The 60,267-nt window shown below is 42.2% G+C and overlaps 1 protein-coding gene across 1 annotated transcript; it reads right to left on the bottom strand.

The window, feature by feature from the left end:
- Window positions 1-28,733: 28,733 nt before the first annotated feature.
- LOC147885011 (adenylate kinase 4-like) lies at window positions 28,734-59,282 on the bottom strand. The gene is made up of 7 exons (XM_087397557.1): window positions 59,099-59,282; window positions 58,450-58,575; window positions 58,029-58,174; window positions 57,795-57,914; window positions 54,803-54,970; window positions 54,423-54,512; window positions 28,734-29,287 (listed from the first exon to the last, which is right to left on the bottom strand). Exons 2-7 carry the CDS (start codon window positions 58,556-58,558, stop codon window positions 29,189-29,191), a joined length of 732 nt encoding a protein of 243 aa, XP_087253683.1. The 5' UTR covers window positions 58,559-58,575; window positions 59,099-59,282; the 3' UTR covers window positions 28,734-29,188.
- Between the last annotated feature and the right edge of the window lie 985 nt (window positions 59,283-60,267).

Below are 60,267 nucleotides of genomic sequence, written 5' to 3'. Positions count from 1 at the left end.
ACTTGCACACCATCATCAGGTTGCTAATTTATGCCACCAACCTGCTATTGGTGTAATGGGCCAATCATGGAGCAATTGTAGGAGTTGGGTCAGACACATCTCTTTTGTGCCGATGTCCAGCCAACCACCTTTCGGAGGATGGCGAGCGGGCCATTTGAACCCAGCCTCGACATGTCATGTTCGGATCTCGTCCTTGTGTGTGTGTACGTGCATGCATGTGTGTGTGTACATGCGTGCGAGTATGTGTGTTCATTGATCCCGAGATCAACTTCATATGTGCTTCATGGGCCCGTTGGCTTAATGCCACGAAGTCTGTGTATAGTCACACCATGGCCAACATTTTTGTCACTCATTGTGAGTAGAATTATTGGTATCATGTTGTGATCTTGCCATTGTGTGCATGTGTGTATAATAGCATCATGGCCAATATTTGTATCGCTCAATGCAAGCAAAGCTGGTGGTATCGCATTGATCGTGTCATTGTGTGTGCACGCAAGCGCATGCACATGCATGCATCTTAATGCCACCAAGTAAAGAGGTCTCTCTCTCTCTCTCTCTCATGGCATTACAGTTCACACTACCCCTCCTCACCTAACTACCTATCAATGCCTTATTCCCCTCTCCAATCTTTATGGGTGCACAAGTTGCAAAAATGATATCTCTCACTCCGTGGCAAGACAATTCACACTACCCCTCCTCACCTAGTTGCCAGCATATGCGTCGTTCGCCTCTCCAATCTCCATGGGTGGGCAAGTTGCAAAATCCTCCCCTCACTCATCGTGATGCTATTCGATGGCTTAAGGCTTTGTCGCCAACTCAGCCCAGACAAGTTCAACTTGCACTAAGCAATTGGATGGGTGTGTGAAAGAGTGTAAGAATAAAATATATACAACAAAACAAAAAAATTTGCTCAATTACACTATGAGATGGCTTTGGGTGTATGGCACTTTAATTTACCTAGAAGACATGAGCCAACTTGAGAGATTCTACCAATGGCAAAACTCTTGCACAATTTAGTGCATCACTAGGAAGGATGTTTCCAAACACATGGTCGTGTCCCTTTGTGTCATAAACATGACACTTGATATTTATCTTTAGTGGTGGATGTGTTAGATGACACAAGTTGATTTGAGGGGTTATAGAAATGGCAAGGCTCCTGCACAATTCATAGCACCAACCAAGAAACAAGTTTCCAAACACATTGTTTGGCCTTGCAAAGGCATATAACATATTATATTCATCCCTAGAGGCAAGGTTAGAGGGATATGTTCATCCCTAGAGGTATCTGGTAGGCTGGGGAGATCTCATCAATCAGAAATGTGTGTCCTCCCTCTGTAAACCAAGACACCATCCCCCAAGTGTAATCTCTCTTAAGACTTTGCATACGTGCCATGATCATGAGGGCTCCCATCCAAATCCTCGTTGCGCTACGATAGCTCCACAAGCAATGCAAGATAGTCTCCAGGACACCATCGGAGCAACGATTGCACTGCCCCTCCACTCGCATCTTCTCTAACCACGGTCTAATGGGCAAGCCTCCGTGGGTGGCCAGCAAGAAGAAGTAGGATATCTTCCTTGGCTGCAAACTAGACCACAACCTAAAACCTGGAGCGAACATCCCGGGGCACTCTTTGGGTCACCCAATGCCTCTGCCTTGACGGGGTCCACCTCGACAAGTCCATTTGAAGCCTCCTGCCAATCCGTGTGGTGTAGGAAAAGAAGGGCACCTCCTTCACCTGCTCAGCTAGGCCATCCTTGGAAGGCCAAAAAAGGTTTAGAGAGAGCACCTAAACCCACCAATGAGCTCTCTCATTTGGCTCACAAATGGAAAACTTGATGTCTTGATCAACAATAAAAGATTTAGAAAAGAGCCTCGGTCTCCCTTTCCCAAATTAGTCACAAAGAGCATCGTCTTGACATGATCACTAACCCAATGCCAACACGATAGATGGATTCAGAACAAGAGCCTTTGGTCCCACTTTCCTAAGTACACAAAGACTATCATCAATTGGGGACCATTAACTAAGGGACCTTCCCTTAACTACTTCACAAAAGTATAAAGCACTAAAAATTATGCTTTTTCCATTGACTTCTAGTAGCTTCTTTTGTCTTGCATAAAGAATTTTGATATTTTTTCACCTATAATATAACAATGTGGAAAGCCACTTAGGACACTTGTTTGCAAGTAATTGGTGACCTAAGATAATTGAGATCCATCGAGGGAGTTTCCTTATTTATTTCCCATAATGTTTACTTGTTTACAAGTGGCTAGTAACTTGTCGCAAAAGAGAGTTCCCTTATCCCTCACTTCACATAATGTCACTTCCAATATCGATGTCGCACCACTACTAAATGCTTTTTGTCAACACTTATGCTAGTCTACTTACTTGCTTTATAGGCTATGGTCATTTGTAGCCCTTTGCAATACTCTACTACCATCCAAATTGTTAGTAAACTCATCACACATGTTGCAACCTCTATAAATTCCATTTGTATGTGCATCACTACGTTACTAGGACTACATCATACATAGGTTATTCAAGGTTGATTCAAGGTTGAATAGTCATGCAAGGCTAATGACCTCTAGCAAAGTCTCTATACATATTCCTTAAAAAGAGATTTACTGAAGTGGGACAATGATGCATAACTGATGGCCTACAAGAGTTTCTATGAACTACACATAAATCAAGAAATTTATATCCAATTTAGTCATTTAGAAAGTGTTGCTCTCATGAGATGTAATTAGCTAAAATTATTATGGCCTTGGGAGGAATTAGCCAAAGACCAAGAGAAATCTCTATCAAGCTAGATTGTACCAACAATTTCATGTAGTTTGAAGGAAGAATATCACACTTAATAGATGTTTTTCTAGAGCGAAGTCTATGACAAAAATGAGGATAAATGTCACAAGTTTCCATATGAAACCCTAAGTTTGCTTCACAAGATGACTAGTTACACAAAAACTACCCTTGACAAGTCAATTGCATTACAAACAAAGTTAAATTTATGTAAAACTGATAAATATTTTAGAAGTGAGCTCAAAGTTGAATACAAGAGCATAGTAACAAGAAGACCAAGGAAGAAGAAGGTGAGGAATCACTTTAACTAAAAGCATAAATAGCATGCTCAAGTTTTGATTAAAAGAACTGTGTGCTTTTAAGTCATCAGTGCCAATTTGAAAACCAATTCATGTGTGTTTGCCCCATATTATACTTACTAGCCAGAAGGTGAACATTTAGTTGTAAACCCATGCTTTCATCAAGCACTCCTCGTAAGCAAGTATTACAAAGAGAAATATATTATTCTTTAATTGTTAAATCTTAGATTCTTACGTTTTATACTTCATTTTTACATAATTGCCAATATTAACATCCTTTACCATAAACTATGCATGGGATGACATCAAACTTAAGTGCTAGCCCTCACTATCAATCTTATGTCAGGCTTATGTCATAAATATCAATTTGTAGCAATAACCTAGTAATGTTGAATGTATAAAAGTTTGAAGTAATAATTCTTACATGAATGCAAACCAAGCACAAATTGCATGCGCACGTGTGTGTGTGTGTGTGTGTGTGTGTGCGAGAGAGAGAGAGAGAGAGAGAGAGAGAGAGAGAGAGAGAGAGGGAATGCTGAAATTTATAGTGTATGCTTAAAAAAGGCTCACCCCTCGAAAAAGTATTGACTCTAGTGTTTACGTGATGAAAATAGATAAAGCATCAACACAAACTTGCCACTCTACACATGAGTAACCAACCCTTTTTATTAACCAAAAAAGCATCAACACAAAGTTGCCACTCTACACATGAGTAACCAACCCTTTTTATTAACCAAAAAGTTTTGATACTCATTTTGTCATATAGCTTTTAGTCATTATGATATTGAAAAGAAAACCATGAGTGATGGAATGAACATCAAAGCAATTGTTTATGCCCCTGATAGGGACAAGAGGTTATTCTACTCTAAAGGAAACCTACAAAATTTCCAAAGCCTTATAGTGTATTGTTTAGGATCAACAAATCACAATGCATAGAAATAGCATCGCAACAATCAAATGCATGTGTACCGTCAATCACATGTATCTTTGAAAGTATTTCACATTTGCATGGGAAGAGTGCCCATAAAAATATTTGTTGTCTCAATCACACGCTAGAAATATTAATCAACTTAATTTATCTTTTCTTTTCATAGCTTTCACATTTGAGATCCCATCATGGCTATTTTTTAAAGATTGAAGTTTCCTCAACTTTAAGAAACAAACCTATGCAAACCAAGACTCAAAAGACGTAATCATCATATCTATTGCGATCCACATTGCATAGGCTCATTTTTCAATTATTGATTTTTTTATTGTGGTGACCTAATAGGTTGAGATGGGGCAACCTCGAGTTTGATGATGAGACATTTAAGACAAATATCCACAAGTATAAAACTCAAATCATAATAAACTAGTTGTCAATAAGAATTGACAAGATAATACATCACTATAGAAATATTTACTACCATAAATAAGAGGAATTCAATTATGAGTTTTTTGTACATACCTTATCTGTGGTCTTTGCATGCCATTCACCAAATTTTTAGTATTTTATTGCTACCTATTAATTTTATCTCATTTATTATTATTGACATAAAACATTTGCACCAATGGCCATTAAGTTGTATCTAATTAAGCTCCACATGTATCCTATTATTACTAATGTAAAACACTTGCACCAAATTCCTTCCATGAAGTCCAAACTATATCTTATTTGTATTGAGATTTTAAAAATAATAATTGTAAGAATTGTAAATTCCTTCCTATATCTTGTTTGCATTGAGATTTAAAAAAGGTTCATTGTAATGTTGTATATAAGTTGCAATGCAAGAAGAGTAAAACATTTGTTGTTCTTACATGACAACAAATGGTGTAATTGTAATTAAGACAATGTAGTTTTTTATTATGACAATCTTCCATAATATGGTGATTGTTGGGGAAATGGAATAGAGTGAGACAAGAGGAGTGCACACACATACTAATTGTACACTACACCCCTTTATAGTTCCTATGCCTTTTATAGTCCTTTCTATAATAGTGGACTGCATACATAGAGGGTGCATGTTATCCTTTTGGATTTTTTGCCACATATGATAATAACCAAATTTGAAAACAAAAGAAAGTAAATATTAAAGTAGTATGTGCCTGAGCATAGTCACTATGTATTCAAAGTTTGTACATTGAGTACATCTTGTACATGGAGGGCAACTTAAGCTTCACTTTCCCCTCTTAAGTTGTAGTTGGCAAAGACGAAGCTGTTGTCAAAGTATGAGAATTTGTCAAGGGAAAGTGGCTTTGTGAACATATCTAGTACATGTTCTTGTGCTGGATAGTGAGAAAGATCTATTTCTTCACTGAGGACTTTTTTTGAAAGAAAGTGGTTATGCACTTCTATAGGCTTTCTTCTGGCATGAAACAATGGATTCTTTGCTAGTCAAATGTTGCTTATATTGTCAAAATAGAGCACTATAAGTTCTCTTAAAAGTATTTAAAAAATGTTTAAACCAAACATAAAGCCTCCTAATGGCTCTCACCTGATTCTTCCATTAGTTTGCTCACTCTGCTTCACATCCACCTATTTTAAAGGTCTTAACATTAACAAATTATTCCATGCATATTAAGCTAAGGAGAAGAGGGCTTTATTTTTCGATTGAGAAATTGAATTGGTTTCTTAGGTGAAAGGTTGAGTACCCCAAGTAAGCTCTGACTTCAAAATTTCATGCAAAGGTTTGAACTCAAAACCTCCATTAGTCACATTCAAGGTCTTACCACACGGCTACATGAAGATATTGTATAAGAAGTAGAGCATAAGGATCTATAGTAGGAGAATTTTCAAGAACTAACATTCCAAAAGAGTTGAGAGTTGCTTGCAGTCATGTTGATGAAAATTTTTAGAACCTTTTGAATGTATTTGCCTAGGTGAGCACAATACCTATATCATTTCTCCATATTTCTCTCCCAATATCCTTCATGTTAAACTCTAATGTAAGTTGACATTTGACTTGTTGGCAAATGAGGTATCCATTGGAATCTATGTTGATCAACCTAAATAATATTGTTAGTAGTTTTATAATGTAAAGAGAAGAACCTAAGTATGATAGGTGAAAGCCTAGAGCAAGAAAAATGATTGTGAATTGTTGCATGCTATCCATGCGGTGCTTGTTTCAAACCATAATTGATTTTGCAACATGTACCTTCTTTTCCATCCCATTGACAACATACCCTTAGGTTATGTCATGTAGATTTTCTCATCCAACTACCCATTGAGGAAAGCATTCTTAACATCCTTATGATTATGATGGATCAATCAAAGTGTGAGGCAAGGCAATAATGGCTTCAGGTATTGTAATCTTTATAATTGGTGCAAAGGTCTCTTCGTAATCTATTCCGTATCCTTGGAGAACCAAGACACAAAGATGTATATGCTACAATGGATTACCAACCACTCAAAATGCAAAAGAAAGTCTTACTTTACCAATAGACATGGAAGAAATCCAGAACATCTTTGGATTAGCACCATAGCTACCATCCCAAAATTTGATAATTAGATAGTGTTTTAACCTTTTTCTCAACATTCCCTAGAACAAATCATATAGATCTTTCATAGGTGGGGTGATGGCTAACTTCTAATCTCCTCTATGCTTCTTGCTGGCAAATAGATGTGCATGCCTATGCATCCTGACTTTTGATCCTTGCTAGCAAATAGAGGTGCATGCCTATGCATCTTGACTTTTGATCCTTGCTACTTGATCGTTGATTTGTGAATCATCAGCTTTGCCCAGTTGACTTACACTCCTCTTGCCACCTTTTGTACCAACATATATGGTACACGTGTATCCAGTGTCTTTAGATGGATTTGTCAAAAAAAATATGAAGAGGTTGTTTACTTCATTGTCCTTCACTTTTCTCATCACATACTCTTGCCCTCGTAGTCATGTGCCTTTGTTAAAGAGTTCATCATGGTTGACTGCACAACAAGGCCGATAGAGCCATTGGTCATTGACTATGATAGTGTGCCCCTTTTCTCAAAAGGTCTTAGTATGGACATTGTAGGAATCATTTGCCTCAATGTGATGCTCCTATTCAAGTCCTCGTTCCATGGCAATTCATGAAATTTGTCAAGGTCGGTCAAGTGGAGCCAGTTGAGAAAAACCACGGGAAAATGGGGTGTGCAATGAGTTCATGTCCCTTTGTTATTTTCAAGATTTGTCTTCTCTAGAGTGGGCCCTTTGCTCTTCTTGGCCTTTTGCTTCAAAGGTTGGTTTGGCATTTTGACCGAGGGTTGAGAGCTCAAGCTTTTTGGCTTGGGTTTGGCAGGTGTGGAGTTTTAGAAACTCAAGTATTGAATGTTGAAATTGAGCTCCTCTTCCTCTGAGGATTTATATATGAGGGTTTAAAGGGCTTATCACTGCAATTGTCTATCAAATATTAGATCATTGCTGCCTCTCGTTTCATCATTAGGTCATCCCACAAAAAATCATGATCATTTAAGACTAATGGTCATGAAATTGTTTGACCATTTAAGACTCATGAGTTTGTGATCCATTTTAGCACTTCCCCTCATTATGATCCCACATAATTGCCCGTTAATCTAATTTTACATGTAACAACTCTTTGGAATTGTTTCCTACAACGTGGCACTTTGGGATTTTCTCAATGACTTTTGGTTGAACGAATTGCAGTTATGGCCAAAACAATTTGATTTTCCTTCCATTGATTCACTTTGACATTTTGTTTCCTTCTCGGTCCTCCAACATGATAGTCTCATTTTCAAAGCATCTATTAAATTCACAATGGCCCTATCCACACCTAATGTAAGGTTTGCTTCATTGTTTCTTTGCTTTGTGTCCAAGCTCAAGTCTTCTAATCATTGCAAGAGGGATTCTTCTTGGTCATTCATGTCTTGAATGACCACCCTTAGGTTATAACATAATTACACTAGTATAATGACTTTAAGGCGAAGTCCCAATTAGAGTAGAGTGTGCTTTGTTGTGAACCTTGAATGCCTTAGTAGGGATAGTGCAGCTTGTGGTTCTAATCTTTCCATGCCAATTCACCATTTTGTGGAGAATTTTTTTGAGCACATTATTTGTTACTCTAGCTTGGCCATTCACATGTGAAATTATGATGTTGATTCTTATGTTGAATGAGGAGTTCCTGTCGGGTTTAAAGGCCGCTGTACCTTAACCCCGATTATGTACAATACTCAAACACTTATATATATATGGATGACATAGAAGATTAGGGTGTTTAGTTTTGAGATATGGTGCCATGTGTACATAGATTAAAGGCTAAGGTATGGTATAGGAAAGAATTAAAGTAGCCACCCTAGGATGTGGACTACATGATGTGGAGATGTGGATCAAGGATATCCATAAGGAGAGATGTGGATCAGAGGATCCCACAAGTGTTGACTATTCACAGGGCACTCTTTATATAAGAGGCCTATCATGTATACACACATTGCAATAGATTGAGTATTGCCTTCCGTATGTCTCTCATGGAGTTTCTTTTATGGTTTGATCCCCCTCGATCTTTTGCTAATTCCATGTTGCACTAGGAGAGCATGATCCTTCACTTTAACATGGTATCAGAGCTCCCTTGCCTTCTGTTGAGGCATTGTAATCCTTGAGAATGTGAAAAAGTGATCAAGAGATTGAGTGTTCATCTTTCATTTTGTTGATGAAGGATTTCCACTGAGTGATAGAAATTTCGTTCATGTGAGAATTTCCATCCTTACATTGTGAGAGGATTCTTTTAAAAGCTTTCATTCATTCTGCTTTGAGAGATTTGCTTCTTCTTCTTAAGAGAAAGAGAGAATTAGTTTGAGTTCTTCTTTATTCAGTAAGAGATAGAGAGAGATCTCATTTCTTTGAAAGAGAGGATATGTATCTCTGAGATTGAAAAGAAGCTAATAGATTGATAGACATCCTGAGATAGATCCTGAGCTCAAGGAGAAGGGATTGAGAGAAGAAAATGTCTTAGGAACAAGATAGAGAGGGAGATAGAATTCAAGGAGTCTCAGACTAGTGCTGTTTGATCAAAGACTTGGCCGACCAAGTGTCTCCCTTCATTGAGCCCATGTCCATCTTCAAGGCCAAACGAGTACATAGTAAGGCGCTAAGGCTCTAAGCCCAAAGCTCCAGCCTCGCATCCGATCATCTATGGACGGACGACTCCAACTACTCGCCAAACTACTTCAAGCAGCAAACAATAGCCCCGGACTTCAACTTCAACAAGCTCTAGTCTCTAGCACGTCTACCATATGATGGAGCTCCAAGCTCCACTTACAAGGGACTCCATGCAATAGCAAGCCAATGGGCTCCCATCTCCATGGCTCCAGCAAGTGGCTACCTCCTACCTACCTTCTGCCAATCCAAACGACTCCATCAACAGACGCATATCATATTGTTGAGCTCTATGAATCAGCTTGCATCCACGACCTTCTGCCGTCTAAAGCCACAACCCTCTCCAACGATGGGTTCCACAGCTCCAGGCATAAGCACAGGGGCTACAGCAGCTCTACGCCATGCTAGTAGTGCTTCACAAACTCATATGCCATCCCAAGCGACCTCCAATGCAGCCTCCAGAAGCTCTCTGTAACCATCCTTCCAACAGTGTGCTCCTCTAGCCTCCACACCTCACCACTTCCGCCCATGCTTACTGTCTCTAACCTCATGGAATTTGCTAGAAGCTGGAGCCTTTGTCTTCATCTTTCTTTCCTTGATCATCCCGACCTCCCACGGCTCCACATCGTAGCACGTGTCTTCTCCAATCAGCAGGCCACATTGACGACATCATAGCACATTCTTCTCCTAAGGTTAGACCTTAGGAAAATGACACATGGAATGAACTAAACCAACCCTTAAGAGATAGGGTGGTTGAGCTAACTCTACTATGGCAACACGTGGCAATCCAGTCACCAGACACCTAGTAGATAGAATTTAACCAGGGTTAACTGAAGTTCACCCTTAGTTAAGTTTGGTTTGCAAAGCCACATCATCAGTGCCTTGTAGGCACACTTGTCTCTTCACAAGCACACCTATGTAACATCATCATGTGACCTCAGCATGCCACATGTCATAGCCTCCTGTTAGGCATAATTGCCTCCTCACGGGCACAGTTTGAATTTTGCATGTGAATCCCTGTGTCACATCATCAAAAGACCTCTTCTTCACAGAAACTTCGACAAGCTATAACTTCCAATCCAAGAAGAATTTGCACATGCTCCAAAAAGAAAAAGTGATTGTCTTTTTGAGCTTTGTGTTTGTTAAGTCAGAATCATTGTTAGCAATCAGACACTGCCATTGAAGCAAAACTAAGCTCATGGTAAGACCTTTACAACAAATGATAAAGCAACGCATGTATGCAAAAAGCATGCCAAAGCACAACTGTATGAGATGAACATAGCACGGAACATGGCATCCACACATAAAGCATTAAGGCACATGGTAGAACAAAGCATCATGCATCAAGCTACATCAAGCAAAGAAGACAACCACATTGATAACATGTATTAAGAAGCAAAAACCTTGCCACCTTCAGCCCACACGTTTGTAAATTAAGCGTGACCACCTAAGAGTAGCATGCTCATGGACAACATTTATGCTTGAGGCATTTTGGCACTTATTGGCACTGGGATTACCATTGTTTTGCCATTGTAGTTGGCATTTTCTTTTGGGCTAGATTTGCATAGTATATGCACATGAGTCAGATGCATTTTGATGCTTTGAGCCTTTGAGGTTTGGTGATATTACCTTCCATTTTGGCATACACATTTGGGTGCACCTGGTATTTGGTGTGATTTCTCTCTTGCAGGTACTAGCATTTGGTATTTTGTTTCATTTGCATCATGGCATCCTCTTCCATGTTTGAAAAGGAGTTTTTCAGCATTAAAAAGTTTGATGGGACAAACTTTTCCTTGTGGAAAGTATAGATAAAGCATGTGCTTATTCAAAGAAGCAAATTAAACCCTTGGTAGGGATTAGAGCTAAGCCTACAGATATGTCTAAGGATGATTGGAATGAGTTGAATACATTAGCAAAGTCTATTGTTAGACTTCATCTTGCTGAGTCCATTTATTTCACAGTAGTGAATGAGCATACTACAAAAGATTTGTGGAAGAAATTATGTGCCACTTATGAGAAGGAAATTGCCTCTAATAAAGTTTACCTCATGAAGAGGTTGTTTGAGTTGCAGATGAAGGAAGGGGTCTCCATTGCTTCTCACTTGAATGAATTCACTATTATTTTCAGCCAGCGTCAAGATTAGAAGATGAATTTTAATGCGAACTAAGGCAATATTTCTCTTGTGTTCATTGCCATCCTCATGGGATACGTTCCATAAGCTGCCGGTAACTCTGCACCTGCTCGAGTACTAAAGTTTGATGAGGTTATGGGTAGCTTGTTGGCCGAGGAGATTAGATGGAAGTCTATGGAAGGCAACAAGAAGGATGTAGCCTTAAATGTGCAAAGGGGTAGATCATAGTTCATGGCGAAGTTCCAAGAAAGAGGAAAGTCTCGTAGCAAATCCAAGGCACTGAACATTGAGTGTTACCATTATGGCAAGAAGGACTACATGAAAAAGGATTGCTATAAGCTGAAAAGAGAGCAAAAGGATAAGAAAAAGAATGCAAATTGGAGTGCAAATAAGAACGAAGAGAGTCTATGGGAGGACAAAGGAAAAATGAAGATCGAAAAAGTCATTTTTAAAGCTTTTCCTTGTTTCGTTCAATGACAGAGACTCCTTATTGACTTGTAGAGGCAACTATTGCTTGTAGAGGCAACTATTGCTTGCTTTTGGTAGAGGAAACACCTTCATTCTTGAATTTGGGATCATTTTATTGGATTTCTGACTCACTGTGTTAGTTCCTGTGTTTTTCTGCTCGGGTGTTGGAACTCAAGTTTAGAGCAACCATTTGCAGATCTGTCAATTTCGGTGGACTCAAGAGGTCCTAAAACTTCTATGTTGCTCATCATTCACACTCCGATGGAGTTTACAAACAGCTCTGTTTCCAAAAATGTTTTTCAGTCCGTGTGTTGGACCCAGTGATTGAGACCATGGTTTCCAAAACCGTCTGTCCCATTGCATTCTGGATGCCCAAAAACCCCTATCTATCAGTTCTTGCATGATTCAGTGGAGTATTTTCAGAGTTATAGATCTTTGTGTATTCGATTTCATCTCTCTGTTATGCATTTTTCATTCTAAGGTTTTGAAACCTTAGATTTATGCCACATGGCAGTGGATAAGTGTTGACTCCCATTTCTCACTCATCGGTTGGGATTTTGGAGTTTCGGCCGAAGAGAGATACTTGCAGATTTTCTTGCTGAGTCTGATTATGCAATGGCACCCATATTTTGAGGCATCTCAAGTTCTATTTTCAGTAGCAGTCTTTTCCGTGGGACCATGATTTCTTGAGCATACCTTATGCAGATCACTCTGGTTGCAGTTTGAGCCATGTGTGCTAATTCGTGGTGTGCATTGGGTTGCAGTAGATGATTTATAGGCCATTTGGATGCATTGCGATCCTTATTGGATGCGCTGATAGGCCCAGATTGCCTTGTGGGATGCTATTTTTATGGACACTTTGCACATGGATGCTATATTATGCTAAGGGATAGCTTTGACACATTGCAGGTGATGCATTGATAGTGTTATGCTCTCTTGGATGAGATATTATTGATGCATATGCCCATGGATGGTATTTATGCTTGAGCCATTTGGCACTTATTGGCATTTTGGATTGCCATTGTAGTTGGCATTTTCTTTTAGGCCAGATTTGCTCATATGGATGCATAGTACATGCACATGAGTCAGCTGCATCTTTTGATGCTTTGAGCTTTGAGTTTTTGGTGATATTTCAGTCTATTGTGGCATACCCTCTTGGGTGCACCTGGTATTCGGTGTGATTCTCTCTTACAGGCACTAGCATTTGGGATTTTGCTTTATTGGCATCATGGCATCCTCTTCCATGTCTGAAAAGGAGTTTCTCAACATTAAAAAGTTTGATGGGACAAACTTTTCTTTGTGGAAAGAACGGATAAGGGATGTGCTTATTCAAAAGAAGCAGATTAAACCCTTAGTAGGGATTTGAAGCTAAGCCTACAAATATGTCTAAGAATGATTGGAATGATTTGGATGCATTAGCAAAGTCTACTATTAGACTTCATCTTGCAGAGCCAGTTTATTTCACAATAGTAAATGAGTAGACTACAGAAGATTTGTGGAAGAAACTGTGTGCCACTTATGAGAAGGAAATTGCCTCTAATAAAGTTTACCTCATGAAGAGGTTGTTTGAGCTGCAGATGAAGGAAGGGGTTTCCATTGCTTCTCACTTAAATGAATTCAATATTATTTTCAGCCAACTTCAAGCTCAGAAGATGAATTTTGATGCGGAGACTATGGCAATATTTATCTTATGTTCATTGCCATCCTCATTGGATACCTTTCGTACAGCTATCAGTAACTCTGCACCTAGTGGAGTACTGAATTTGATGATGTTGTGGGTAGCTTGCTGGCCGAGGAGATTAGACGGAAGTCTATGGACGGCAACAAGTAGGATGCAGCCTTAAATGTGCAAAGGGGCAGATCACAGTTCAAGGGGAAGTCCCAAGAAAGAGGGAAGTCTCATAGCAAATCCAGGGCACGAAACATTGAGTGTTACCACTGTGGCAAGAAGGGCCATATGAAAAAGGATTGCTACAAGCTGAAAAGAGAGCAAAAGGATAAGAAAAAGAATGCAAATTGGGGTGCAAATCAAAAGGAAGAGAGTCCAAGGGAGGACAAAGGAAAAGTGAAGATCGAGGAGATTAATGCAGTCACACATGATAGTGACAATGACGTTCTCTTCATGTCTAGTTTATCTGCAGAGTTGCTTACCACTTCAGATGATGCATATTCCTAGGATTGGATTTTGGATTATGGTGCTTCATTCCATGTTACTCCCCATAGGGAATTGTTCTCTACTTATGACAGTGGAAAGACAGGTTGTGTGCATCTTGGAAATGACTATGCATGTGACATAGTGAGAGTAGGTAACATAAAGTTTTCTTTTACAAATGGGTCTGCATTTATTTTGAAACATGTGAGACATGTGCCTAAGTTGACCAAGGGTCTTATTTCAGTGGGTCAGCTAGATGATACTGGTTTTCACACCACGTTTGGCTTCTAGAGTTGCAAAATTTATAAGGGCTCCATGCTTTTGGCCAGGGGTGCCAAGTGTGGGACTTTGTATCCCTTACATGTATCAGGGGTATTTGATCATGTTGTTGTAATAACCGAGTAGCTAAGCACTTCTTTGTGGCATTGCAGGTTGGGGCACATGAGCCAGAATGGAATGAAACTCTTATGCCATTTGGGTTATGTACCGCATTTGAGTTTCTCTGATTTTGAATTTTGTGCGCACTGTCTCTATGGGAAGCAGACTAAATCAGCCCATAAAAGAAGGGGAAAGAAAGAGTTTAAAAAGCTTGATTTGGTGCATTCAGACGTATGTGGTCCCATGCCTACACAGTCATTAGGCGGGGCTGAATACTATGTGACATTCATTGATGATGCAACTAGGAAAGTGTGGGCTTATGCTACTGCTCGGAAGAGTGATGTGTTCCAGGTATTTCAGAAATGGCTGGCCTTGGTTGAGAATCAGTCAGGTAGAACGCTTAAATGCCTACGGACTAACAATGGTAGAGAGTATCTCTCTCATGACTTTCAGCATTTCTGATATACACGTGGGATTAAGAGGGAGCTCACATTCCCTCGTACTCCAGAGCAAAATCCAATTGCAGAAAAGATGAATCATACCATTCAAGAAAGGTTGTAATGCATGCTTTCTAATGCAATTCTTTTTGGTGGTTTTTGGGCTGAGGCAATGAAAGAAAAATCCCAAATGCTAGTGCTTGTAAGAGAGAATCACACCAAATTCCAGGTGCACCCAAATGTGTATGCCACAATAGACTAAAATATCACCAAAACTCAAAGCTCAAAGCATGAAAAGATGCAGCTGACTCATGTGCGTGTACTATGCATCCATATGAGCAAATCTGGCCCAAAAGAAAATGCCAACTGCAATGGCAATCCAAAATGCCAATAGGTGCCAAATGGCTCAAGTATAAACACCGTCCATGGGCATATGCATCAAAAATATCTCATCCAAGAGAGCATAAAACTATCAGTGCATCACATGCAATGTGTCAAAGTTGTCCCTCAACATGATATAGCATCCATGTGCAAAGCGTCCATAAAAAATAACATCCCACAAGGTAATATGGGCCAATCAGCACATCCATTAAGGATCACAATGCATCTAAATGGCCTATAAATCATCCACTACAACCCAATGCACACCACGAATGAGCGCACATGGCTCAAACTGCAACCAGAGTGATTTGCATAAGGTATGCTCAAGAAATCATGGTCCCACAGAAAAGACCGCTGCTGAAAATAGAACCTGAGATGCCTCAAAACATGGGCACACTTGCATAATTGGACTCAGCAAGAAAATTTGCAAATATCTCTCTTCGGCGGAAACTCCAAAATCCCAACTGATGAGTGAGAAATGGGAGTCAACACTTATTCACTGCCATGTGGCATAAATCTAAGGTTTCAAAACCTTAGAATGTAAAATGCATAATAGAGAGACGAAATCGAATACATAGAGATCTATAACTCTGAAAATACTCCATTGAATCACACAAGAATTGACAGGTAGGGGTTTTTGGGTGTCTCGAACACAATGGGATAGACGGTTTTGGAAACCGTGGTCTCAATCACTGGGTCTAACACACGGACTAAAAAACGTTTTTGGAAACAGAGCTGTTTGTAAACTCCACCGGAGTGTGAATGATGAGCAACATAAAAGTTTTAGGACCTTTGAGTCCACCGGAACTGACAGATCTACAAATGGTTGCTCCAAACTTGAGTTCCAACACCCGAGCAGAAAAACACAGAAACTGACAGTGAGTCAGAAATCCAATGAAATGATCCCAAATTCAAGAATGAAGGTGTTTCCAAGCTCCTAAAGTGAAGTGGACACCAAAAGCAAGCAATAGTTGCCTCTACAAGTCAATACAAAGTCTCTGTCATCGAACAAAAAACACTTAACACGCTCTTAAAACCACTTTGCAAGACCAAAGTGACTTTTCCAAAGGTTCCTCCAAGGTCTCTACACACTCGGATGCAAGTAAAGTCACACACAGAGCTGCTGAGCTTCCAAGCATTCACACACGCTCAGCTAGATCACCTGGGCTCTGATACCAGTTGAGAGTGCCCTCAACAGAAGCAAGAACAGAAGAGGAAGAGAGAGAAATAGAGAGCCACACAAGTTTTGGTGCAGGTGCAGAACACCCTAATCTTCTTTTTCATTCATTTATATATGTGTTTGAGTATTGTACATAACCAGGGTAAAGGCACAGTGACCCTTAACCCCCACATGTAGTGCATGTGATCAATAGATCACCTAGCAAGAGTTTGGATGGTGGTATTCCTGAACAGGCATGGAGTGGCAAGAAGCCCTCTTACTCTCATTTGCGTATATTTGGGTGTGAGGCATATGCACATGTGCCAAAAGAGCTTCGAAAGAAGCTAGATCCTAAGTCTAGGAAATGCATCTTTCTTGGTTATGGTGAAAGTGGAGAGATGGGCTATCGTCTCTAGGATCCAGAAGCAAAGAAGATCATACGTAGCCATGATGTAGTCTTGAATAAGAAGAAGATGCATAAGGCACCCATAAGGGATGTGGAAATGAGGAGAATCACTATCCAGGTTGTGAATCCACCTACATATGGATATAGACAACAAGTTGTCCATGCACCAAATGTGCAAGAAATGGTACCACAAGTACTCCCACAGGTATACAATCAAGCATAGATGATGGATCAACTATTAATGGAAATGATGAGCCAAATGTGGCTGATATGCAGGTGGGACAGCAAGGTAAAATTCCCTTGAGAAGATCATCTAGAGTGTCTAGACCGCTTGATAGGTTTGTTCCAGGGGTAGACTATGTGATGCTTATGGATTGCGGGGAGCCTTCTTGCTATAGAGAGGCTATGATGCACGAGGATCAATGCAAGTGGGAGTATGCTATGCAATCACAGATGAGTTCACTTATGAAGAATCAGACTTGGGACTTGGTTTCTTTGCCACATGGAAAGAAAGCATTGCCATGTAAATGGGTCTACAAGATGGTCACAGATGATGATGTGCCTAGGTACAAATCCTGTTTGGTCGCTAAAGGGTTCAAGCAAGAGAAGGGTGTGGACTTTGATGAGATATTCTCTTCGGTTATGAAGATGACCACACTTAGATGCATGCTTGGACTAGTGGCATTAGAGGATATGGAGCTTATGCAGATGGATGTCAAGACAGCTTTCTTGCATGGGGATTTGCATGAGGAAATTTACATGGTGTACCTAGAAGGCTTTGAAGAAAAGGGCAAAGAACATTTAGTTTGCAAGCTGAAGAAGAGTCTCTATGGTCTTAAGCAAGCACCTAGAGAATGGTATCAGAAATTTGATGCTTTCATTCGGTCCCAGGGTTTTAGAAGGAGTGAAATTGATCACTGCCTCTACATTAAAAGGGCTAAGGATAATAGCTTGATAATCCTAGCACTATATGTGGATGATATGCTATTGGCTAGCAAGAATACTTAGGAGCTAGATACATTAAAGGCTAAGTTGAATGAGGCCTTTGATATGAAGGATTTAGGACTTGCAGGTCATATTCTTGGTAGGCGCATCACGCGTGATCGGAGTAGGAAACTCCTTTGGCTTTCACAGAAGGAGTATGCTACAAAAGTATTGCAGCAAAGGCAATGAGTACTCCATTGCCTCCATATGTGAAACTGAGTCATACAGATAGTCCCGAATCAGATAGGGAAAGGGCCATGATGGCCAAGGTTCCTTATGCATCAGCAGTTGGGAGTCTTATGTATGCTATGATAGCTACTAGACCAGACATTGCATTTATAGTGGGAGTTGTTAGCTGGTATATGGCTAATCCAAGAAAGAGGCATTGGGAGGCAGTTAAGTGCATCATGAGGTACATGAAGGGTACCAAGGAGATGTGCATCTGCTTTGGTAGAGGAGACATGCGTGTACTTGGGTACACAGATTCAGACTATGCAAGGCATGTGGATAGTAGGAGATCCACTTCTGGTTATGTGTTCACCTTTGCAGGTGGTGCAGTGTCATGGATGTCTCATGCACAGAAGTGCGTTACTTTGTCTACCACAGAGGCTGAGTATGTTGCAGCCACAAAGGGTTGCAAGGAGGCTATATGGCTTGATCGGCTAGTGGGAGATTTGGGGATTCATACAGGTGTACCGACATTGCATAGTGATTCCATGAGTGCTATTCAACTATCATGGAATCCGGTATTTCATGCAAAGACCAAACACATTGAGGTGAGGTACCATTTCATCAAGGAGGTACTTGAGGACAAGCACATAGAGCTTGTTAAGGTTCATACAGATGATAACCCTGTAGATATGCTGACGAAGAGTCTACCTAGTCAGCAGTTTGAGTATTATCATGTATTGATGGGCATTGGATAGTATGCTCACTAGTTGTTCTCCCTTAAAGGCACGTTGATCAAGGGCAGATGATGGATAATCTATTGGTGGAAATGATGAGCCAAATGTGGCTGATATGTAGGTGGGACAGCAAGCTGAAATGCCCTTGAGAAGATTATCTAGTGTGTCTAGACCACCTGAGAGATTTGTTCTAGGTGTAGACTATGTTATGCTTACTGATTGCGGGGATCCTTCTTGCTACAGAGAGGCTATTATGCACGAGGATCAGTGCAAGTGGGAGTATGCTATGCAATCAGAGATGAGTTCACTCATAAAGAATAAGACTTGGGACTTGGTTTCTTTGCCACATTGAAATAAAGCATTGCCATGTAAATGGATCTACAAGATGAAGGTCACAGGTGATGATGTGCCTAAGTACAAGAACCGTTTGTTTGCTAAAGAATTCAAGTAAGAGAAGGGTGTGGACTTTGATGAGATCTTCTCTCCGGTTATGAAGATAACCACACTTAGATGCATACTTGGACTTGTGGCAGTAGAGGATATGGAGCTTATGCAGATGGATGTCAAGATAGCTTTCTTGCATGGGGATCTGCATGAGGAAATTTACATGGTACAGTTGGAAGGCTTTGCTGAAAAGGGCAAAGAGCATTTGGTTTACAAGCTAAAAAAGAGTCTCTATGACCTTAAGCAAGTGCAAGTTCGATGCTTTCACTTGGTCCCAAGGTTTTATAAGAAGTGAGATTGATCATTGCCTCTACACTAAAAGGGGTAAGGATAATAGCATGATACTCCTGGCACTTTATGTGGATGATATGCTATTGGCTAGCAAGAACACTTATGAGCTGGATCCATTGAAGGCCAAGTTGCATGAGGCCTTTGACATGAAGGATTTGGGACCTACAAGTCATATACTTGGTATGTGCATCACGTGTGACCAGAGTAGGAATCTCCTTTGGCTTTCACAGAAGGAGTATGTTACAAAAGTGTCGCTGCATTTCAATATGGAGGGGGGGAAGGCAATAAGTACTACATTGCCTCCATATGTGAAATTGAGTCAGGCAGATAGTCCCAAATCAGATGAGGAGAGGGCCATGATGGCCAAGCTTCCTTATGCATCAACGGTTGGGAGTCTTATGTATGCTATGATAGCTACTAGACTGGACATTGCATTTGCAGTGGGAGTTGTTAGCCGGTTTATGGCTAATACAAGAAAGAGGCATTGGGAGGCAATTAAGTGCATCATGAGGTACATGTACTCCCACTGCAGCAAGTCTAGTAGCTATCATAGCATACATAAGACTCCCAATCATTGATGCATCTCTCCTCATACCCAAGATGTATGAGAAGAGATCCAAGAAAGAGGCATTGGGAGGCAATTAAGTGCATCATGAGGACAAGCGCATAGAGCTTGTCAAGGTTCATACAAATGATAACCTTGCAGATATGTTGACGAAGAGTCTACCTAGTCAGCAGTTTGAGTATTGTTGTGTATTGTGGGCATTGGATAGTGTGTCCATTGGTTCTACTCCCTTAAAGATACATTGGCCTTTAAGTGAGAGGTTGTGGGGTTAAAGGCCACTATACCTTAACCCCAGTTTTGTATAATACTCAAACACACACACACATATATATGGATGGCATAGAAGATCAGGGTGTTTTGCACCCACCAAAACTTGTGTGGCTATCTCTTCTGGCTCTCCCTCTCTCTCACCTTCTTCCATTCCACTTTCGTTGTTCAGATCTCTTAACTTCTTTGTCATGACATCAATGATTGAATTGATGAAATGAACCCTTGGATCAAACATCTCAATGGGACACCCAAATTTATAGATGGAAATCTTGTACAAAAATCTTATGGTGCTTCTTGTTGTGTTTCCCTTAGGGATTCTTGCTGATTGAACAGACCAATGAAATCCAGTCTCCATTTTTGGAATGGTTCCCGTGGGTATGTTGGTTGCAATAGCATCTACCCTTGGAAAATTGGCCTTTTGATTTGTTGACAAGCATCATAGTTTTGGTAGTGGTTGCAACATCTACTGAGTTGGTCCTCCACCATAACCATGCACTTACATTTTTTCATACCATGACTTCAGTGGGAAAATGGCCCTAGGCTACCCCCGTGATGGGCTTCATCCACGATGATTGCACTTTTGTGCGAAAAGGAGCATCATTGAAGGATCATGTCCTTTAGGCTGCTGCCTATGAGCATATACTTCTAGGATTTGAGCACAATCCTTTACCATTCATCCATGCTTGCATCTTCAAGGAATGTTGACATTGAGAGGTATTGGATGATCTCTTATGCTTGTCTTTTTATATCGATACCGTGAATAAGCTAGTGTTGAGGAGTCTACCACCAATCCCTTTATTTGACTTCTTATATTCAATTCAAGACAAGTAATTGGCTCCATAGTGTGACAAATTGGGTTTGTGGGTGATCTTAAAGTTGGATTCTTGGCATCCACTAGAACAATCATAGCTTCATGATAAATTTATTGATTAGAAAAAATAATGCCTAATCATCCCTATAGAAGATGAATGCATTCCAAGTAGATAATGCCAAAACTTTTTGAAACCATACACCATCCCCAAGGCTTCTTGTTTTGTTGTCATGTACTCCATCTCCACCAATGAGAACATTCAGCTTGCATCATCGAATGGGAAATCCAAGTTCCATTTGACTAAGACAAGATGGACCCAATCACCATCCCTAATGCATCCACTTACAAATGGAAGATTACATTCCAATATGGCTTTCAAAGAATTGGGATATTATTGCATCGCTTCTTGTTGCAGGATTTGGATGCTTTGCTTTGTGCTTTGCCCCATTCAAATTTCAAACTTGCTCTTGTTAGAGTTGATGAAGTAGTTCCACTAGTCTTGTAAACTTTTTGATCAAGCATCAATATAAGCTAAGGAAACCCATGAATGAGCATACTTACTTGCCATTCTTTTAGCTCCATCTTATGGATGGCATTGATCATATATTTTTCAGTCATGATGCCCTTGTTGGTTTTGCAATCCAACAACACCCCTATGAATACACACTATCATAGACCATAATTCTTACCCTTTGCCCCTTTATTTTTACATGCATCCTCATTAAATCAGGAGGACCAAAGGTGGGCTACCACATTGCCAATGATGGACATCATATATGGGTGCGATCCTCATGATAAACCTCTACATTAGTGTACTTTTCAGTACCATTAAGTAGCAACAACTACAGCGCATGTACTTGTTTTGTGGAGTTTTACTTGGGGCTTTAGCTCCCACCTATTTGTTGGAGCTGCACTGTGTTTAAAAAAATCCCATTCATCTTCTCTCTCCACCTCTTCCAAGATGAGCTCTCCCCACTAGAAGCCTCCCGTGAACCCAACCTAGATATTGAGGAAAAGCTACTCACCCTCAAAACATTGTTCCCATCACAATGATTAACACAATGCAAGTAGTAATAAGATGGTTGACGAAAGTGGAAGATCTCTAAGTGGCCTTCCCAAAAGTTTTCAACAAATATGAAGAAGGGCACCAAGAATTAGAATTTAAAAATCAAATCAAGTTAGTGTGGTAATGAATGTATCACCAAAGGGTAGGCAAACTAGAGAAATCGACATGGTATTGCATGAAGCACCAAAGTTGATTTAGATCAAGGAAGAGCTTCTTGACAAATTCCTAAAGTACTCTTAAAGAAGTATGTATTTTCTTGGGAATACTCTAATTTGAATGGTACCCCACAAAGATTTATTCAACAACAAATACCCTCATCCGAGATGCGAAACGCCATTTAGTGGTAGTGATACCAATTGAGCCCTAACTAGCACAAGTTGGTGAAGCTAAAGATTGACCAATTGCTCAAGATAGGATTCATCTACTAAATTGACTGAAGCGATTAGATATATTAAAGACCCGTCCCTATTGCTATTCACAGAAAACCATCTTGGACAAGGTAGTAGTGCACAAGATGTATGCATTCATGGATGGATATAGTGGGTACACTCAAATAGTGTTGTTGAGGAAGGTAGAAGAAAAGACCAAATTCATCACCAAATGCATCATACTCAAGTAAGATGATGCCATTAAGATTGAAGAATGCATTAACCACATTTCAATGCTTCATGGTGGAAACCTTCCAAGAGTACATCGACAAATTTCTTGCGATATTCTTGGATGATTTCTCAATCCATAGTATGAAGAGAGCACACTTGGAATGTCTACAAAAGGTGTTCCAAAAATGTAGGGAGACCACAAATTTTCCTCAATGTGACCATCGGATATTCTTTGCATGGTCGATCACACATTATACACCTTTTTTCCCCTAGTGATATGCACATCCATAAAAAAACATGCCCTTAGGTGTACTTATCGGATGGGTGTGCCTCGTTGAAAACAAGTCAATACCACCTAGATTTAGGCATAGGAAAAGTATTGTGCCCATCGGATATGCTTTGCATGGTCAATCGAGCATTAAATACCATTTTTGCCTTAGTGTCATGCACATCCGTTAAAAAATACGCTGCTAGGTATGTTATCTGATCAAGTACTTATCTGGGCGCTCCACTTTGCATGTAAGTCAATTTCACCTAGTTTAAGGTGTGTGCAAAGTATTATGCCCTATCCTTAGGCTCCGATTCCTTGGACAAAATTCTTCCAGACCTCAAGTGCATGTATAAGATCATTGTGGAGGTACACACTACCTCCATTTTAATTCTATACTTTTGACAGTGGGTTATTCCCAAAGCTATTCCCACATTTGTTGGGTTAGTTGTATAGTGATGGGCATAGGGATAGGCATATGGCGACAGGCATAGGAAAAGATTGTTGACATGTGTTGATGGGTTGGATTTGAGGATGGTATGCTAATGGTCATAGGGTGATATTGTACCTCTTAAGCTGGAGGCTACAAAAGGAGCAAGAGAATTAGGTGGAGCTAAGCTAGTGTAGGGGGATTCAGATGCCCTTGGGCGTATGGGGTCTTGCATTTCCTAGCTCACGCTCTCCGTCTCGTCAGAGCACATGTGTTGATGGGTTGGATTTGAGGATGGTATGCTAATGATCATAGGGTGATATTGTACCTCTTAAGCTGGAGGCTACAAAAGGAGCAAGAGAATTAGGTGGAGCTAAGCTAGTGTAGGGGGATTCAGATGCCCTTGGGCGTATGGGGTCTTGCATTTCCTAGCTCACACTCTCCGTCTCGTCAGAGCTAGAGGGGTCCTCATGCTGAGGCCCTAACATGCTAGGAATGGAGCTCCTGGTTGGAGCCAATCCCAAACTAGGGCAAAAAGTGGCTTGAGCATAGTTAGAAACACTATCCTTGGGCTATTTGCAGGGCCAAAAAGGTCGAGAATGGAGAGAAGAGGTGCGAGGATAGAAATCAAGAGTAGAGAAGCCATGATTCTCGCCAAGGAAGCAAGGGGGAAATGTGGAACTAAATAAATATAATTGGTTAATTAACACTAACCCGCTCGATTGACAAGAATCAATGATTAACCTTTTAACACCATTAAACCTAACCACCCAACTAACCCTTCAGCAACCTGGGGAATTCCACTAACCTAGTCAAACTTACCAACGCCAAAGAAATCTGCATTTTCCCAACCCAAGCCCAAAAACTCCACCCTTTCCTAAGAGGTACCTTGCACTTGTGCGAGAGAGTACTTTTCCTTGATATGTACATCCCCCCTAGCCCTTCAAACAGCACCACCATTGCGCATAAACCCTTGCATCCTTTACATGGGCAACCCTGAAGCAATGGCAGCTACTAACTAGGTGTGGATTTATTTTCATGCACTTCTTGGATGTAATGGTTCTTCGGCGGTTGATCTTTCAGCATATCTCTTGTAGTAGTCCACGGCTTGTCACAAAGATGTGCCTCAACTCAGGATTCTTTTCGCTTGTCTACCTTTCTCAACTTGATCATCAATATGTATCGCCTTGAGCATCCTTAGCACTTCTTGTCTATGTATCTAGTGTTTTAAGCTGGATTCTTTTTACAGACATCGAAAAAAAGTTTTGGCCTTCGGATTCCTTCACCTTGCTGATGGTGTAGCCAAGATCCATTCCGCACTTGCCAGTTCAGGTGATTCGTCCTCCATGTTTGGCATGTCGATGACACTTGTGTTTCGTCGATGGAGATTCGTTTGCTTGCGACTTGAAATGTTTTCGTGCAGCCTCAAATGTGTCGACGCCTCTTTTCTATGGTTTGTCCCAAGACTTGTTTCCACTGTAACTTTTGCAATGTTCATAAGCCCATTCGGTTGAGTGGTCGATCATCTTTGTTTTCTTTGTCATTTTGGCTTTTGGGTTCTGATGATATCTCTTTCTCTTTTTTGGGTGCTTTCCTGTTGCAAGGGATGCTCACCATGCTATCGAATTCGGTAAGAACTAAGTTGTGTGAGTTTTTGGAAAACTAAAGAAAAGCTTAGAGCAAACGAGAGCTTATGCAAGTTTTGGAAGGCTAAGGATATGCACAAAGCAAGTTTTGGAAGGCTGAGATTGCTACAAATAAGTGAAGCAAAGGAAAATTTAGTCTAAGCTATAAGAGAGAAAAAGAAGGCCTCCATCACCAATCATATAAAAGGTGATCCCACGTCGAGAAAAGTTGCTGATGCGTTTCCGTTGGTGCTCAGTGGTTCACTTTTCTAAGTTGCCGAGCAGCATGGCCCAGCTTATCATGTTGGTGTATCAAAATTCAATAACTCAAATTACTCATGGCTTGCATTGGCTCCAACATGTAAAAAAGCTTCTACATTGTGTCCGTAGGCTAAAGGTTTCAACTTGCATTGAATTTATGTCATATTTAGATTTGTAAATTATCTTTAACAACTTGTGTTTCATGCAAGGCAAACGCAAGTTCTCTTGTGTTCCGAGTATTTCAAAAACAATGCACCACTACAAGCCCCCTTCCCTTTTTCTAAAAATTTGTGGCTAAATAAGTGCTTAGTTTCATTGATAATTGGATTTAGGATTGGCAAATCAATGAAGAGGCAACATCTTTGTCAAGTGTGTCGATCCACTCCACAAAGGCCTTTCCTCCACACTTTCATAATCTATTGAAGTATGTCCTTTTGCAATGGCTTGTCATCAAGAAAATGATCTTATGGCCCACAATCCCAACATTGGAGTCACCCATGAAGAAACAATGCTTTCCCAACACCTAACTAAAGGTGGGCGAAAGGATTTGAGGTCGTCAACTTGAGCAATCAAGACTTGGTGTTTCTCATATATCAAACCGAGAATATATTCTCTCTCAAAACAAAGGGATTACAACCTAACAAATTATAATTGCAACTTCCTTTAGCAAATATTGGCATACAATAAGAAGTGCTTGCAATCAAAGACCCACCAAAACAAGAGAGCCCTTCACGTGAAGAGAGAAAACTTCCATTCCAAGGATCATACCCAACTCCTAGAAACTTAAAATTGAACAAAACTTACACAAATACAATGAGGAGCATATGATGGTTTGCTTGTAGGTGGGGACAACTCTAGCAACAAGAAAAAAGAGAGCTCTTTCTTTCAAGGGACAAGTTCAATTTCACTTTCTTCATGGAGGACCCATTGGCTGGGGTTTCTTGTCATGCTCAAATGTAGTCCCATGTGGGCTGCCTGTAGCATTCTTTTTTTCCAAAGAATACTCTGAGTGGATCCTAAATGCAACCTCTGTGCTCTGAAATTAAGTTCTTCCTTCTATCATTGCTAACTTTTCCTTTGTTAAAATGTTATAAACATGCTCTATCTTGTTGAAAGGAAAGAAAACCATGGCAAAATATGTTTTGATGCTTCCTTTACCAAAATTCTAAGAAGCAAGGGGGCCGTAGGACTTGGACAAAATAAGAAGCTCATACAACCAACCACCTCACAAAAAGAAAGCATTCCTACAAGGAAATAATGACAAAGCATTGCATCCCAAAAGCGGATGCAAAAGCTTGGACAACACTAAACTATTCAAGTACAATGGACAATAAGAAACTAACAGAGGAATCGACATTATGCTCTAGAATAACAAAAGAAAGCGGTCCTACAAGGAGACAATGACAAAGCATTGCATCCCGAAAGCGGATGCAAAAGCTTGGACAACACTAAACTATTGAAGTACAATGGACAACAAGAAACTTACAGAGGAATGGACATTATGCTCTACAATAATCACAATATATGGAGTCCTCTCACATAATCCCCCCCCTTTCCCGTCTCCTTCTAAATTCAACACAAGGTGGTGCAACACTTCAATTACGTTGTAGGCATTTAACATCTTTTGTCACCATTGACTATTTGTACCATTACACAAAATCAACTCAAGCAAAGTTTGTGTTGCCTCGATAACCTTGGCATCAATATAGCAACATTTTTCACATTAAGAAGAGCAACATTGTCCATGGTCGAGCACATTGCTCTAATGTGGCGACACAGCCCGTTTGCTTTAAAGCATACTTAAGTTCATGTCAATCTACTGCATAGACTCTCACACTTAGTTCCATGGAAGGCATCACTTTTTAGATGTGTCAATCATAGGATTGATATGCATCCTTTTAGCATGTTGGAGAAGAAGTCGCTTCAACCTATTTCCAAGTTTGTTCTCTTTTTGCATAGAAATGAGATATATTTGTACATTTAGAGCAATGCCCGTATCAGCTAAGAGAAAAACTTGACCCACAACCCCAAGCTTCAGCATAAAGGGTAGCATACCACCAAGGGTGATTCCAGAACTGAGATGGAAGCCAAAGGACTTTCCACATGAAGAAAAGCCAACGACGAAGAGCTTCCATTATGATAACAGACTCAATCATGATAAGGCCAAGCAAGTAGAAGAGCCAAAACTGACCAAAAAGGGGGGCAGTTGTAACTTTAAAGCCCCAATCTACAGTCACCACCAAAAAGCACTAGACACTCTGGGACACACAGCTGTTGATGCTGCATACACATCAAGGACACCAAAAACTAGACAACATGTCGTTAAAACAAGCTGCCCAGTGGGCCACTAACAACAACTGGAATAGTAGACGACAAGGTCAAGCTGTAGCCAAGCCAATTGAGATGCTGTAATATGTTCAAGAGGGAGCTAAACGAAGTTGCAGACCAATGTAGACACCAAACTAGCAAGCACCCATAGCTGCAAGAGGATTGACCAGAGGCATGAGAGCTGCAGATTCACAGGCCATGTTTGCCAGGAAGGCAAAGATGAAAGAAAGAGAGGGATGACCTTGCCAGCAAGCGGATACATATAAGAGCTTGCTACACAAGGCAAAAGCAAAGAACCTTCAGACTACATGACACTAAAACTCATATTCCGAAGATATGCAAAATAAGGAAATACAAAACAATTTGAAAGCTAATGACATCATAACATTCTGCCAAGATAGGGTGATCTTCCAACTGCATACTTTCAAATCATCATTTTCAATCCTTCCCATGGATGTGACATCCACTCGGCATCCCCTTTAGGACTTGAAGCAATACCCTTCAAACACAAAGACAGTTTAAACTGAGCATTGAAAGTGTATTCTCCCATGCAACGTTCTCTTCAACCAAGCCTAGAGAACTGGACACCTCCTACTGAGCATCATGAGACGGACGTAGAATTGTTCAAAAGAGTTCTGACAAATCTTGGCACATGTTGCTCACACCCGATGGAAAGGGCTTTCTTCAACAAACTGAAACCTTAGGAAACAAAGGTATAAGAAACTTTTGCATTGAGCTGTCAACCAACACATGGAGCCAAAACCTACAAGTGGGCAAGATTGAACAAAAGACGAGGACCACTTTTGAGGGAGACCACCAAGTCTGTCTTTTGTCTTTCCTTTCTAACCATATCAGCTCCTTGAATATTCTAACTATGTCCAAGCAGAAAGAAAAGGACTCCCAAAGGGGAATATGTCATGCCTTAAAGAGAATTCAGATGATGAAGTGGGAAAGGGAGGGAACACACAATTGAGAGCATGGAAGAGAAATCAAGCAATACTAGCTAGTACGAGCACAGAAAGCAAGACAAGCAGAAATGAGAGGCTGGAAAACAGAAGAGAGAGTGAATATTGGGGAAGGGGAAGAGAGGAGGGGGGGGGGGAGGGAAGGGACGGAGATGGTGATGGGAATTCATTATTGTGCAGAGGAAGATAATTCAACACTTTCATATACTATATGCAGCAGGTAGACATAAAGGACTTCAAGAAGACTCAAATATAGCTGGCAAGGAAGAGAGAAAGACCCTGGCTACCGAATCTGCATTGAAATGAGTAAACGTCCAAGCAGTGGGTTTCAAGCTGCAGAGGGAAATTGATACTGCAGAGAGAAGTTTAAAACACCCTTGTTCATGTATAGTTTGTACAGGTGTGCATACGTATGGATGGCTGAGAGCGCCTAATAAAGGCTCAGAAAAAACTGTCAGACCTTATTTCTGTAGAGAAAAATGCAACGCACTCTACCACAGCTTATGATATCAAGAGACTAGATGTCAGTCTGGGCAAGGAAAAATGACCACTCAACAGCTGGTAAGCAAGTGGACATAAGGCCGATCTGACAATGTGCCAGAAACTCCTAAAATCTCAAATGCTCCTCAAAATCTACATCCTCTGCACCCAAATAATCTGACGAGTAGAAGCAAAAACCCTGCTTCCAATTTTGCAATTCTACTTCAAAATTTCCTTGATTTCATTGGAGACTTCCTTGGGTGATTTCTCCGCATGCAAGTTTGCAACAATACCTTTCTTTTTGTAGTACTCAATCACCTGCAGACAACAAAAAGAAATATCTGGTTCAACCTTACACAAATTAACACATGGCATGCTCAACCTAGTCAATTAAAAGAAAATGTGCATTCAGACAAGCGTGCATGCGTTTGTGCCATGTTTGTATGTGTGCACCCTTGCACATGCATGTGTATGTAGACATAGACATTTCTACGCACGGACGTCACACACACGTTTCTACGCGCACATGTCACACACAGACATTTCTACATACATATAGATACGCACATGCTCTTACATAAACACACACAAACGCGCGCACACACCACACACATCCAGACATGCGTGCATATGTGTGAGTGTGGGTGTGGGCATATATGTATGTATATGCATTAAGCATGGCCTTTATTGCCGATCTGACTACCAACCAACTGCTCGTTGCTGCTTCCTCAGCCACTCCAAGAAGACAAGTTGCGTCTAGTATGTGTGTGCACATGCATACGCACGTCTGTTATTGCCAATCTGACAACCAAGCAACTGCTGGTTGCTGCTTCCTCAGCCACTCCCAAAAAGACAAGTCTGTCTAGTGTGCGGACTTGTCATCTCCAGATTGGCTGAGGAAGCAGCAATCAGCAGTTGCTTGGTCATCATATCGGCAATAACAGACATGCTTAAAGTTCCAGACCATTGAGGCAAGTTGGTGGGTATTTCCAATCAAACAAGGCAGGGAAACAGTGACTTTGAAGGAGGAACTCTAGGAGGACACAGCTTTGAAGTCTGTGGGACCCTATGGGCCAAATCAGTGTAACCAAAAAACGTGTTTCGCCCACGCGAAACGTGTAGAAACGTTTCACCGAAAGGGGCAAAACACCAGTGCATTGGACGAAATGCCCTGGTGCCAGAGTGTTGAGAGAGAGAGAGAGAGAGAGAGAGAGAGAGAGAGAGAGAGAGAGAGAGAGAGAATTATTTATGTTTGATATATAATTAATATAAAATACAATTTTTAAACCCGTTTCTAGACGAAACGCCTGGCAAAACCCAAAAAACGTTTCCCGAAACGTGGTTCTTGAAACGTTTCTTGTGACACTGGGCCAAATGCACACTCGAATTCCCATATAAGTGATGATCGGACAAAATTATCTACTAGGAGTTCTTCTATGTGGAGGCACACTCCCTACATAGGAGGTGGCAATGGCCAAAAAGTAAGCCCATGTGCTTGTGGTAGTCAACCCAGCTATGTTATGTAGAAAAGATCCCTGCTTCAAAACGAGGACATAGCTGAATCTTTGCAAGCAGCCGTTCCAAGATAAATTCTTCTTCCTCCAACTAACACCTCAACTCTTCAATATTGGTTTCTCCCCCCTCTTGTGGTTAGATTGCCTTATCCCAAAAGGGGTAGACAAACTAGACAACCATTAAGGGTGTACTATCACCCTCCTAACATTGCTGACAACAACTTAGCAAGTCTTTCACTTCACCCACTAGATGCATGACACATAAATAGGTCTCGTCCAAGATTCATAGCATCCTGGACAATATCTCCAACTGATTCAGCATAGCAAAGCGAGCAATCTACCGTTGTCATTGCGTGGATTTAAGAAAGCTTCTAAATGTGTGGCCTAGGGCTTCTTGGAGGGCATGATATACCTAGCTTCTCAACAAGCATTTGCGGCTTTCTACACTATATGCAAGGAGCTCGAGCTACGTGTAGTGTTTTCCCTCTCAAAACTGGATTGATGAATCTCTAGAGGCAATGCCGTGCACCTTGGGTGCAAAGTACGGAAATATGCTTTTGTACTGGAGTACTACCATACTCTCTCTAGCAAGGTAGTGGATCTAAGTTTTGCTTCCCACAAGCTGGTATGTGGCATCATGCTAGTGCATCCATAGAAGGTGCATAGATTAGTTGAGAAGATTCCTTTAGTGGAATGTATAGGCTCATGAGACCTAGAATACCGCACGATAGAGAGGACTCTTCCTATGTACAGGGGAGACTTCGGATCATTGACCCAAACATAAGGAGAAACTCATAAAAGGGGTTCTTATTACATGGTAGCCTCAAAAATTCGACGGTATGGGGGTCTTGGCAGCCCCAATTCCATTATATCTTCTTGGAGGCCCCCATCACAAAACAAGGTTCTTTCTAGATCATGAGCCTCGTGAGGATCTAGCGCTAACTATGTTCATGGCTCTCTCAAGCTGGCCCACTGTGCAAAGACAAGATAAAGCAATAGCAAAGAGTCCAACATTGAGAAAGAGAGATAGGGGGCTGGTACATATGATCAAGAGCCTTATGACAAGCTAGCACTACCTACGTTCACCATTCTCTCAAGGCAGCCCACAATGCAAAGAGAAGATACAGCAACATCTCATATGGCACTAGGAGCCCGAGATCCACATGAGATGTGTTGGGGGCTAGTACATCCACTACGTGGGCTCAAAGGGATGGTGCACCAGCCACATATTTCAAAACATTGAACAAAAAGGCAATGCTTTTGGCTCCAAAGCGAAACTATATTGCTCAATGTTAACTCGTTGATGTGATACCTAGAAATGGAAGCTTGTGTGGGCATGTGCCAATCAATTGCAGCCTGATATAGTGGCTCTGCAAGAGCACAATCAGCATATGTCTGCAGGCCACACAAGACACTTTGCTGGTTATGAGAGCATTCTCTTTCCAGTGTGCCCTTCTTGTGAAGCATGATTTTCATGCCAGTTGTGGCTTTAAATGATAAGACAGGCAGATGGATCATTATGCAGTGTCTTGTTCAGGGTGAAATACGCCTCGTTTATGCACCTCCATCTTCTCATTGTACAGCACTAATTTGGGGAGGCTATGCAACTCCCTAGAGAGAACATGCATTCATTTGTGGGGTTTTGAATAATGCACACTAGAAAGGAGATAATACATTTGGTAACATGCACATGTTGACATTTAAACATCAACATTGGTCTCAATTAATCTCTCAGCTTAGTCTTGTGGATCTTTGGAAGAAACTGAAGTCTATGCTTTCAAGCTATACTTTTCAGCATAATCCCTAGTCTGCATATCAAGCAAGATTGGACCATTGGTACATGGTAAATGTGCAGCAATATGATACTCTTACTTGCCAAATGTGGTAGATTATGCTTCCGCATTCTGATCATGCCCCCATTATGGCTGAGATTGTCTTTTCATGAGCCACATGACTGGTTGCCACATAAAAGATCCTTGTAATTAATGATAGTTATTTGGAGCATGATGAGTATAAGCAAATGGTTTATAATGCCATTGCACCTCTTTGGAAACAGTGCTAGATTGATATTGATTATGCATGAAATGCTTTTGCCTCTGCTTTCAAAGCTTAAAATGACACTAGAATATAGGAATTGTCCACTGCATGTTAGACTCCGTATTGTACAATCAATGTTGGTTGCCTATAGACAGTTCTTGATGATGTTTGGTAAGAAGGATATTGCATCTTTCATGACCACTCTTATGAAGACTTTTTGGCGCTCGAAACATGGCCGTAAGAGCATTAGATTACTCTCCATAATGTTGGGGTAAAGGCACATTGCCAACCCTTCATTAAAGATAGGACACCTATGACTGTCTTAAGACAGTCATAGGGCAAACCTAATCCTAATAAAACAAATGAGTTTGTGGTGTGGCTCATCACTTCACACCCACACACCTTGAGTCTTCTCTCTCTCACTCTCTTGTGCTTGCTCTTCTTCCCCCTTCAGTCCCCTTCAACTGGTATCAGAGCAAGGTTTCCCTTCTACCCTTGACCTCTTCCCTCGACCTCCACCTAGCCAGCGCCGTACGGACGTACGTCGTCCGTACATCCGTACGGACGGGCATTGAGCGACGGCACTGCATCGAGGGTTCGGGCGCTGGCACGAATCAGGGCGCGGGTGTGGGCACGGGCATCGAGCAGGACAAGGGAGCAGCTCGGGCGCAGGCGCGGGCTGTGGCGTGGGCACAAGCGCAGCTCGGGCGCGGGCACGGGCTGTGGTGCGGGTCGCGGGCTGTACAGCAGCTGCTGACAGCAGCACAGCGGCGCCGCATTTTTTTTTCGCCAGCAGCTAGCAACTGCATAGCAGCTGCTGCTAGCTACTAAGCCCTTCGGGTGTCGCGCAATCTACTCCAAGGGCAGCCGTACGGCCGTACAGTCGTACGGACGACGCCACCGCACCTGCAGGGAGTTACATCAGGGCAAACTTTCGACATTTTCTGTTTTTCCTTCTTCTGGGATTCCGTACACTGCGCCGGTACAGGAAGTTCAGCAGGCGCAGATTTTTTTTGCTTGGGGAAGAAAGAGAGGTAAAAGCGCATTCTACTCTTCATTCTTCTTGATTCAGGGTCTTTTTTCAGTTCACAAAACTGTGTTATCTTGACAGTACAGCAAGTACTTTCATTCATCTCGTGCTTGAGGTGAAGAGAACCACAGTGTGTGGTTGATTGCACAGCTATTTTGTTCTGGGAAGGTAATGCCTTGATTTTGCAAGAGGACATATGCTTTTACTGGGTTTGAATCTCAGTTTACAGGTGAGCAGATCATAGGGCTTTTGCCCGGAAGGTGATGCATTGTATGCCTTGAGGCAGTGTGGTGCCAGAGAGCACACATTTGTCTTGATTTCCGCAGTGTCGAGGTGATATTTTCTTGCAGGTCACATTTCTTGTGCAACACTTAGAGAACCTCAGTTGAGCCACGCTTGGCCAGGGCGCATCGAGTTTACTCGGTCCCTAACTGTCCATCGTTGACAGTGCTCATAAGGTTCCTCATTGAGTGTTTGTACGTTGGGATCTGTGTATGTCATTTCTACACAGGGCAGTATATGCATTACATTGGTGGATGATTTTGTCAGAGAGATTTTCATATTGCATGCTACCTCAGTGTTGAGGTGTTCTCCACTTGATTCAGGTGTCAGATCAAAGGGCTTTTGCCCAGACTTTGTTTGATAGCACTTGGGTTACCGACAGAGATCTTTAGATGCATTTTCTCCCCTTGGTATAAGGGTGATTGCTTGGGATTTATCCCATTTTCTGTTGCAGGTTGTGTGACAGGCTGAAGTGTCTTTTCTTTTTGGGGTGTTTGCCAAGTGGTTTATGCATATTAACTCAGTGCAATACCTCATCTGAGGTGGGAGAAGTGATCAGTACAGTCAGTACAGCAGGGTTTACAGCAGTGTTTGTGCTTTGTCAGATGATTATGCACTGTAAAGCACTTGTTGAGCAGCTGCAGCAGTCTGAAATTACTGTTTTTATGCCTCTTTGAGCACGGTACAGTGTGTCAGAAGGTACAGTATTTGCAGGGTCATTTACTGTTTTGCTGCAGATTTACCTGACAGTAAAAAACAGCACCATTGAGAGTGCTTCTGGCTCTTGAATAGAGCAGGTTTTTTCTGAGAAATCAGAATTTTTATTCAGTCCTTTTTTACTTCTAGGGAGTCAGGTACTTTCCTTATCTGATATGGCATCAGGGGGAAGTGATTCTTCAATTCTGAACATAAAGAAACTGGAAGGAGCACACAACTATGCATTATGGGCAGAACAGTGCTTGAATGTACTTCTGTTAAAGAAGATTGCTAAGCCCATAAGGGTGAAGGGTGTCAAGCCATCTGACATGGCAGCTGATGACTGGGAAGAGCTTGATTTGTCTGCAAGGGCAGCTATCATGCTCACTATTTTGATAGCTCACTATTTCAGACACTCTTGTGTTCAATGTTCAGGCTGAAAAGACCTCTTATGGTCTATGGCAAAGACTAGAAGAATTGTATGCCCAAAAGAGCTCAGCCAGTAAGGTTTATTGGCTGAAGAAGCTGGTTGATCTTCGCATGAAGGAAGGTACAGCTATGACCTCACACTTGAGTGAGTTCAATGCCATCTTTACACAGCTGATTGCACAGGGGTTGAATCTTGATGAGGAGTTCAAGGCTACTTTCTTGTTGTGTACCCTCCCTGAGAGTTGGGACACTTTCAAGACCACCCTGTCTAATTCAAATGTCACTCTTATATATGCTGATGTAGAGAGCTCTCTCCTTATGGAGGAGATGAGCAGGAAGAATAATGCGGGCAGCAAGTCTTCAAATGCTTTGCAGGTACAGGATAGAGGCAGGACTCAGCAGAAGGGGAGATTTGCTAGTAAGTCCAAATCCCGTAGTCAGTCCCGTGGCAAAAAGGATATTGAATGCTTTTATTGTGGCAAGAAGGGACATGTGAAGTCTAAGTGTTTCAAGTTCATACGGGATCAGAAAGCCAAGAAGGCTGAAACAAAGGATGCAGGAAATGCAAGCAAAGGCAAAGGCAAGGCCAAGGCAGATGACTTGGATGCAGTGAATGTTGCAGCAGAGGACAGTGACAGTAACATATATGATGTTTTATGCTCTTCTGCTGTAATAGCACATGCTTTGGTTATTGATGGCCATGACATGCACACCTGGCTCTTGGATTCAGGTGCTTCTTTTCATGTTACTCCTCATAGGGAGTGGTTTACTTCCTACAAAGGTACTCATGGAGTTGTTCATCTTGGGAACAACTATGCATGTCAGATTGCAGGGATTGGCAGTATACAGGTAGTATTTCCTGATGGACGCATATTCATGCTTGATGGTGTCCGCCATGTGCCGCAAATCAAGAAAAATCTGATTAGCACTGGCTTATTGGATGACAGTGGTTACCACACCACATTTGGGGATTCCAAATTCAAGGAAGCTATGGGAAGAACAGAGAAAAAGAAGTGGGAGAAAGCCATGCAGTCAGAAATGGACTCCCTACTTCAGAATGATACATGGGACTTGGTGCAGCTACCTGCAGGCAGAAAGGTTTTGCCATGCAAGTGGGTTTACAAAGTCAAAGTGGATTCAAATGCTTTACCAAGGTATAAGGCCAGATTGGTTGCCAAGGGATTTAAGCAGGAGAAGGGCATTGACTTTGATGAGATCTTTTCCCCTGTAGTCAAGATGACTACTTTGAGAGCAGTGTTAGCTCTTGTTGCTCATGACGGCATGGATTTATGTCAGATGGATGTGAAGACAGCCTTTCTTCACGGAGATCTCCATGATGAGATCTATATGAGTCAACCAGAGGGATATGCTATTAAAGGGAAAGAGCAGCTTGTGTGTAACTCAAGAGAAGCTTGTATGGACTCAAGCAGGCGCCAAGAGAATGGTACAAGAAGTTTGATGCCTTCATGCAGTCCCAAGGGTATCATAGGTGTGAGACCGATCATTGCCTGTACACCAAATGGGCAAAGGATGGCAGTTTGATGCTACTCATTCTATATGTGGATGACATGCTTATTGCCAGTAAATCTCAGCATGAGATTAGTGCTTTGAAGAAACAACTGCATAAGTCTTTTGACATGAAAGACTTGGGTGATGCAAATCATATTCTTGGCATGCGGATTACTCGTGACAGGTCCAAGGGACTTTTATTTCTGTCACAAAAGGAGTACATTGACAAAGTACTGCAGAGGTTTAAAATGGAGGGGGGGAAGTCTATTAGTACCCCGTTGCCTCCACATTTAAAACTCAGCAGTAAGGACAGCCCCAGATCAGATGATGATAAGGCTGCAATGGCCAAGGTTCCGTATGCATCTGCAGTTGGATCTTTGATGTATGCCATGGTTGCCACTCGTCCGGATATTGCTTTTGCGGTGGGAGTCATCAGCAGGTATATGGCAAATCCAGGCAAGCGGCACTGGGAAGCAGTGAAAGGTGTCTTGAGGTATCTCAAGGGTACCAAAGACTTGTGCATATGCTATGGTAGGCAGGATGCATTGGTGCATGGTTTTACAGATTCAGACTATGCAGGGAATGCAGATAACCGGAAGTCTACTACCGGTTATATCTTCACATTTGCATGAGGTGCTATATCATGGGTGTCTCGGTTGCAGAAATGTGTTGCACTGTCAACCACTGAAGCTGAATATGTTGCAGCCACTGAGGCCTGCAAGGAAGCAATATGGCTTACTCGGCTGGTGGGAGATTTGGGCATTACAGGAGATATGCCAGTTTTGCATTGTGATAGTCAGAGTGCTATCATGTTGGCAAAGAATCCGGTCTTTCATAAGAAGACCAAGCACATAGAAGTGAAATATCATTTCATCAGGGAGGTACTGGAAGACAAGCGACTTGAGCTTGTGAAAGTGCATACTGATGATAATCCTGCAGATTTGCTCACTAAGAGCTTGCCTACAGAGCGGTTTGCACATTGCCGCCACATCATGGGATTAGGATGAGACCATTCTTATTTTATGGTCTTGTATACAGTAACTGTATATTGCTGTAATTTTTATTCTTTTCTTCCCTTTAGGCACATTGGCCTTTAGGTGGGAGGTTGTTGGGGTAAAGGCACATTGCCAACCCTTCATTAAAGATAGGACACCTATGACTGTCTTAAGACAGTCATAGGGCAAACCTAATCCTAATAAAACAAATGAGTTTGTGGTGTGGCTCATCACTTCACACCCACACACCTTGAGTCTTCTCTCTCTCTCACTCTCTTGTGCTTGCTCTTCTTCCCCCTTCAGTCCCCTTCACATAAAGCACCTCTGTTCACCAAAGATGTGTGGTGGCCTGAATATTTTGAATATTCACATACATATTTTGGCACATGAGGGGAAAATGATGCTGCCTTGGGCTGCTGTGATGCGTCACTTGCTTTCACATTTGACCACTCATTCTGTTGGCCACTGTCCACACACTCAATAGGAATTTCTTTTGGTTATATATTGATGGCAGAGTAAGAACTGCCCTTTTGCCTCTAGAATGTTTTCAAATTAGATGTTTTCAGATTGGAAAGAAACTCTCTCATCTCAAATGGCATGGTCGCAACTCTCTTGATGGAAATTCCCTGCATGCTGAGAGTTTGCATTGGTCAAGGGTGTTTGATTGTCCCCTTGCTTTGCAAGAACCTAGACGCTGTTGTTTTATCTCATCCAAAGGTGGGTCATGTGCTTCATTCATGCCAATGGTACTTTATTATATTTTCCATCAGCAGCTAGGTGTTGGGGTAAAGGCTCTATGGCCACCCAAGTACAGTTAAGTACACTTAGTACTTTATTTGTTCAGTACACTAAGTACACCGTACTTAGTGTTGTAACCTTATCCTTTCATATAAAAGCTTGTGCTAGGGGAGGTACACACATACCATTTATCCCCACACTTCTAGTTGCTTATCCTGTGTGTGTGTGTGTGTGTGCTCTCACACTCTCCCTACCACAACTGGTATCAGAGCCCAAACGTGGATGTGCCCAAAAGTGGGACTTATCAACAGCCAAGGGGCACCGCCAGCCATCGCTAGGCAGCATCGACATCCTGCAAAACTTGCCTCCTTTCAGCCTTGTCGATCAGCCATCGTCAGGCCCAGCCAACGCTAGGCTCAGTTCCGACGCCGTCAGCCACCAGCCAACGGCATCTCAGCTGCCACACACATATACCATTTATCCCCACACTTCTAGTTGCTTATCCTGTGTGTGTGTGTGTGTGTGCTCTCACACTCTCCCTACCACACTAGGTAGTATGGTTTGGGGCTGCATCATTGCCCCCTTTGGGTTTATTTTATCATGTCCAAAGGGATTCAGTTGATGGATGATGTGCTTCATTCATGCCGATGGTACTTTACTTCCTTTTCCATCAGCAGCCAGCCAGTATGGTTTGGGGCTGTATTATTGCCCCCTTTGGCATTATCTTTCTCAAATGCTTCAATGTTTCTTAGGGGATTTACAGACTAGAGCCGGCCATGCTGCATTGAATGTATCTAGGCGGTGGGCTGCACGTGGGCAGGCAATCTCACCCATCCATGATCTGTGAGCCGTGCCGATGGTGCGCTAGTTTGTTAACACCCTTACGGGTGCCAAACTAGAGCTTACTTATCGTCTTACAGATTAGGCTCTACACTGCCAGGGCTCAGGCACTCATCCATTGCTATTGGTTGATGTCTCAATGGCCAGTTTATGTAAGGCCTTGATGCCTCCACCTTCGATTTTAGATCATGCAAATCAGATTTGGTCTATGAATCATAATGTCAACTGGTGGTGCAGAAAATTACAGCAGCTTTAGAGCTGCAAACTTCCTCTTCGTCAACAGGTTTTTTTATGGTGAGTGATGCTTGGAGTTATTCCATTTGGCCAACTCCTAGCACATAGACATATTGGCTGGACTCTGGAAAAACAGAAATCATAGTCTTTGGAGATTCAACTTTTTCCAAGATTTGCTACTTCCGGATGTCACTCATACAATCTTTCGATGATTGTCTGTGAGTTCGTCAGATAGATTCCTCTGTTTAGTTGTCCTACATTGACATCTTCTGATGCTGTAATCGCACGTTCCCTTACATGGAACAACTTGCCAACATTGATGAGATGGTGCCAAATTCACAACTTGTTAGTACCACATTGAATGGACTGCCAAATACATATCAAGGGTTTGTTACAACCCTTCAATTAGTGGCCATGGGTAATCCAAACCACTATTCTTCTGATCAGCTAGTTACTTTGCTTTTTCAGGAAGAGCAAAGTAGAGCTAACAGACAAGTCATTATTCCTGATCATGCATTTGCTTCACAGCAGACAGGAAAAGGCAAGGCTTCCAAGCCTATGGGCAAGCCAAAATCTGCGCATAGCAGCTGCAATTCCTCCCATGCATCTAAAAATACAGCAGATAAGGCAAAGAAGAAAAGATGCAACTATTGTCGCAAGCCTGGACATGACATTGCAGAATGCAAGAAGCCATTGCTTCGGAGAAAAAGAAAGCAGGATTGACAGTTAATGCACATGCTCTTCAGGATGATTCGGCATGGGCTGTCCATTGCTCATTTGATCCCTCCAAAGCTAATGCACTCTTTACTGCTAATGATCCTCAGTCCTGGTACTTTGATAGTGGTGCTTCCAAGCATGTCACATCTTGCAGACAATTGTTCCATTCTTTAGCTGATGCACCTCGAGGGGGGACTGTCACATGTGCTAATAATGCTTCATATGCTGTAAAAGGAGTTGGAGATGTGCAGCTCACATCCATTTCAAGCCATCCTGTCACTCTGAGAAATGTCCTTTTTGTGCCTGGCAATGAAGTCAACTTGATTTCAATTTCAGCAATTGCTACAGATGTCTAGTTTATGATCTTCGTGATGACAATGCCATAGTTCTCACTGGCACTTTGCTAAAAGGGCTTTATCACCTTGATCATCATTCAGCTGCACTTTCTATTGAAGCATTGGCTATTTCAGATTTACAGCTTGCTAAAACTCATCTTTGGCATGAGAGAATGGGCCATCTCAATTATAGAGCTCTTGCAAAGCTACATTCACAGAAGATGGCAAATGATGTACCTCAGACTCACACAGTTTCCAAACATGTGTGTGAGGGTTTCAAAAGAGGATTTTGACCAACAACATGAGCCTCCTGCAGGCCCTCCACTAAGCAATAATCAGCCACAACCTCATGCTGATTTGCAGGTTTCTCTTTCGGCACAAAATGATCCCACTACTCATGATGCAGTCATTGAAGAAAGAGCTGTCAATAGACAGCAAAGGCAAGTTCCCAGATGGCTTCTTGATACATTGAGGGACAGCAAACAAGATCAGCCTTTTGCTGCCTGGACATAATAAGGGAACAGACAGCATGGTCACTTTCTTGAGTTTGCACTCCTTGCTACAGCTTGCAATGAAGAGCCTTTGTGCCATAAAGATGCTTTTGACAGCAAAGAGTGGATGGATGCAATGAAAGCTGAGTTACAATCTATTGCCAAAAATGACACATGGGAATTAGTAGATCTCCCTCCTGGCAAGCATGCCATTGGAACGCGGCGGGTCTACAAATTAAAAAGGAAATCTCATGGCAGCATAGATCAAGACAAAGCCCGTCTTGTTGCAAAAGGGTATGCCCAACAACAAGGCATTGACTTTGAGGAGACATTTGCTCCCACATCCAGGATTACTACTATTCGATGTGTCATTGCCATTCCAGCCCATCATCATTGGCAAGTGCACCAACTTGACATCAAGACCGCTTTTCTTCATGGGGATCTGCAGGAAGAAGTCTATGTCACACAACCTCCTGGCTTTGAGGTTGTTAATTCTGAAAATAAGGTATGCCGGCTTAGAAAAGCCCTTTATGGTTTGAAGCAGGCACCCAGGGCACGGTATGCCAAAATTCATGCACACTTACTATCCCTTGGTTTTCAGAATAGTCCCACAGAACCCACTCTTTATGTCCATGGGAGTGGATCTGATTTTTTAGTGCTAATTTTATATGTGGATGATATGCTCATTACGGGCCCAGATACTCAACAAATTGCAGCTTTCAAGGCTGATTTGCAGCAGATTTTTGACATGTCAGACATGGGACGGCTCCATTATTATTTGGGCATTCAGTTTGCTCATGTTGAGGGGGGTATCATGATGTCTCAGTCCAAGTATATTGAACGGCTCCTTGATCGTTTTCAGTTTGAGGATTGCAAGCCAATCTCTACTCCAGTGGACCCTGGCTTCAAATTCTCTATGGTGATCAGGGTTCACTTACCATGCATGCTTACACGGATAGTGACTGGGCAGGATGTTCTGACACCAGAGTGTCACATACTGGCAATTGTTTTTTGCTTGGCAATTCATGTATCTCTTGGCTCAGCAAGAAGCAACCAACAGTTGCAACGTCTAGCTGTGAGGCTCAGTATAGGGCAGCTTTCACCGCTATAGTAGAGTGTGTTTGGCTTCGACAGTTACTTACAAATCTTGGTATTTGCCAGACATCCTCCGCTATTGTCTACACTGACAGCCAGAGTGCTTTGACCATTGCGCGTAACCCAATGTTTCATGCGCGTACCAAGCATATTGAAGTTCACTATCATTATGTTCGGGAGCGGTTGTCAGCAGGAGACATAGAGTTGTCCTATCTTCCCACAGAGGACAACATAGCAGCCAAGTTCGAAGTCTTCCGATAGGCTTTACACTTGGTTCCCTTCGCTACATGATCTGACATCCCTTGTACATTCATAGGTGGCTATATCCTTTTGGATGAACATGTGCCACCATGACCAGAAAATACCAGGCATTCTGAGATGTTTCCAGAGTACTTCAGCCCATCCCATGGAGGGGGGTTTGTAGGCCATCTCCTGGTGGTTCTAGTGATGCCCTCTAGGCCATGGTATGTGCCTTGTAGGCATAAGTGTAGGCACTTGTAGTGATAGTGCCTTTTAGGCCACATAGGACACTTAGTCCTATATGACACCTAGGACACTTAGCCCTAGGTCTAGGTACAAGTACCTTGTACTTGTATCTTTTCATTATCTAATTGACGTGACGCGTGTTCTTCTACGACTCTTTGCTACCTGCACTCTCTCTGTCTTCTATCCGATCCTACAATTTCTTCCTTGTATGTTGATCTAATTCCGCACAGCTGGTTCCCACATGTTAGCTTCGTATCAGAGCAGTATGGTCCCTTCCGATCTGAAATAGGTTGGAGGGAGTCCTGGCAGCAAAGCTTAGCAATGGGGACTCAGTTAGTAGAAGAGGGAGCATGCTCGGGATATTTTGTAATATTTTCTCAGAGTCCTGGAAACAAAGCATAGCAATGGGGACTCACTCAGCAGAAGAGAGAGCATGGTTGGGATATTTTGTCCTTACCTCGGACTAGTGGTAGTACCATTCTCCATGAGCCCCTCCCTCCCTCCCTCCATTGTGCATCGGGCCCGCTTCCATCTTCATCCATATGCGTTTAATGTTTGGGGGGAATTTTTTTTCCTCTAGAAGTCATTGTTGCATTAGTTGATGGGTCTAGTAGTCTTTCATCATGCACCCGTCTAGTATAGCAGCTCTCAGGCAAGCATTTAGGGAGCAGAATCATCTCCTTCAACGCTCTTTTATGAGTAGCCTGAGCAAGGAAAGAAGACAAAGGAGGATGCAACGACATTGGACCGTTTCTAGCTTCTGTTGGAACACGAACACCTTGAGCCGACCGCACATTGATCCAGACGTCGTGTCGACTTGGCAGTATAAGAGGTCCAACGCAAGCGAGAGATGCTTTTACAGCATCAGCAATTTCTCATGGCATGCTCAAAGTTCCTCTCCTCATCAATAGCTACCAGCGCGAGTCCATCGTCCGCTCAGGAGTCTTCCACCCTAGAGCACGGTATGGTGGACTATTCAGCAATAGGCGGTCCTTTATCTACTCAAGAGTCTTCCATCTCCGCACACAATTCAGTGGACTATTCTGTAGCAACTTAGACCATGGCCTCCCTTGGGTCTACCAATCCAAGGGATCATTCAGTTTCCACAGCAGCTACATGCAGTTCCTCAAGGTCTTCCACACATGGAATTCTTGCAATCATTTTCACAGCCAGCTCTCAAAGGTCTTCCATCCCTGGGGCCAGCTCAACTTAATCAGCACGCACAGATGATGAGCCTCATGGGTCTACCACCCATGGAGATCTTCCACTTATAGCAGCTTATTCTCTTGGGGACCCACCCGAGGGGATCATTCAGTCTATACAGTTAAGTCAAATGGGTTTTCCACTCGTCCAACAGCTTCATCATATCCAATTAGTTCCTATGGGTCTTCCACCCATGAGCTCAGTCAATTGGATCAGCTATCTAATCTTGTTAGGAGCCGGGACCTTCCTACTAGTATTCAAAGCATTAGATTTCGGAGGCTTGTATGACATGGGCTCCGAGAGGTGGGGATCTAAATAAGGCCACTATCAAGAACAGGTTTCCAATCCCCAAAATAGATGACCTATTGGATGAACTCAAGGGTGATCAGTTTTTCACGAATATAGATTTGAGCGATGGTTACCATCAAATCAGGGTGAAAGAAGGAGATGAGCACAAGACGGCCTTCCGCACAAAACGAGGCTTGTATGAATTCAAGGTGATGCCTTTTGGATTGACTAATGCACCGGCCACCTTCCACGCAACAAGATATTACAGCCACTTCTTTTCAGATGCGTGTTGGTTTTCTTTGATGATATCCTCATTTACAGCAAGGATAGACAAGAGCACATTAAGCATGTGAAGCAAGTGCTGGAAATTTAGAAAATGAATCAGCTTTATGCAATAGCCAACAAATGCAATTTTATGGCAAAGGAGGTTGAGTACCTGGGGCATATTGTGAGTAGGCGTGGCATTCACGTGGATCCTGCAATGGCGAAATGACGAAGCCTTCCCATTATTGTGTCCTTCACTTCAAGCAGTTAGTCATGCAGTGGTTTTTCAGGTCTCTTTCAGGGTATCACATTTGCTATGGCTGGGAACAATCAAGATCTATTTGACGTTCTTCGTGAAGATGAGAAGTTGGATGGCACCAACTATCCGATGTGGTCTTATCTCATGAAACATATTCTAGTTGCAAAGCATTTGTGGAATATTGTTTCTGGGGTTGATCTAAGGCCAGCCAATGCTACAGTGGTTGCCTCTACTGCTCGTCCCTCTGCAGGGGGTACTCCTCCTAATCCCTTATCTTCTAGCACTCCTGTTGCTACTCTTCCAACTCAGGAACAGTCAAGATGGGATGCAAGAGATGCAAATGCACATTCATGTATTGCTTTATCATGCAAGAGAATCATTATTCCACACATCCGGTCTTGCAGGACAGCGAAGGATGCTTGGGATAAATTGGCTTCTCTCTATCAAATTCGCAATGAAGCTCATGTTGCATATTTGAGAAGGCAATTACAGGGAGTCAGTATGAATGAAGGTGACTCTATCGATGCATACCTGACAAAGGTCAAGGACCTCATGGAACAACTTGCCAACATTGATAAGGTGGTGCCAAATTCACAACTTGTCAGTACCACATTGAATGGACTACCAAATACATACCAAGGGTTTGCTACAACCCTTCGATTAGTGGCCATGGGTAATCCAGAGTACTATTCTTTTATTCAGCTAGTTACTTTGCTTTTGCAGGAAGAGCAAAGTCGAGCTAATAGACAAGCCATTATTCCTGATCATGCATTTGCTTCACAGAAGATAGGAAGAGGCAAGGCTTTCAAGCCTATGGGCAAGCCAAAATCTACGCATAGCAGCTGCGATTCCTCCCATGCATCTAAAAATACAGCAGATAAGTCAAAGAAGAAAAGATGCAACTATTGTCGCAAGCCTGGACATGACATTTTAGAATGCAGGAAGTGCATTGCTTCAGAGAAAAAGAAAGCAGGATTAACAGTTAATGCCTCACATGCTACTCAATCCCATGAGCCAACAGATGCTTCACATGCACATGTGCTTCAGGATGATTGGGCATGGTCTGTCCATTGCTCATTTGATCCCTCCAAAGCTGATGCACTCTTTACTGCTAATGATGCTCAGTCCTGGTACTTTGATAGTGGTGCTTCCAAGCATGTCACATCTTGCAGACAATTGTTTCACTCTTCAGCTGATGCACCTCAAGGGGGGACTGTCACATGTGCTAATAATGCTTCATATGCTGTAAAAGAAATTGGAGATGTGCAGCTCACATCTATTTCAAGTCATCCTACCACTTTGACAAATGTTCTCTTTGTGCCTGGAATTGAAGTCAACCTGATCTCAATTTCAGCAATTGCTACTTCAGGTTTCAGACTTATTTTTGATGGCTACAGATGCCTAGTTTATGATCTTCGTGATGACAATGCCATAGTTCTCACTGGCACTTTGCAAAAGGGGCTTTATCACCTTGATCATCACTCGGCTGCACTTTCTCTTGAAGCATTTGCTATTTCAGATTCACAGCTTGCTGAAACTCATCTTTGGCATGAGAGAATGGGTCATTTGAATTATAGAGCTCTTGCAAAGCTACATTCACAGCAGATGGCAAATGATGTATCTCAAACTCACACAGTTTCCAAACATGTGTGTGAGGGTTGTCTTTTGGGTAAGATGCATCGGTTTCCTTTTCAAAAGAATTGTCCAAAACTCTCACAAAGGAAATTGCAGCTAGTACACAGTGATGTCTGTGGCCCAATGAGGACAAATGCCATTGGGGGGTACAAATATTTTACGACTCTCATTGATGATTTCACAAGATATTGCTGGGTATATCCTTTAAAAGCCAAATCTGAAGTTTTCTCATGCTTTCAGAGGTGGCTGAATATGGTTGAGAATGAATTAGGATGCAAGCTTGTCACTCTCAACACAGATAGGGAGGGAGAGTATATGTCAAAGGAGTTTGATGCATTTATGTCTTCACGGGGCATTGTTCACTCACGCACTACTCCTTACACTCCTCAGCAGAATCCTATTTCTAAAAGGAAAAACAGGTCCACAATGGAGATGGCCAGATGCATGCTTAAGGCCAAGTCTTTGCCCAATAAATTTTGGCTTGATGCAGTGATGTGTGCCAACTATGTGCTGAATAGATCACCTACAAGGGCATTGAAGACTATTACATCTTATGAAGCGTGGAAAGGCAGGAAGCCTTCACTTTCACACATGAGAGTTTTTGGGTCTCTTGCATATGTTCATGTACCATCTCAGCGGAGGCATAAGCTTGATGACAAGGCAATCGAATGCATATTTATTGGTTACAGCTAGAAGAGCAGAGGGTATTGGTTATATCAACCAAATACTCGGAAGATTATTGTCAGTAGAAATGTAATCTTTGATGAACATTCAACTTCTCCTCTTGTGGACTGCAAAGCTAAGCCAGAGGTTGACATGTTTGATGCCTTTGAATCTTCGTTACCTTTGCCATCCTCAGAAGAGGACTTTGACCAGCAACATCAGCCTCCTACAAGCCCTCCACCAAGAAATAATCAGCCACTATCCCATGCTGATTTGCAGGTTTCTCTTCCAGCACAAAATGATCCCACTATTCATGATGCAGTCATTGAAGAAAGAGCTGTCAATAGATAGCAAAGGCAAGTTCCCATATGGTTTTTTGATACATTGAGGGACGGCAAACAAGATCAGCCTTTTGCTGCCCGGACAAGATCAGGCGCAATAGACAGATCCATGGTCACTTTCTTGAGTTTGCACTCCTTGCTACAGCTTGCAATGAAGAGCCCTTGTGCCATAAAGATGCTTTTGACAGCAAAGAGTGGATGGATGCAATGAGAGCTGAGTTACATTCCATTGCTAAAAATGACACATGGGAATTAGTAGATCTCCCTCCCGACAAGCATCCCATTGGTACCCGGTGGGTCTACAAATTAAAAAGGAAATCTGATGGGAGCATAGATCGATACAAAGCTTGTCTTGTTGCAAAAGGATATGCCCAACAACAAGGCATTGACATTGAGGAGACATTTGCTCCCACATCCAGGATTACTACCATTAGATGTGTCATTGCCATTGCAGCCCATCATCATTGGCAAGTGCACCAACTTGACATCAAGATTGTTTTCTTCATGGGGATCTGCAGGAAGATGTATATGTCACACAACCTCCTGGCTTTGAGGTCGTTAATTCTGAAAATAAGGTATGCCAGCTTAGAAAAGCCCTTTATGTTTGAAGCAGGCACCCAGGGCACGGTATGCCAAAATTCATGCACACTTACTATCCCTTGGTTTTCATATTAGTCCCACAAAACCCACTCTTTATGTCCGTGGTAGTGGATCTGAATTTTTAGTGCTGATTTTATATGTGGATGATATGCTCATCACGGGCCCAAATACTCAGCAAATTGCAGCTTTCAAGGCTGATTTGCAGCAGATTTTTGACATGTCAGACATGGGACAGCTCCATTATTATTTAGGCATTCAGTTTGCTCATGTTGAGGGGGGTATCATGATGTCTCAATCCAAGTATATTGGACAGCTCCTTGATCGTTTTCAGTTTGAGAATGCAAGCCAATCTCTACTCCAGTGGACCCTGGCTTCAAATTCTCAGCTCATGATGGGAGCCCACCATGTGATATCACTCTTTATCAGCAGGCTATTGGATGCCTTATTTATTGATGTCACACCAGACCTGACTTACAGTATGCAGTATCTCAGCTCAACAGATTCATGCAAATATACCTAGATGGATCCAGGAACATTCCCAAACTCATCCTCTAAAAACACAACATAGTGCAGTTTTAATCTCACGAGAGCCACTCATAAGATTGAAAACCATAAACTCCATCGCGCATAGCAGGGACTAGCTACTATGACATCCCCACTGACGTCATCAACGCCCAACAATGGGTGTAGACCATAGTATAAAAGTATGCTCTCACACATACAAATCCACACACCCACACATAATTAAGCATCCATTTATACAAAGTTTTCGTACTGAGTTTCTGTCGGCACTCCAGAGGTAAAGGGCAAACTCAGCCATGACGAAGGCTAGCACAAAAGGAGAAGGCTAATCAAAAGTAGTCCAAATCTGTTCATTCAAGCTACAACTGCTTGTGAAGTCTAAACGATTTCATTTTAGTCTCTCCCGAACGAGCATCTAAGTCTAAATCTAGCTAATAGGGCAACCCACCTTTTAAGATAGAAAGAATTATCGCAATACTAGCAGGCCGCAACTTGGACGAAAACTTCACAAGGTGAAATTTGCATGTCCGCTAATACAGCAGAAGCATATACCTAGATGAATCTAGGAACATTCCCAAACTCATCCTCTAAAAACACAACATAGTGCAGTTTCAATCTCACGAGAGTCACTCATAAGATTGAAAACCATAAACTCCATCACGCATAGCAGAGACTAGCTACTATGACATCCCCACTGACGTCATCAGCGCCCAACAGTGGGTGTAGACCATAGTATAAAGTATGCTCTCACACATACAAATCCACACACCCACACATACTTGAGCATCCATTTATACAAAGTCTTCGTACTGAGTTTCTGTCGGCACTCCGCGGGTGAAGGGCAAACTCAGCCATGACGAAGGCTAGCACTAAAGGAGAAGGCTAATCAAAAAGTAGTCCAAATCTCTTCATTCAAGCTACAACTGCTTGTGAAGTCTAAACGATTTCATTTTAGTCTCTCCCAAACAAGCATCTAAATCTAAATCTAGCAGATTCATGCACATGCCCAGTTCACAGCATTGGCAGGCAGTGAAGAGAGTCTTCAGATATCTCTGGGGCACTCAGGATTGAGCCCTCTTCTATGGTGATCAGGGTTCACTTACCATGCATGCTTACACGGATAGTGACTGGGCAGGATGTTCCGACACCAGAGTGTCACATACTGGCAATTGTTTTTTGCTTGGCAATTCATGTATCTCTTGGCTCAGCAAGAAGCAACCAATAGTTGCCACATCTAGCTGTCAGGCTGAGTACAGGGCAGCTTTCACTGCTATAGTAGAGTGTGTTTGGCTTCGACAGTTACTTACAGATCTTGGTATTCGCCAAACATCCTCCACTATTGTCTACACTGACAGCCATAGTGCTTTGGCCATTGCGCGTAACACAGTGTTTCATGCGCGTACCAAGCATATTAAAGTTCACTATCATTATGTTCAGGAGCGGTTGTCAGCAGGAGACATAGAGTTGTCCTATCTTCAGACAAAGAACAACATAGCAGATATGTTTACAAAGGCACTTCCTCATCCCAAGTTCGAAGTCTTCCGACAGGCTTTACACTTGGTTCCCTTTGTTACATGATCTGACATCCCTTGTACATTCATAGGTGGCTATATCCTTTTGGATGAACATGTGCCACCATGACCAAAAAATACCAGGTATTCTGAGACGTTTCCAGAGTACTTCAGCCCATCCCATGGAGGGGGGTTTGTAGGCCATCTCCTGGTGGTCCTAGTGATGCCCTATAGGCCATGGTATGTGCCTTGTAGGCATAAATATAGGCACTTGTAGTGTTAGTGCCTTTTAGGCCACATAGGACACTTAGTCCTATGTGACACCTAGGACACTTAGTCCTAGGTCTAGGTACAAATACCTTGTACTCTTTTTTCATCTATCCTAGTTGACGTGACGGCATTTCTCATCGACCCTTGTACCTTGTACGTGCTCTCTTTTGTCTACGGAACCCTTCAACAGTGACCAATGTCTACACCAGCAGTTCCGTTGGTTATGACAGCACTTTGGTCGATTCATCAGAGGTGTGCTCATCAATCTTAGTACTTCCTTAGTACCATAGGGAGACAGGCTTAGTCCTAGTATCCCTTCAAGAAGAAGCTATGCCATCCATCTTTTCAATCCTTTCAAGTGGAATACCAATGACTCATCGCACTGTAATTCCGGACATCGCACAACCCTTTCGCCAGTAGATTTATTTGAGGGGTGCCCAACAACTCCTCCGTTTCTTCGGAGAGCATCCAATACGGTCTACCCCTTGAAGGGGTGCTCTACAATGCCGGTTGCCTCTCAGCTCCTTGGGGAGACATACGTAGTTCCATCTCTCTCAGAGTTTCTCAGAGATACAGCTGTAGTTTCAGAAGGTCCCAACATCACTCAGGTTCTTCGGGAGACATTTACATCCACATTACCAAATTCCAAGAGAGTGACAGAGTTTTTACCCTTAGCAGTTATCAAATCAGCAGAGAAGGCAGGTGCTCTCCATTTTTCTCTCACAGTAGTCATGCAGACAACAGTACCCCAGTTTCCAAGAGTGCAGATGAGTATTCTGAAATTTCCCAGCTGCCTAGCCTCAGTGGCTTGATCATCACCCCAACAATTCATGGAGTAGCACCAACATTTCTATGTCGGTCGATCTTTCGCAGTGGGGAAGCCAGTTTCAGCCATTGGCCTTCCAGAGTGCAGTGCCTCCTTATCAACAGCCATGTCAGTTCTCAGCAATTCACGAGGACAGCATGCAGTTCATATTTCCAAGAGCCTAGCAAAAGTAGTGCCATACCACCCAAGGATTAGGAGCTCGCAGTAGTAGTGTGGTCGGATGACTCGCCTCAGCAATTCGACTTCTAGTCTTCGCAGCAGTACCAGTTCTCAAGAGTTTTAGAGAGCCGCAGTGTTATCATCACGGCACATTCGTTCCTCACGCGTTTGAAGCAGTGTCAGCTCAATCCCAGTGCCAAACTATTATTCCCTATATACCTTTGTAAGACTAGAATAAGTCCAATCATACAAATTTAGAATTTTTGTAGTTCTAAAGATCAAAAATCTACAAAGAAAATAAAAGAGAAAATGAAAGAGAAGAAAAAAGAGGTAAGCAAAAACTTTTATGAAAAACAAAAGGAAGACATACTTAGCAAGCAAAGCAACATTTATGTCGTCATCAGTGCCCAAGCATAAGCAGCTATACTGGGTTTCTAAAGACCCGCGGAGTCTCTTGGGCAAGAAACAAAAACTTCCAAAAAACTCTCTCTCTCTCTCTCTCTCTCTCTCTCTCTCTCTCTCATTTAAAACATAAAAAGCTAAATGGCCCTTTACACTTATGTCTCGTTTCTACAAAGAGGCAAAAATACATTTCTAACTTAGAAAGCACAAGTATACTCAAACAAACTCTCTTTTGAAACTAAAAGAAAAACGGGCTATTCAGCTTCTCGCTTTTTGTTTTCAGCTTATGTTCAATCATTCTAAACAAACCTAAGGCCGAAACACCATAGATAAAAGACTTCATATCTAAGAATATGCGAACTTTTTTCATTATTTTCCTTGGATTATACCTCTTGTGTAATAGTAAAGTGATCAAATTACTACATTGAGTGATAAAAGACTCCTTAGTTGTACAAAGGCGGGAAAATCTATGGAATTGGGAAGAAATGACTCCATATTTTGCCAAATCGGAAATGTTTGAGTCAATGTGAGGCATTTTTATAATGTGTAAACCACTATATTCAGGTTGTTCATGTTTATCGTATATATATCAACCTCTAATCCTATGGTAGATTGAGAAAGTCTAAGATCTAAGAAAACACAAGAATCCCCTCTTGAAGTGTAGTTCAGTTCACAAGAGTCACGAGGATAGATTCCTTCTCCAAAAGCTCTAGCATCTTTGTACATAAAGTCTTGAAAGTTAGGAACATCTGGTACAAATAAATCATCTATAAAACGCCTAACTTGACTAAGCTTATGTAAAACGATAGGGCAAGTATTGATAGAAATAAGACGTTGCATAAACTCAAATTCATAAGTGAAAAGATAAAAGTGCTAAAAAGACGGCACAATTAGTGCCCATGGGGATTCCTATAACTTGTTGAAATAAAGAATCACCTATTGTGATGTAAAGATTATCTAAAAGAAAATCTATCCAAGAGCAAACATCTTCTACACTTACTACCTTTGTGTATCTTTTCTTTTTAGAACCTATGTCATGATCTTTATTTTTTAGCCACAAAAAGTCAAAGCATAAGGCTGTTTTCTCAACTTTTAGCACTTTACATCTATCTTTGTCAAATCTCAGCTTGAAAACTTCCCTAGTTCTTTGGGAGGACATTCAAGTTTCAACAAGCAATTGATGGTCGTCAAGACCGCTTTCACTTGGCAGATTGACTCAGTCCCTCAGCAGCTAGCTTCATCCAGAATTTAAGCACTAGGGAATGTCCACAATCTGACCCCAGATATTTTGTCATATGCCGTGAGCCCTTTGTGAGCCCTAGTCCAGGGATGAGTCAGGCACCATCAATGGGGGACCATTCTTCTTTCCCAAATTCACAAGCCATGGCAGAGCAGTTTGGGTCGCCAGGGCAAGGCGTTGCAAGGTATCCACCTAGCAACAAGTTCAGAAGAGGGGAATTTCACATGCACCAGGGTCAACGCCAAGTGGCCTTGACAACTGGCTGGGGGAGGCGCCTTTTAAAGGCAGCCTCAACCCCCTCCAGGTTCGACCCTAGGGCTGAGTAAACAGCCCAGCCGACCAGCCGATTGGCTGGTCAGCCAGTTAGGGCTGGTAGGATCGGCCAGAACAGGCCCTTCCAACCCACGTCTATAAGGAAGGCTTTTCCCCTCATTCCAGGACTCCTCAGCTACCAGCCTCCAGCAGCACCTTTCAGCCAGTATATGGGCGAGGTTGGGTGTCCTGTTTCAGCAGCGTAGCTCCACCTGCAGTTTTGTATGCTGATTTGGCAATCGTGTACAACAGTAGTCAGGGCATTTATGCCATAGTATAAACAAAGCAGTGTACTAAAGTTAAGGAAGATATCTGGTGTATCTCATGCTTGAGTTCTTCCTTGCATGTTCATCTAATTTCTGCACAGCTAGTCCCCACACGTTACACAGAGAGAGAGAGAGAGAGAGCATGATGCATACACTTTGCAGTCACATGTGCCCAAGCTGATAGATGAGAAAACATACAATATACCTCGCACATTTCTGAACAGTTTAAAATTTGAAAATTAATTTTAATTAGTTGACTATTCACCCTTCAAAGTACACTAGGAACTATAGGAGTCTAAAAGATAGATAGTCTCTATGAGTGTGAAGTCAGAAGTCACAAAACTCAAATTTCAAACTTACAATAGCGTGTCGGGATTGCTAAGGTAGGCCAGTCACCAACTATCTATTGCCTCATGAAATGAATCACTAGATGTAAAGTCACATCTGTGATATTGTTACCCTCACTATCAATATAGATTGATAGTGATATCAATACACATTGAGGTGAGTGGGGTTCGAGCAAGGAACGACCAAGAAGCTGAGCCAAATCTCAAATTGCACCTGCTATCTACAGTGCTAACGCTGCTCCCCATGCAACTGAAATCACATGGTTGGCTGAGAAAAGTGAGCTGCAAATAGGGGCCGAAGTAAGCAGCTGCAAGCAAGAGGATTTATGGCCATCAGGCTGGAACAGAATGCCGGTGCAAGGGAGGAGTAAACAAAATTTGAGAAACTAAACCTAGAGTTCCTAACAAATACCTAAAGGTGGTTTTATTTCTGAAACATCTAAAGGTCCTCATTTTTAGAAACTAGCTTAACAAACCATGACGTATGTGTACGTGTATGAGTATATATAAGGGTACGTACATACATATTCAGATAGATAGATATATGCACGAAAGCACGCGCACACACACACATACACACACACACACACACACACAAATATATATATAGAGAGAGAGAGAGAATTTACTCCACCAACCTCTATCATGCAATGTGATTAATAGACATGGAATGCATACCCAAACCTTTTAAATGAGAATTATAGGCACGCGTAGGGCTCACACCCACCCCTGCAGGCAAACCTCCCGGCACACGCACATATAAAACATTGGGCGAGATTCTTCTATCAGACATGGCATAATGTCAATAGAAAAAATCAATCAAGCCTTCAAGAACCACAGACATAGATATGGGACAATGACCACAACTCAAACTTCAGATAAAAACGGTGCAGATATATGCATGCATGGGAGTATACCGGCTCTGTTTGCTTGTGAAAGGCCTCCAGTCTGCTTTTCAATACTTCCGCATTGTCATCCTTGCGTTGAATCAGTGGTTCTCCAGTCATCTGAAAAGTTGCATTGGCTTAAACTAGAGGCTCTTTCTATAACATACGCCATCAATTATGTAACAAATTGCCCCATAACCTATGATATAACGTTCAAAAAAACAAGAAGGAAACCCACACAAAAAGCTTTGCCTGAGGTTTGTAACTCAACTATCTTCTTTAACGCAATTTTAAATGTATGCTTCCAAGACTAAACTGGAAGTCGCACATTTGAATATGCTTCAATGAAGCCATAAGTGAAACAACTATTCACAAGGAAGCCAAAAGACAATAAATAGCACGTCACCCACATCATCTTTGCCAGGGACTTTTGGAGGTGCAAACTTAGAATGATACGATCGTCCACTTGCAGGGTGGATCCAACGACCAGTTATCCTCTCCTCCAGAACAGAGTCGGCAATGTCAAAATTTAGAACTTTGTCGACTTTCACTCCCTGTTTCTCCAGCATGGTATCAAGCTGCAGCCATACACCAGGTTGCTGAGGTTAAAGCGTGAGCCTTTCCAGTGCAAAGTAATACACACAAGGCTTCATATAAATAAGATCGCTTTCTTCATTCACTCACCTGTAGCACGACTCTTGACATATTCAACCCTTCCATACCAGACGTTCAACTGATGTCAAAGAATGAACCCCTCGAATCAAGCGCTCAACAGAGTAACACAAACAAGGCATCATACAATGCAGGCAGCATTTGCATTCATTTGTTTGAACTGTCATCTTGGCATTACATCTTTACAGTTGTGAAGACAACTTACAATGTTCACTACCCCTTCAAACATTCTCCCCATTTCATTTTAACACATATAGACCACTCAAGTCATTTCAACAGATTTATGGACTAGATTTGCAAACAGCATCAACAGGATTTGAAAGAACAAACTCAAACAGTAAGCTTATTGCTCTAATGGGCTCTAAAACAGAAATATGATAGGGTTTGTGCTACGCAAAGCTTGCAATTACAATTCCATAAAAGCAAGCTAATCTTAAAACCACTCAGTATCTCAGCATTAGATCTTTAGAGTTGTGAAGACAACGTACAATGTTAACTACTCCTTCGAACATTCTCCCCATTTCCTCGCCCAGAGCCCTTACACCATTTTTTGAACAAGATGAAATTGTGCTTACTGCCAATCTTTCATACTCAGTTCAACATGAGGCTGGCCACTGCTCAAGACATCCATCACTAATAACGCATGTGTGCAACTTCCTATACAATAAAGGATAATGGAAGGCTAAAGAATTTGGCAATTCTCTAGGGATGCCATGGATTCATCTCATCATCAACACATTTGAGATTGCACCTCCCTTGTTTTAGGATTGGGCCAATCAGTTTTAATGCTAGCCCCTCTCCAAAGATACAAAGATAAATACTTAAAAGCCGAAATTGACAATCGTTCATATTTTGATGAACAACATAATAAATGTCCTGCACAAATAACCCTACCCTTTTAGAATTATAGCTCATGGAAGTTCTAAAACTGCTGACAATAGGCTCAAACTTCTAACAATGCAAGGAGAACAGCCTGCTTCAGAAGGCTACTGCTGCCCTAATCTACTCTCCTAATTGCAAGGCAGGCCAACCTTTGTCCTGTTAACGAGGGCTCACAATTGACGGTCTGCCCTATTACCCAAGCCATGCCCTAACTGACAGAGGCTTGCCACCCCTTCTGTAAGGAGATGGAGGTGACATCTCCACACAACACAGTGGACTTACATTTAACTTTTGAGGATCTTCTGAAAAGAAACTCTTCATCCAACCAAACTGGCTTGAACACACCTTTGTGTTTGAACTTGCTTGAATAAATCCTCTGGCACTGCCTTGACATGCTTGAATCAGTGAAGCATCTGCTTGGACTCCAAAATCTCAACTGTCTGCCACCTCTGTTTCCTCCTCATCCTTGACTGCATCCAACGATGATCCAATGTACCAATCCAACCATATGCATGAAACACTCGGTGCATCTTCCATGACATGGGTAGCTGTAACTGCATGGCGACATCATCGACCACCTTCGTGATTGAAATTGGACCAAAACTTGGTTGTGCTATGCTTGTTAACCTGACCATGGTAGGACTCTTGCTTTAAACCGAGCCTACTCCTTCATCATAAGAATGAAGTAAGAAGGATGGCAATGAGAAGCCCAAGGAGGAGACACAGAGCAGCAGTTATGTCATCATCAACAAACTATTCCTCATCGTCGAGGAGATACCATTGTAGCCAACATGGTAGCAGAACCAGAGGATGTATAGTATATTGACTGCCGTGCCCCAAACATAATAGCCTAGATGAGCTGATGGAGAGGATGTGGGAAAAAACACAGCTTGAGAGATGTGAAAAGGCGAACAGCATAGTTGCCTTATAATCATCCTTAAAAACAAACAGATAATGCCGTTTTAACCTAAAAATAGTCACCCACAAGGTTAAAAACCATAAACTCCATGTGTATAGCGGAACTAGTTACTCCCACTGATGCCATCAGCGCTCAACAAACTCCTCCTCTTAAAAAATGCAGTTTCATTACTCCATCACATGGCAGGCCGAAGCTTGGCCCTTTCGTTGATCCATGAGCTTAAGATTTAAAAAAGAGAAGCTCCGGCCTCCCATTTCACTTCAACGAAGCTATAAAAGGCCAGCTCTCTCTCTATCCCCTCACCTCTCATCTCACATATCTACTATAAAAAGGGTAAACTAACACATAAATTTGGCATACAAACGTTCCAAGTCCCCACTTGGGGGACTCGACATCTCCATGACTTTTCAAGAGTGTCTTGTCTTTCAGCTCAGATCTGATCGAACAAACTGAACAAGCCTGCATCAAGACAACATAGCAGCAGTTTGAAGCTATCACTGCTCTTTGTCTGCTGCATGGCCAACCAAGTACTGGCACTGGGAAGCCTCGTTTCATCAGTTTGCCCATAAGCCATGCAATCCAATCTGACGCATAGCCTTATGCAGATAATAGTCAGTCTTGCATGTAGCATTCTGTAGGCTGTGACTTTACAGCCTTGAGTAATGTTCTCTTTCCAAAAATTTTCCATAATTTCTTGATGAGTGCTAGACTGTGCGTCCGCTACAGGCGCATTAAACTTCATTATATGTGTGCAAGAAGCAATGTTCAGAATCGAAACGCAAGGGCAGGGATCCGGCTGAATGCATGAAAGAGCGCCAGATACCGTATTCTTTCTGCATAGGTTTTTCATGGCATGCATACATCATAAACCACTTTCCAGTGAATTGCAATCAAATATACTCTGGAGCACGACGGATGAGAAACAAAACCTTTTCCGCCTGAACGACAGTTCTCGGGAACCCATCAAGAACGAATCCTTTCTCGCACGATGGTCTCTTTATAGCTTCGTCAATGATACCGACCACTAATTCATCCGAGACAAGCTCCCCCTAAAAGTTCCATCATCCAAACATATGTTCAAAACGCGAAACAAGCGAGACTTGCAATAGTACTTCCTATATTAGCGGTCCAAGCTGTAACAATTGACGATGGTAAGTCCCTACCTTGTCCATAGCTTCTTTAGCTTTAATTCCCAGAGGAGTCTTCGCAGCCACCGCTGATCGAAGCATATCTCCTGTTGCCAAATGACAAAGACAGTATTCGTCTTTCAAAAGAGGTGACTGGGTTCCTTTTCCACCTCCAGGAGGACCTGCATACCAATGACATTGAGAACTCGCATTTATGTTCATCCCCGCCTCTCTGAACCCGCCTTGAGCAATAAATTGTAATTTCGTCGTGTCGCAAAACCCGCATGTCTAGGCGCATAATGCTTGAATCGAAGGGTAGGATGCATTTCCGTCAAGACGCGAAGAACGTTGCTGCCTGTACGAGAGTGTTCAAGCGTGCTAGTTTTTGTTTCTTAGAAGAAATCGAACAAACCAATCGGAATCGCCGAATTCAAAGCATGGAAACGGGGAGAGTTACCGATGAGAATGAGGCGTTTGTCCGGCTTAGGGGCACATCTCATGCGGCGAAGCAACTCTGTCATGAGGTCTGGGGTGGCAACATCGGCGAGATCCGGGGAAGCAGCCATGGTGAAAATGCAAGCACCTGGAGGAAAGAATTTGGGAGTGATGAGTAAACAATCAACAAAAATCACTGGAGAGATTGAGAATGCAGGACAGACGAAAGCTGAGTTGGGCAGAGGGAGAGAGAGAGAGAGAGAGAGTAAGCAAAACCAGGAAAGAGAGAGAGCGCAGGGAAGGGAGAAATGTTTGAGGTGTAGAACAGAAATAGAGCACCAAATGGTTAGAGAAGCAGAGGCAAATGGTAAGACGAGGCCAGAGAGAAGAGATGAGATGGGCAGAAACAGAGCTCTGTTAGGAATAGAGCACAGGGGAGAGATGCAGAAACAGAGCTCCAAATGGTGAAAGAAGCAGAGGCAAATGGTAAGAAGATGCAAGAAAGCAGAGAGGAGAGATGGGCAGTCGAGCAGGCGAGGAGGGATGGGGAAGGAAGGGCAAGCAACAAAGAAAGAGAAGGGCAGTTCTTCAAAGATGGCCAGGCGAGCAACAAAACCCAGAGAGAGAGAGAGAAGCAAACACAAGACAGAAAGAGGATAGAAACACAAAACCTGCCAGGGCTTGAGGATGAGAAGGGGAGAGCCTAAAGAAGAAGAAGAAGAAGAAGGTGGTATTTCTACTTCCTAGAGCTCTCTGTCTCTTTCTGTGTCTGCAAAAATGGAGCAATTGTGGTAGTGAGTCACACAAATCAGAAGTGGGTTGCTGTTGTTGCTCTGGGTTTGGTGTTTCAGGAACACCTTCCTCTTCCCTCAGCAACACCTTCTTCTTCCCCCCTTCTCCAAGTCTCTTACCTCATCTTCTTCCCCCTCCTTTTTACAACCCTTTTCCTGCAGCCCATTTCTTCTTCCTTTGCCCTCCTTCTTACCTCACCTTCTTCCCCCTCCCTCACCTCGAACTCTTCTACTACAACACGCTTTCTTATGCTATCTTTTACCACCTCCTTTCTCCTTGCTTACGTTATCTGCCATGCTTTTCTCCTCTGCACTTTCTTCACTTCCCCTTGATTTCTCCCCAGGCATAATTAATCTCTCTCTCTCCGTCCTAATATCTACCATTCTTTCCTATTTTCTATCACCATAAGTTACCTACCATTATTCCCTGCCATTCTTTTCTAGTCTCTGTCACAAGAAGCTATCTACCATTATTTTATACTTCTCCCCTCTCTAGTTTCTATCACCTAGAAGTTCTCTACCATTATTTTATACCACTCCTCTCTCTCTCTATCTCTCTCTCTCCTCAAATGAGCCTTCCATCGAGACCCTTTCTTCTCCACTTTGTCCTTTCATGTATGGTCCCCTTTCCCAACCTCACCCCTCCCAATTCTAATAAGCTCTCTCTTCCCTATGCAAGCTTCCCTTTTCATATCCAAGGGACCCCCCCTCTTTTGGCACATCTTTTCAACCACATAGTGACACGCAAGGCTCCCATTCTCATTGATCAAGTCTAGCCAACACCACCCTTAGAGTGGTAGCTAGAGTGGCATTTTTGCTTCTTCCCTTGGTAGTGAGCAGCTCAACCAGGCGAAGATTCCCACTGTGTCTTCCTTGTTCATGATCCAAAGAAACGCTGACAACTTGTTCTAAATTCAAAAAAAGGTTGACAATCTACTCTTCATTCAAAGAGATTATTAGCAAAGAGCAGCAAAGCCGGAAATGCCCAACTAGAGACAATTTTTTCCCATCTCCAGCAGAGCGTTGCAATGCCAATTTGTAGCAGAGCG

The sequence above is a fragment of the Dipteris shenzhenensis genome, chromosome 26 (genome assembly GCF_047967505.1).
Source record: "Dipteris shenzhenensis isolate YYH24624 ecotype China chromosome 26, Dip_SZ_1.0, whole genome shotgun sequence".
Classification (NCBI taxonomy): Eukaryota; Viridiplantae; Streptophyta; class Polypodiopsida; order Gleicheniales; family Dipteridaceae; genus Dipteris; species Dipteris shenzhenensis.
The sequence above is the reverse complement of the archived record's forward strand: the minus strand, read 5'-3'. Positions and strand labels throughout refer to the sequence as shown.

Excerpts from the sequence above, each read along its gene's own strand:
- LOC147885011 (XM_087397557.1), bottom strand. The coding sequence starts at position 58,558 with ATGGCTGCTTCCCCGGATCTCGCCGATGTTGCCACCCCAGACCTCATG. Across the intron at positions 57,915-58,028 it reads CTAAAGAAGCTATGGACAAG|GGGGAGCTTGTCTCGGATGA; the intron begins GTAGGGACTTAC and ends TGGAACTTTTAG. Across the intron at positions 29,288-54,422 it reads TTCACAAGCAAACAGAGCCG|GTGATTGAGTACTACAAAAA; the intron begins GTATACTCCCAT and ends TGTTGTCTGCAG.